Genomic DNA, 72089 nt, shown 5'->3' on the forward strand with positions numbered 1-72089 from the left:
ACAGCTCTGTGCTTTATGAATCAATCATCACAGCCTGGAGCAAGAGAGAAAATAAGCCTGCAGAGAAACCATCGAGAGAGAAAGTGAATGAGAAGTATTTGCTGTATATGAGGACAGTGATTCCAAATTAAGCAGAATTCGTTGGTTTTCCAATCCTACAAGGCAAAACACTGAAGACAGGAGAAGCTCAGACACAGAAATAGTCACTTTATCTACAAGATATTAGGAATTAGAACATCATAATGCATCAGATGACCTCATGAACTGAAGGGAAGAAGGAAAATTTTTAATCCAATTCATTTAGTCCAGTGAAAAGGGTACACATGAGCTGGCCCTCAGTTTCACTTCTGGGCAGTAAAGCAAGAGGGTCCCATGAGCCCCCTGCTCAGCCACTATAACATTGCAACAAATGCAAGCAACCCTTCTGCAATTCTGAAACTGCCTGCTTTATCCCTCCAAATCATAGCGTAGGAAATGCTTCTGCATTTTTACGCTTGCACATTTTCCTATTCTACCTGGTGTTCAGACAGAGCAGCCTTAAATGAATTAGCAGGAAAACTGTTCTGCATGCTGGAAGATCAGAAGGAAAATGCAGAAGAGAAAGATGCACATTAATGCTGTGTTTGCTATAAACAGAAAACTGTCATTTTCTTTTCATATCCTCAGTGACTCTTACGGGGTAAGATAAAAGAAATTTATAAATAACAAGAAAACAGGCATAACATTCTTATGAAAAGGAACAGCATGGATATTTCCTGTGTAAAAATGTTATGTCTGAAATGAACATAAAACACCCTTACCTCTTATAGATAGGAAGCTCCTACAAATATGAAGATGCACATCACAGAAAAGTGTTAGCAGCTGTGAGGTCAAATATGTAACATCAAAACACCTGGGATTTATTTACATCACACTTGTGGGACCAGCACCACTGATAGAACATTCACTTGCTCCCATGTGTTTAGGAAGTTTAGAGGCAACCAAAACTGGAAGGGATACACAGGAACAGGTTGTTTAAAACTGAAGAATGCATTCACAATATATAATGATAATAATAACACAGACTTTGCAGGTTGAAGTGTCTTAACTGACAGATTTCAGAATGGTCTTGAAAGATCAAATGAGGACTGGCACCTACTAGTCCTCAGTTACAGCAAGGGCCCTGAGTGCTGCCCACCTGTGCATGGCACAAGGGAAAAGGCTCTTCCTCCCATAGGGAGCTCAGTCGGATTTCTCCTCTTTCAGGAAGAGTGCAGGAAGACGATGCTGAACATGAATGTGTGCTCAATTTTCCCAATATTCTTGTGACATAGTTAAATTCAGCTTAACCTTATTTTTCAGGTAGAGAAAAACAGGTATAACTGATTTGCTGAGTATTGCCAAGAATTAATCCATCTCAGTTCATAATTTATTTCCAGAGCAATCTGTAGGTTCTTTCATCATGTCAGCTGCCGAACAGTCAATCTTTCTGATGAAGACTTGAAAATATGAGTGAAAGAAGACAAATAGTAGAAAACAGCAGAATACATACTTATTTCTTTATGAAATAATTTAAGCATGAATTCAATAAAATTTAATTAAAAACCTAATTATATCAGTGGTCCAGTGCTCCTTTCTGCAGAAAAGTGATAAACAAAATATCCTTGATTTCTGCCCAAAGGGAATTTTCAAATTATCTAAACCGTCACATAAGCAAGGGTTCTATCAGGCAGCCTAACAAGTAGATAACATTCATTGTACTTCATATGTATTATCTTGCATGGTAAAGAAAAGGCTCTAAATTTTTATGTAGTCTTTGTTCCAGAAGTAAAAATGTTATTATGCAATTGCAACATCTGACACATTAAGAATACATGATCACATCAGTGTATTTTAATATATTCACACTCCCAGGTAGTTAAGATCTTCCTCCTTCATTTCAACTAATCCTCGGTGCAGCTCCTGGGCTGGGGATTCAAATAATCTTTCTCTTAGAAGTTCCCTTCAATGCACACCTCAGCAACTCATAAAATCAGACAGCAAACATCATGGACAAAGCACCATTTCAAGTGAATTGACATCAATTCTGTGAGGTTTATGCGCCATGCAATACTTCAATTTGTTTCACTCAAATATTAATATCTGTTTTATTTTAACATCCATTTACAGAAGTTTACATTCTGGAAAAGCATTGAAGTGTCAATCAACAGTTCATACAACCTCTCTAGTAGACAAGCAACATCCAAAAGAATGTGTAAATTGGAGCATCCAGTCACTTACTCTGACAGGTATTCTTCTCATTGCTTTGTTACTAATGAAAGTAAGAGTCCTGAAGAAGCAAGTGGTGGCAAGGTCACTCTTCAAAAATGACAGAATTGTGGCAGTTGAAAAAGGTTTCTAATTACTGGGGGGGGAGGGGAGAGAAGAAAAAAAAAAAAAAAAGCAGCAAATATTACAGCTATCTTCCAAAAAAGACAGGAAGGAAGAAACATCAACGTTTATCTGTTCCAGTCCACTAAAAAAAGAAGAAAAAAAAAAGCGAAAGAGAACTACAGAAAACAAACATCCAAACACACACCTCAGCTCACAGGGCATCAGGGCATTGAATGGCTTCAAATGCATTTGTGAAAAGACTTAGCATCCACAGATGTGATCAGACAGTTTATTCTGACCATTCTTAATGTAAACAATACTTATTTTCTTGGCTCATCTATGCAAGAGTCTACCAAACAATGCTCACGTATTCACTAGTACAAATGGAAGTGTAAAGGACAATTGTGGAGTAAGAGGGACTCATTTAACAGAAGACATATTTGAATCTGGTATAGAGCGATGTTTGGAAAGTTGTATATCCCACATTTGCCACAAGGTGGAAACAATCACAGGAACTCAGTAACATAGCTGTAACAGTTCAAATGTAGTAGTTAAATGCCATATGTTGTACATACGAATGCAGATGCAGCTGATGACTTGGAACAGCTTCGAACAGAGCACGTGATATGGTTTTAAATGGGGTCATGAATGCTTTTTTATACCAAATAGAACAGCATGGCTCTTCAGTGCTGTTCCAATCTATTACTTAAGCAACAAAGTAATTTTCTAAAATGCATTATAAGGCTTGTATTTCTTAATAAACTAGATAACTATAAAGAGTCAGTGCACTAATGAAAAGAACTGAAGTTTTAGGTAGCTAACACCTATAGTTATTTATCTTTCAAAAGATTCTGAATTGGTCATTTTGGATATAAACTGTGCTTCTGTGTTCAGGTCAGAGTCTCATGCTACTACATCACTAGTTTAGAAATATTTTACAATGATCAAAGACATCTATGTCTCTAAAGACAACCTTTTCATGGTGGAGAAAGGAGACAGCATAAAATAACGCCCTGTGCAACCTGATGCAGGGAGCCTTCCCTTTGGCAGGGAAGTTGGACTCAACGATCTCCGGAGGTCCCTTCCAGACCCTACAGTTCTGTGATTCCGTGATTTTCCTCTGCAGAATTACTGACTCAAAGAGAAGAACCTAGTGAATTCTCCTGTTCCTCACAAATTCAGGACAAGCTAATCTCAGTGGTGTGAGTTGCAGTAGTGAAGTTTGCTGCTGCTGAACCAAGTAAGTTACCTCTATGTTCTCCTTTTACCCACTTGACGGAAAAATAAAAGACTGTTCCTTAAATGTGCTAATTCACCAGTTCTAAAGTATAGAATCATAGAATCACAAGGTTGGAAACGACCTGCAAGATCATCTAGTCCAACCGTCCTCCCATCACCATTGCTACCACAAGCTACTAAACCGTATCTCGCAGCTCCTCATCCAGACGCCTCTTGAACACTGCCAGGGATTGCAACTCCATCACCTCCCTGGGCAGCCATTCCAGTGCCTGACCACACTCTGACAGAAAAAGTTCTTCCTTACATCTAACCTAAACCTCCTCTGGTACAACTTGTGGCCATTTCCTCGGGTCCTGTTTGTTGCCTGGGAGAAGAGGCCAAACCCCTCCTCATCACAACCTCCCTTCAGGAAGTTGTAGAGTGCAATAAGGTCTCCTCTGAGCCTCCTCTTCTCCAGACTAAACAATCCCAGCTCCCTCAGCCACTCCTCATAGGACTTGTGCTTTAGACCCCTCACCAGTTTCATTGCCCTTCTCTGGACACGCTCCAGGGCCTCAATGTCTTTCCTGTAGTGAGGGAACCAAAACTGAACACAGTACTCGAGGTGCGGCCTCACCAGTGCTGAGTACAGGAGGATGATTACCTCCCTGCTCCTGCTGGCCACACTATTTCTAATGCAGGCCAGGATGCCATTGGCCCTCTTGGGCACCTGGGCACACTGTCGGCTTATGCATCAACCAACACCCCCAGGTCCCTTTCCTCTTTACAATCATCCAGCCACTCATCCCCAAGCCTGTAGCGTTGCCTGGGGTTATTGTGGCCAAAGTGCAGGACCCAGCACTTGGCCTTGTTGAACCTCATCCCATTCACTTCAGCAATCCAGCTTATCTAGATCCCTTTGAAGGGCCTCCCTACCCTCACACAGATCAACACCACCTCCCAACTTGGTATCATCTGCAAACTTACTGAGGGTACACTCAATCCCTTCATCTAGGTCATCAATAAAGATATTAAACAAGATAGGCCCCTGTACCAAACCCTGGGGGACACTACTTGTAACAGGTTGCCAGCTGGACTTAACTCCATTAACCACTACCTGTTGAGTACAGCCCTCCAGCCAATTCCTTACCCAAAGAAGGGTATACCTGTCCAGGTCACGGGCAGCCAGTTTCCCCAGAAGAATACTGTGAGAGACCATATCAAAGGCTTTGCTGGAGTCTAGGTAGACTACATCAACAGCCTTTCCCTCATCTACCAGTCTGGTAACCCAGTTGTAGAAGGAGATGACCCAGTTGGTCAAGCATGACCTGCCTTTCATGAACCTGTGCTGGCTGGGCCTGATCCCCTGGATGCCACGCACATGCTGTGTGATCTCACCAAAGATGATCTGCTTTATAACTTTCCTTGGTACCAAAGTCAGAATAACAGGCCTGTAGTTCCCTAGATCCTCTTTATGGCCTTTCTTGTAGATGGGAGACTCAATGTTCATATCAGAATGAGATATTCTTTGACACAAATTGATCAAAAGCTATGAAACCTTATCTGTTAAACCTGTCATGCTCCCACTGCAGCTCAACCTATTTGCACCTTTTTATCCAGCTATTTGTGGGTACTCCTTCTCCTCCTTTTAAGTGGCATGGCAGTAAACGACTTCTAATCTGAGAATCATGTCCTGTTTGTATTTTAAAGCAGCTGACATTTCCAGTACAACACTTGTGGTGTTTATTACATATGGGAACATTCCCTCACAAACCATTATGTTAGCCACAAATGAGCTAATTGGAGCATTCACAAAAATATCTGTAGCTTCAGAAATGCTCATGTTTATGCCTTGTCTGCTTCAGGGCCACCACCATGGATAACACCAAGCCAAGTCTTGCAGCAATGTAATACAAGTTTTCCAAGTGTTCTTGGCATTCCAAGCCCTGCACAGCTGAGGCCTGCTCACAACATAGTTAGGTCTTGTAAATAACTGACAGGAGAGACATACATTGGCAAACTTTTTTTCTGCCACTTTGCCATTCCTCTCCGGATATCTCACATTTCTTACTCAGAGGGTTTCCAAATGGAACCGCACAGTAAATGTACTCTGTGTTGTTTCAACTTATGGCCCTGTGATTAATCAATGTCATTGTCTGGGAACTGGGGAAAGCTGCCGGACCCTTCTGTGCAGAGCCGAGCAACTGTTTGTTTAGTCTGCTCCCATAAAGTAAGCGGGGAAAATTATGACAAGTCACTAACAAGATTTTCTGTGCTTCATTTTATGAGTGTCAGCTTTCCCCAAGCAACCACTCATATAAAACCAGAACTAAACCTGACTGTTGCAGGATGTAAGCAAGCAGCTTTACATTTAGCACTGGCAGTGGGTCTTGTCACTGCAGCATGTGGGCCAGCAACTTCCTAGGGCTAGGAGTGCTTGGAGCTGTGGGGGTGCTGGGCTGGGGGGGGGGCACCAAAGCAGGGATCAGGACAGGCCAAAGCCAGGCCAGCCGATGGGTCCAACAGCTGAGCAGGGCTGTGGGGAGCCTTGCTCTGATGCAGCCTCTGTGGGACAAGGGCTAACAGCCTGAAGCCCTGCACAGTGTAGGAGGAGCTGGGCAGCGCCCAGCTGAACAACTCAATGCTGATGCAGAACTGTTGCAAGGCCATGATCCCTCATATTGGCTAGTCCAGGCATGTCCAACATGCAGCCCATGGACAGCATGTGGTCCAGCTCCACTTGCAATGTGGCTCTATCCTGTGCCGTCACAGCAGCAACTCTTCCCCATCAAACACCTGGCCCTGCCAACTCCAGGCATGCACCCATCACTCAGTAATAACCAAACATCAGTGAGCTATTAACTCTAATTTGGCTGAAACTGGGACATGGGTTGTAGTGCAGTGCAAACTCAAACTATGGCAAATAATTGTATGTATTTAGATACATGGGCTAAACACAGACCTGTGAACAGTGAAAAACATGCAGCCATGCTTTCTAGTTTTGATAAAGGAATCTGAGAATAGGTTTCAAGATTGCCAAAATACCATCTTTTTTCTTTCTTTCTTTTTTTTTTTTTTTTAAATATATATACCTGCAAGTCCCTTTTCAGCCGACATAAATACATCACTTGTATATTTTCAAATGTAATGTATGAATACGCAATCAAAAATTTGGTCATGCCTCTTTACCAGACTTGGCTGGCTTTCAGCCAAAAAGCATGGCTTCTAAGCTCTCTCTTGCCAGAGAGAAATAACCCTCACTTCACAGTCATGCCTTATTCACATCATTGCTTTTGGCAGCACATATATTTATGAACAACTGTTTTGAAAGATAAAGCACAGGAAGAGTAACATTTAATCAAAAACTTCTGATGAACACATAGAGAATCCACTAAGAATTGTAACCACTGCCATCAAACAAGCCTGATATGGAAGAACAAAAGCCCCCACAGTGGAGAGTTATGTATCTTCTGCAACATACCCTGTCTGAAGTAAACATAAAATGGCAGCAGCCTCCAGTAAGCTCTTGCAGGTTTAGAATACAACACAAAGAAAGAAAAGCCATAATTGTTCCCAACAGTAGCAACGTAAGCCACAGAGCCATAGCTAATAATCACCAGAACCATCTGCTCATCCAAGCAGCAACTCTTAGCACTGGTAAACAATAGAAAGATTCTCTTATTTCAGGCATTTACTCAATACACAACAGAAAATGTCAACAAAAATCAAGCATTTTCCCCTACAATTCAGCATGCAAGAGATTCAACAGCAGGATTATCCACAGAAAATGCAAAGAAAGAAACTGTAGCAGCCGTGATAGTCTCTTCAGCACAAGCCCAGTCCTGTTTTACACAAATGCTGACAAAACTGATAAGCACATTTTCTCCTTACAGTCAGAATTTATAACCTGAAGTGGCTGTTATAATGGAAAAGTAAATGATCCTCTAATACTCAAATCAATCTTGTGAGAAATAACCTGAATAATGAGTTACAATTGTAAGAGATGAAATTAAGACAAGAGCAGTTAAATAAGGATCTAAGAGAATAGATAACATTTAGTATGGTGTTGGAAGCCTAAATTAGACTTTAAAATGTATGCAGAGACAGAGGAATAAGGGAGGAAAAAAGGAACTGGAGCAGAATCCTCAGATAAAGGTGAGTCTTTTGATGAGAAATAATCAGAAGCAGATTTACATTATTTGAGGAAAAATTCCCATTTCAAATAGAGCTTTTGATCAACTTTTTAGAGTTTGGAACTACAGAAGGATTTACATTTACAGAATAAGATATTCCAAAACGTTAGCAACGCAAAATGGTTTGTTGCAGATGTAATTAGAAATTGTATCTAAAAGCATGGTGAACTGGAAGATGTTAACCAACTAATAAGATCTTTCACCTTGCACACTAATGGAAGCACTTCACCCTCACAAAAAATATTATCCCCGTTTCAAAGTTAGAGAATAAAATAGATTATTTTTATAATATCAGCTAGAACACTGATGACCAACTGAAAGTATTTATTGTGGAGGAGTGAAGATACAGTATTGTGCAATAGAATCTTGACTACAAAATCGGATTTGAAACACAGTTATTTCCAGGAATTAGACACTTTAGTGTTGACTACTGTATGATTTGGTACTGTGGTTTTTACTTTCTAGTTAGGTTTAGTAAAACTGAGCCCAAAGTATTACCAGAAGTTGGAGCATGTGAGGATGGGATTTATCTCATCTACCTGAATATATATATATATATATAGTGTGGTGATTTTACCCTAGATTTGTATCTAATGAATGGGGAGAAACAGGTACTCCCAAAATGTGAAACTTGCTCCAAAGCAGATGTCTAACATAGGTCAACCTAGGAAGTGATACAATAGATAATAGATCATTACTACAGTTTGCCTATTTGTTTATTCATCTGCAGGCTATCTACTCATTAATATAGTTACCTAATATTAACCTGTTTATATGCTTAAAAATCCTCTTCATAGGAAAGTAATCTCTTAATTTATTGGTCACTTTGCTGTACTTTTACTAGCCTTCTTGATTCTGTTATTCAGACCACAGATAAATGAATGGTGAGGAGATCTGAAACTCAATCTGACAAAGCCATTACTGAGTGAGATTGAACTAAGAGGAAATTTTAATTTTCAGATTGCCTCTGTCATGAGGCTAGTTACATCTGCTTTAAATTTTCCAAACATAAGAGTGGAAGAATTTTTTTTTTTCCCCACAATGCAATGTGAAACATCAGGGAAAAATCACAGTAGAGGCCCATGCTGTTTACTGCTGCCCAATTTGAAGCTACACAGGTTTCCCTCAGGGAACATGGATTTAGAAAACACATAATATTGCCTGCAGGATTTAGTGTTGGGTTTTGCTTTGCCAACAGCTGGCATTAGATCAGGTCCTTCCAGCACAGCCTTGATTATCATGCAGAACCTAAAAGATGTTGGAATAATCAAGCTTTCATATAATCAGGGGCATATTTAAAGTATTAAATGCATACCAAGAGACATGATTGTGTAACAGCTAACAGGCAGTTACAGATCACCAGCTCTGGAAAATGAAAGAGAGAAACAAATCTCTTATTTTATGTTGTTATTATTTCAGTGACATTTTGTAATCCAACAAAAGCCCTATTAAAAAATAATTAAAGAAGTTTTTATCTGTATTGTCTTGCTCTCTTTAATTATTTTCATGGTGCCTGAAGATATTCTCCTGGCTGACGATGATTATTAAAAATAAAAGGCATTGCAAATAATAAAGCAATCCTTAATAGCCATTTTTTCATAATCAGAAGATGAAGTTTTCTTAGCACATTGTGAGGAAAACTAGTATGTTGCAAACAGAAAACTGAAGCATGAGAAAATGTAGTGACTTTTCCCCAGTAAGCCAGTGGCTGTAACAGCACTATAACCCAGATCATCATTTCTACAATCTTATCTTTTAATGACCAAAATAAAGTTCTGAAGTGATTCCTGAAGTGAATTCATTCCTATTATCAATGATAGTACTAATTCACATAAGTCTGAAGACTTAAGACTAACCAAATACAAAGAAGTAACTTAATTCCTGCTTGCTGTTAAACCAGTAATGAACAGTTTTTATAACACTGGATGAAAAGATGTGAGTCATAGAATACCAGTGAAATTAAAGATACGGCTTAGATCTCACATAAAAAAGTAAGTCATGGTGAATACAGTGTTCTTGTAACTGAAATCCAATAAAGGCTGGCTAAAAATCAACTAGGGTTCTCAGTAGCTAGTGACTACGATGCTTGAGTTACACTTGCACCAATAGATGAAAGTGGCTCTTATCTGTGGAGGCAAAATAGCATTTCATGAGAGGTGAAAGATTTTGGAAAGAACAAGAGACATTTCTGTAATGTAAATGATATTACACATACAGTTTGAGAGTGTGGAGGGGACAGAAACGTACTTGCTTCAGAAAATAAATGCTCTGCATTGAAAAAGAGAAATACTCAGTATGCACGAATCAAGGCAAATTTAAATGATGAGGGTATTATGGGATTAAATGTCTGTTCTTTTTCACAAATGTCTGCTTTTCTTGCAGTTTTCTCATTTGTTACTTTTCTTTTTTTTTTTTTTTTGCACTATGTAGAATAGCAGGAAATCACAGGATTGAACTCTGGGCTTAGAGCTGTACCTGATCCCATAAAATATTTTTTCTAGACCTTGTCTACATCCCTAATTTCTAAAATTCTAACAAGAGATCCTGGTGATAGGTAAAACAGCCAGTCCCTTCTCTGAAGGACTTGATAACTTAGTTCTCAGTAAAGCAATTTAGGCAAAGGTAAAATGGGCAAAAGTGTCAGATCAAAGTCATCCAGAAGGTTGAAGATGGAGAGGAATACAATTCACTTCTGATCAGGCCAAAATCTTGACAATGCATTCCTGAATGAACATACAAACTGCTCATTTTTTCCAGAGGGCTTAGAGATTATGATGAGCTTTGCAGAAAGACTCAAAGCTCTAGGAACTATTAAATTCTAGAGTTATATATTCAATTCACACAAGCATAACCATGGGAAGTCCCCAAAACCTTGGCTGAAAAGATGAGTTCCCACTTTAAATCTACTGGATATGTGCTTCTGCTGGAAGAGTTCTGGGAGTCTTCAGGAAAACGTCACCAACACCATTACTCTCTTTATGTTGGGAGTTTCAACAAAACTTCCAAAAGAACAATGCTTAAAGAGGACCAAACATCTCCCTAATCCTCAGAAGAGGTATATTTATCTGAGAAGAAAGCAGGTTAAATCTGGAAAGCTTCTGTGATCTACTACTGTCTCTGCAGGAGGTGGTCTAGAGTAGAGCTGATTTTAACTTTCAAGGCTTTCAATTTATCATCTTGTTGTTGACAGTTTTAAGAAAACAAAGGAGAAAATTTTGTAAGTTGGGAATTCTCCCAGGATTCAAGATGCTGCTATTTTCTATTTCTAGAGCAGAAAAGTATTTTCTTCAAAACACAGCTGTCTATGGGTGCAGAGATGATTATTTTCTTTCTTGCTTTTGGGGGGAGAGGGGGGAAGGGGAAGGAGGTAAGCTTTTCATTTGTCATTTACTCTCCCTTTTACAACAAATTTTTTAAAAAACTTCTGGGACTCTCTCCTTCAAACATCAGTCTCAATGACAACCATTCATAAAGCCATTTGGATTACATGGGCTGCAAAAGGTTTTAATCAAATGATGAATACAATTTTCATTTCACCCTAGTTTCATTTATTTCCTGCAAGAAAAGGTTGGGAGCAATTTTGCAGTGCATGGCATTTTAAGTCTGAATTTGCTTATTTTATTTGCATTACAAACTGTGGACTGTAGTGAACTTGACAGAATTCTCTAGATTCTCCCTAGAGAAAGTGAGAAGACCAGAAAAATTGTAAGGCTCTACTATGACTGGATGGTTGCACTCAAAGAACTGTGGTCTACATCTTAATGTCCAGTTACAAGCAGTGTTCCTCAGGAGTTGGTATTGGGAGCAACAATATTTAACATCTTTGTTTGTAATATGGATAGTGGGATTGAGTACAGGGAAGAAATTCCTCACTATGAGGGTGTTGAGGCACTGGAACAGGTTGTTCAGGGAAGGTAGGGATGCTCCCTCCCTGGAAGTGTACAAAGTCAGGTTGGATGAGGCTGCGGGTAACCAAGGGTAGTGGAAGGTGTCCCTGCCCATGGCAGGGGGTTGGACCTATGTGTTTTTAAGGATCCATTCCAACCCAAACCACTCCATGATTCTGTGGTGACACTCGTACCATGCCCATTTTCATTTGTTTTCACATTAGTTTTGACAACTGTGGCTTCAGCATTCCCATCCTCTTTATGCTAATCTAAATAACTGAGGAGAATTCATTTTTCACTCCTGGGCCATTCAACTAAAGTCCTATGGGCAGACTATTCTCTAATTAGTCTGGTGAAGGAGATGGTAGAAATAATTTTACAGAAAACTTACCATTCTCTCCTTGTGAAGAAACATTAAGAATCCGCATCATATCATTGCTGTTAAACTTTAAATCTGGACATAATTCAGCCTCAGATCCACACTCCAGCCCAAGCCTAATTTGGATACAAATTAGAATACAAGTTTTTATTCAGCACACATCTGGTTAAAAGGATACACAACATTTTTGTCTGACTTCTTCCAGAGCTCTCTCTAGTGATTACAAATCAACTAGTTTAAACCGCTCAGACTAAAGAACAACAGTAAATGTGCCTGACATTTTGAAAGAAATGCTCTGAAATAATCTGAAAAGAACTAAAGAGGTAAAGTTTGTTGAAGAAAAATAAAAGCAATTCTAGATTGAATTTAGCTACAAGGTGGAATAGACATTGTCCTTCCATTCCTTCCCATAGCTGTAGCAAGACTGCATCAAGCATACCTGAATAGAGATTCCAGAGATTACTGAATTTGAGGTTTGGTGAAAGTTGTTAGAGATATCTAGGACTGTACTCACATGCAAAACTAATAGCAAAAACAATCAAAATTCCTGCTGAAACAAGAAAGGGGAAAGAGCAGCAGAAATATTTGAGATTTCTGGTGGAGAAAAATGCAGATGACTTGTATGGAATAACTATAATTTGCTACTATTGGCGAAGAATGAACCAGAGTGGAAAAAGGTACGGGAAAATGTCAACTGGAAGAAAATAAATATGCCCCTGGTATGGCCCCAATGAACAATTTCTTTCCTGGAGTGCCATTAGAGCAATGTTTTTCTATTCAGCTTATTCACACTGCCCTATCACTCAAGAAAGGGAAAATAAATCAGGCTGTTGCCTGACCTTTAAAAACACTGATTCTCAGTGAATCATCCCAACTACTGACACCACTTGATTGTCTCCTCAAGTCTCTTTCTACACATTCAACAGTTAGTAATAACAGTGCTCTGGGCCTTGAGTTTTCATGAAGCAGCCCAATTCCCTTGGTCCTTAAGGTAAATAAAGTATAGCAATTTGAAGCAAACAAAAGAGAAATTTATCATCACATCCACTGTGCCTGTAGAGAGAAAGCCAGTGACAAGAATGAGATCTTTGTGACCCTCTAACTGAAAACTCAACATGGCATCAAACAATTACTTCTCAAAACATTGAAATCTTTTGTTTCTTTCCTTTCACAGTTATTTTTAACTTCTTGTTCTGTCTTCCACAAAGATAGAGAAAAATGTCCAACTACCAGAAGAAATTCTTTCTGTATTTATAGTTTGAGTTGATTCACAAAGGTCTCTGGGAAAAACAATGTAAAAAGAGAGTTCCGTAGTTATTTATGAATACAGTAAGGTTTACAGAAGTACTGTGGCTATTATTCTACATTAAAAACTTAGAATACATTAGCTTTGTTGCACATGCTGTGCTGCAATCCACTGGAAGAGAAGACAGTAGTAACTTGTAAACTAGATTCTGCTCCCTCCTCCTATCCACCTCTACTTTAATTTTTTTTTTTTTTTTTTTTTGGCAAAGCAGATGATGGGGAAAAAGAAGTAAACATGACCTGAAATTTATTACTTTCTCTGGAGTGAGAAAAAAATAAAGAAAAAAAATATTTTAGGTTTCCAATGCAGTTTCCAGTACCTACTATAAGACCTACATACCTGATGTATCCAAAATCATTGTCTGTCCTCCAACTTCCTCTGCAGATTCTTCTGACTCTTCATTTACTGTTATGGAATAGAAATGAAAATAGGAAACTGAAACAACTGAAAATGAAAAAAATGCTAATATAGAACAACTTCAAATTAGTCCCTATTTCTTCTCATTGAACTTTGTGGCTGAACTCCTTGAGAACAGATTTATCTGAGTTGTCCATTTAGGTCACCAAGGTCATTGACTCTCTACTGTCAGAGGAAGAAATCTCCTATAACCAGCAAACAGCAATGACCTCCAATAATTTCACTAAAATTCAGTGATTATCTCACTCAATTCACTATTTTTACCATTGCTACTTTAATCTTCAGAAGCCTTTTTCTCATTTGTAGATTAAATTTATTCATATTCAGTTCATATTCATTTATTCTCATACCAATGTTTTCCTTTAGCTTAAAATGGCTTTTCTTCCCTGATCTTTATTCCCTGGATGTATTTATAGAGAATAGCAATATTTCCTCTCTGTTCTCATTTTGAAAGGCTTGAAAAGGCAAGTTTTCTTCTAATGTCTCTTGAGCAATATACTCATTATTTAGCTATTCATCTAGTAACTCTTTTTTGCACCTCTTCCAGGTTGATTTAATCTTTCTTGACTACAGATTTACAGAGTTTTCAGTATTGTAGAACACTGCTATAGAGTTGGCATGATTGGAAAGTTTCCCACATCCATCATATATTTAATTGTGAGAAATGAATATCTATTTTACTCTTTAGTCAATGCTATCCTGTATCTTAAATAGCTCTATTCCTTTACTGTTTATCCTGCTTTATTCCTAGGTAGTAATCATCTGATTTCTCAGTTTCTGTTTTGCTAAGCTGAACAGCTTATGCTCTCTTTCTTTTCTTTCACAACTGGATACTCACTCATTTTCTTAATCATTTTAACACTCATTCTTTACATTTACTCCAATCTGAAGTCATTTTTCTCACAAATTTGGGGCTCACTCACAGCATTCCAGACACCTTCCCACAACACTGCTATTAACTCCCATATATGCTTCTGATATATCCAAGGAGAACTCATTTTTAATGACGGCATCATACCAGTGGCTCAGCCACTGACAAATTTCGGGACTAATAGATACACATCATTTTCTTTCTCTTTTACTTCTGGATAGTGAGATCTCAGGAAATAGGATAGATTCTTGTAATTTAACCTATATTGCATAATGGTAAAAAGTCACTTATTTTGCCCCTTTCCTATTACTTTGAATTGTCTGAAACCTAATTCTTCATGAGTATTATTTTGAAACTGATTAATATGGTTGTTACCTTTCGTCTTTGTTCCAGGACCAGGATCATTCATGAAAACAATTTATTAAATTACTCTTAAGATTAATTTTTCAGGAAAAACACCAGTTTTACTGCCCAGTTATTCTTGTTCTAACACTACCCCTTTTTCTGATCATTGAGCCACATTCTTAACAATTTTATGGTTTTTACAGATCTACATAATACTGATCCACCTACATAGAACTAGTAATGAACACAGCATCATATCTAAAATAACTTAGTGAAGTCTGGCTAGAGAAGAGCAGATGTGCTTACTTTGCATAGAAGAAAAGGCCACAAAATAAATCAGATTATTATGTACATCCAATAAACCCTTGTAGCATTCTGTACATCAGTCTCTTCAATGATTCTTTTTGAATACTTAACATGCTTCCAAGGTCCTACCCATGGATTTCTTGCTTTTCAGTTCATTTTTTTTCTACATAGAAGCATTGAAGTATCTTATTTCCAGCTTTATGCTGTTGCTGATTTGAAATGCACATTTAAAATCCTTCCAGAATGAATGAAGATTTAATTTGGCAATTCTCTCAGGGTTCTGAGCTGAAGAAGAGCTACCCCTATCACTTGAGGACATTCAACACTTTGCATTCAGCTTCCTCTCAAGTTCAGTTTGGAATTCCAAACTTTCGTTCCAACTACCTACCATCTCCTTGTCTTCATGTATATAATTGGTCTTGTTTAAGACTGTCAGCTGTCCTCTTTCTTCTGGCATTTCATATACACACTGCCTTTCAGCCACCCCTTTTTACTTTTGGCTAATTTTCTCTATTTACGCTCTAATGGCAATTTTTAAGGATGCACTTTTCTTCAGATTGCATGGACTACTTGAGTCAACAATATTTTTAAACAAACTTCTCCATGCCTTCTGGGGTCTCAATAAGAAACACAGCCAAGGACCTCTGGACCTAGCAAGAACTAGCCATGCAGAGGCTTTCTTAAGAAAGGCTGTAGAACAGAGAACATGTAGGTATATACACGTATGCAAGAGTAAAAGATTCCCTAGTTTTCTGTGTCTGCTCAAGGTAATTAGAGCAAAACAGTGGAAGTTCTTCAGAGTTTTAAGCACTCTCCATGGATCACCAAAGCCTCCAATTTAATCAACACATTTCTTTCCATTGACAGTATTGGACTGGTTTAGGAAATAGCCTTTGTTGTCAAGAACTAAAACCCTATCTTATAAAATCCTTTATTTTTATCTCTAAGTACACTGGGCATTAAATTACAAAGAAAATAATCACAAGAACCTATCTATCTTTGAAAGTTCCTTATCTGCATTGACTTTCAGTGGATAGAGTAATTAATTAGGTTCTCCAGCATTAGCAACACATTACTGTATTTCCATCAGAATTGCATATACAAAAACTTATTTGAGAATGATTTCTGGATAGGGATAAAAAATGACTTGTGCAGTACCCACTGAACACATGTAAATGAAACTAATTATAAAGTACATCACTCCTCCTGGACCAAGTAACATCTTGTGTGGCTCCACTGGCCCTCTTTGCTCATTTGTCGAAAATCTGTTAATGAAAGTGTATTTTAATTTGTAAATCGTTATCTGTACAGCTCATCCAGCACAGAATGAAGGGAGGCAGCAAACCAGCTCTGTAACATCCGAGACACTGTAACTCTGAGTAAATCTGCTTACTACATTTGGCATTATTTTAGAAGAAGGAAATGCATTCTGACACTCCAGTATCCATGTCTCTTACTGCAGATGGCAAGCACAGAATCCTATCATGTCCTTATTCAATGCCCAGTTTCCAGTGTTTCACAAAAACTTCCCTACCCAAGCAATTCTTTAATGGTATTTTTTTCTTGTGGTCCTTTCAAAAGCCTTAATTTACAGCTGTTTTGAGGAGGGGAAAGAAACCTAGTACAAGATAGCAAATGAAGAGTTTATCAGCTAGTGAATGTTTTAAACCACTGGTCCCCATTAGGTGGCACTGCCACTTCTACCACTATCAATAAATCTATATTGCACATGAACCTATGCAAGAAAAAAAGACAGAGCTCATAAATATTTGCAGGTAATCCTGGTTGTGCTAGTCTGTAGGACAGAGACCAGGATGTGAATCTCAGCATCTACATCTGTGACATCCACATCATCTTTCCTATGAAGTTTGGGCCTTGATCTTCCAAGACAACTCATGATTTCTCTATGTAAAGACTTGGGATGCTCCAAGGTTTTAGAAATATCTGGGAACTTGTATTTGTTTTCTTCTGTATAAGACCTAGGTGAGACACTATAATACGTTTTCCAAGTGTTGGGTTTTCAGAAGGCAAACTCAGAACGTTATGGAAAATTGGTTCTCCTTACTACTTCCTCATGCTGTACATCCAAAATTTCAGGCATAAAAAATTTTAGGCAACCAAAACCTAATGTCCCTTTTGAGATATTCCACCACTAGCAACTAGTGATTATCTCAAATAAGCAACCATTCTGCCTTCTTCATAAAAGAGCATCTGTGCTCCATAATGCCAAGATGAGATATAATTTTCCTTTTAATCAGTCACTGAACTGGGATTTCAGCAGGTATGAGAGCCACGAGAGCAACTTGAATGAATATGGTCCAAGTCACGGAATAGTGCAGTCAATAATTTTTATACTTGCTTAAGAACTCCTTTAAGGAGCTGATCTGTCACTCAGCAGAGCATTTAAATTATTCAAAATACATGCCCGTGTACTTTGTTGAGTCAAGGCTGTAGTTCAACAAAAGGCCTTCCATAAGCACCATCACAGGAGAAAAAACATCAGTTGCCACATATACTCCTCACACCTTGCAGATTCTGAGATTTTATCAGCTGCATAGAAGCACACATAGAAAATACATACAGATATATACACACAGAGTCTATATGTATACATATACATTTAGTTTATATTTATCTTTTTCTAAGATAATCACAGGAAGCACCACAGGAATAGATATCTGATCCCACCCAAGTGAGAAGCCGCATGCGTACCTTCCACATGGCACATGGTGGGCATGGCAGCCAAGATTTACTTTGTTAGCCATTTAATGATTCTGTGTCTCAGGAAATAAAAGCTACTTTGGGGTCAGAGAACAAATTAATCCTGCCTCCTACAAACTACCTCGCTGCTCTCTCTCTCCTTTCCTACCCATGAGTTTCAATAACTGTAAAACTGTTTTTGCATTCTGCTGTTGCTTTATCGTTAATGTGATCCTTCTTTAACATCTACCAGGCTTTACCTCTGTATTATTCCAAGATCTAGTGGGAATACATTGTTTGGGCAAATTCACTGAACAGGACCCTGTGTGAAACAGTAGCATGTAGCAATTAATTAAACAATAGGATTAATCTCACTGTCAGACTATGCCACTACCTAATGGCACACCCCTGATGTCAGTGACAGTTGATGAGTTGTCAGCAATAAAGATATTTGGACTAGATAATATTTCATATATCTAAGCGATGATCTTATTTGCTCACATTGCCCAAGGCAATATAATTCATAAAAATTCAGCTACCCTCGTGCTTGCTGATATCGTTTGAGCTGATGCAGACTGTCACTATTCAGCATAAGTGGAATAGAAAGATCTCTTCAAGGATTCATCTTATTCTCATTAAGTCAGGCTATGCCATTGCCTACTCACTCTATTGGAGAAAGGACTGGCCTGACAGTGAATCTTCCAAAGGCAACTGGCAGTTTGGGATCAACTGTTCCCAACTTGGCCCACAGAATCTGTAATTAATGAATCTGTAGCTCTGCCACAGCTTTATCAAGGGGAGATGTCCTTGTGCAGGGGCTGGGACAAAATGAACAGCTTTTCTGAAGGATAAATGCAAACAAAGGAACAGAAAATATTGGCAGAGAAAAGCACCTAGTGACACTGTATTGAAAAGTGAAGTACTGAATAAAGGTGCTTCTTCCACCCACATGCTAGCTAGAGGTAAGAAGCACTACCAAAAAAAGAAAAAGAAAAAGAAAAAAGTAAATACTCATAACAAATTGCTCTGACATTCTGATACCTTGGCTGAAAGCTGAAATAGCTTGTAGGCAGTAAGTCATAGCTCCAAGGAAGGGAATTTCTTGCACTTGTCCTAGCTGTTAAATCCAGAATTGAAATGTCTTTGCTTTCTTGCAGCTTCTGGCCACTCATAAATGTTGCCTTCTTCTTCTTCTTAGCTTTCCTATTCAGCTGTGACCACTGATTTCCTGCATATCTAGGAAAGTTTCACAAAAACAAGATAAAATATCTCACTAGTTTTGTTTTTGTTTCTCTCTTACTTTTAAGGATTTATGACAAATAATAAAATTAAAATGTTTTGTTACTTATATAATAATGATATTGCATACTTTACAAGGGATGCTCTGAAAGTAATATCTTCTATTTTCCTATGCTGACCCACAATATCAGAGGTGGATGTTGGTGGTACGGCAACAGAGGCTGAATGTTCCCACCAATATTCCATTACATTCTGTTGCTATGTGATAGATGGCAGCAGAGGAACAATTTGACATGGAAGCAAAAATATGGAACTGGATTCTTCCACATGGAAAAAAATGGCACCCACTGACATTCATTGACACCTGCTGAACACTTACAGAGGCCAAAGAGTGGGTGATGTGTTCCAGCAGTGGCAGCAGCAGGTCACTTCCACTGGTGCAGATGTTCACATGTTTGGCATACAGGCTCTTGTTCACTGCTGGCAAAAATCCAGAGCTAACAGTGGTGACTATGTTGAAAAATAGTGTTTTGTAGCTGAGAATTTGCCCTATCAAGTAATGATATTGTGCTCTTTGTATCTGCTGCCATTTCTATAGAAATAAAGATGAGGCATAACTTTCAGAGCAACTTAATATATTTGCAGCCCAAGATGATTCCTCTTCATTCAGTGCAGCCCAGGCAAGCCAAAAGTCTGGACACCCATGCTGTAATGCATACCTGGAGCATGCATGGAATGCTAACTTTGTAACAGATCAGAGAAATTATGCTGGTTGTTTTCACCCCATTTTATTTTTCCAATTTATTTTATCCAATGCATTGTTACAGCCATGACTATCCTGTCCTTCACATCATTGTTGCCTGCAGCCAGGACCCTTTAGTTCTGACAAATATCCTATTTCGTGCAACAAACACCTAAAGCTTATTACACATCACTGGCTGCATAAAATTACAAGCTGTCAGTATGTGTTAGATGAATCCATCTGGAGAAGAGAAAATAACCACAAATGAAACTGGATTTAACATTCCATTTCAACTCTTTTTTAAGGTTAAAAGAAAGAAGAAAGAAAAAGTTCACTAACTTTCTCTTCTTGCAAATTAGGGAAGGGGATAAAGGACTATAAGATAATGCAGACAGCTTCCCAGCTGTTTGAGAATGATACTCTGCAGAGGCTATTTGATTTGAGTTAGATCTTGCTTGCTCAAAGAGTGGTCCCTCCTCTATTATTTATCAGCATGTTTTGACCCTTGTCTTTTAGTGTAACAAAGAAGCAGAAACACTGAATGATAACAACAAACTCAGTCTATCTGGATACAAAGAGTAATAACGTTCCTAGGGAGAAAAACCTTCTCAGGAAGTTTACAGGGGGGAAAAAAGAAGAAAAAAAAAAAAAGGACAAATTGAGAAAAATACAGTTACTTAGAAAGAACTTCAGACCTTCTCTCACTCAGCTCAGTAGTTCTGACTTTAATGATTAATGAATGCTAATACCCCTTAATATTCCCTTGGAAGCATATGCCGACAGTAGAATTGTCTTAAATTATGTTTACACTCATTTTGAAAGCTGTTTACTTGAGGAAAGAAACATGGAGGTTCTCTACAGTGATTAATAATTCAGCTTTGTCTGAATGTTTACTACTGGGAAGAAGAATGGAACATTTCCATTAGGATTTCTGAGAATCTGAGTTAAACCATCAAGCCTGTGACGTTCACTCTGCAGTCATCATAATCACAAGATTACCTAAGTGCTGATGCCTTAGCAAAAAGATTCAACTTTGTTGCATCTAGATGTGGAAACACGCTACTCATTTTTCCTTCAAACGGAGATGGAGGAAATTTTGACTCAGAGATTCTTGGAGCAGGAGCAGCTCTGAAGTGTAAAAATGTAGTTCTAATCTTGTAAGCAAAGATCACTTTTCTATTCTGTAATCCTTTTATTCTCATTCACACTTTGCCTGCTCCATCTCTTTTCTACTCCACTAATATCCTCTTACACAACATACAAGGACACAAAGTCATACTAGGATCCCAGAAAATCTCATCCTTAATATCTATGCAAAACAAATAGCCCAAAGTAAAGGTGATTTAAAAATAAAATAAAATAAGGAGGTACACATTTCATCTGTGCTGAATACGTGAAGCTTGTATACGTACAAGTCATGCCAAAGTCATCTGAAGACAAAAGCCTTGGGTCAGTGCTGATGTGGGTAACAAACAGCAGATTAAACATGGAACTGAGAGGAGAAAGGCATTGACAGCCCCTCTGGCAGGAGAGTAAAATAATTACTACTGAGAAAGCTCTTTGAAAGTATGAATATCTTAACTACTTTGCATACAGAAAAGAAACAAAGAAAACTGGAGAAACTTTCCAAACAATTGCTACAGAAGTGTTTTGTTTTTTTTTTTCCTTCAATTAAACATTACTGTATCCAACTGAGAGACAATATGGGGTGACAGGAAGGAGATTATCCATTATCCAGGCAAATGTATGAAAACAGGAGGGGGAGGAGTAGGAGGAATGCGTGGGTGTGATTGCAAGCAAGAGAGATTGTGCACATAGCATTTTATGGCTCTGAGAGACACCCTAGTGCAGTGATTAGCCCCTAGACAAAAAGTTAAGAGGTTTAAAGTAAATCTCTCTCTCTGTCATTGACCTCCAGGTGCTCCAGGGTCCCACATGGCAACAGCCTCTACCCAGAGCAGCTCTGACTCCAGCTAGGGGAAGCTGGAAAATCCTTTTCCCATGAAATTCAGAAAAGGAGAATGCATTCAAAAAAGCCTGTGTGCGTGCGCATGCGCACATGCTAAAGTTCTCACAGGAAGGTAATGGATAGAATAGGAAAGGAAAAGAAAACAAAGTCTGTTAGTAACTACTTTTGCAGGGGATGCATTACCTCCACTTGGATCTCAGTTCCTTACCCTGCAAGCAGAAAGGAGTGAATCGCCATACAGCAATGCTTATTTCCTGGAGAATGCCTTCAATTTCACATTAGAAATTGTAATAGTTTTGCAGAATTGGAGCTATAATGCCTTGCCATAGTATTTCTAGTGGCTCTGCTACCAGAGATGAAGAAAAGGCACAGATGGCAGACATGACTGCATCATATTCATAGAAACATAGAATGATCATAGTCACAGCCCAGGAAAACACACTTAAGTCCACACAACTAACCCTAGAAAGCCATTACATATTAAATAAATATATCTTGTGTATTTTTAATGAAGATATGCTACCTAATCTGACAAGGTCATGACAAAACACAAACATTTCTCATCACGTGATTTAGGAGTAAGTCCCTTTCAGCAAACTGAAACATCAGCAAAATACACTGTTAATACTGTTTCAATTTATTTGCAAAAGGAAATTTGGTATGGGAGCAGTCTGCCAAAAATGCAATGCAGTGAAGAACAGAGCTGGCCAAGGGCAGAATGTTGCTTGTTAGCACAGGGGCACAATGGGGCATGCCACGTGAACTGTGCTCACTACACCATTTATGGACAACTTCTCTACACATACTTTTAACAACACTCCCAGGAAGCGTCTGTTTTTTCCTCCTGAAGTTGAAGACACCGTGAGCTTTGTATCATAGCATGAGCAAGTGGGACCTACACCAGGCGTCTGTAGTACAAGAAATCTATTCTACTGAGTACAATACTAATGCAGTTTAAATGAAATACTAAGCTTTTAACTAGCTGACTCTTATGCTCCCTTCTAGATCTTAATAGCCAGAAAGGGCCCATAAACACTGGGGAAGGTAAACAAAAGTGCAAGCAAATTGAAATTCATAGCCACATGAACATAAATTCAAAAACAGAGGTCAAAGTACTGCAGCTCTCTGCTATAATCTACAGATATTGTGTATGCCTCAATAAAAAGACTACGTACAGATTATAATGGTGAGAGGACCTAAAAATCAAGCTCTTCTTCTTCTTTTCAAGGCTGTGATTCTGAACTGCTCAGAAGTCACAGTGACAAGGAGAAAACAAAAAAAAAGAAGTGCCAACAGAGAACTAGAGAGGAATATTTCAAATACGGCAGAGTCTGGGAAGATGTACGATTGATTTCCTGTATAAATAATTTTCTAGATTCCTTTTTTTCACCTCATTAAAAAAGACAAATTTCTGCCTCTATTCCAACACCAGCCTACTCAGAAGCTAAATTACATATAAAATCTACATGTTATGCTGACTGACACAAGCATCTTTTACTGCTAGGTGTTGTAGGACAGCAGGTGAGATTCCAAAAACTCAGTCTCAGATTTATTTCACGCCACTGAAAAACTCCCAGGATGCTACTAGTGTCATGCTCATCTAAATTTGGCATATATTATGTCATTATCAAAGCCCTGTTATTAACTCATTGAAAATGTCTTTTCTGACTTATCTGTGTTTTGGTTCAAGCAGCAGTGAGTTCATAGTCTAGATAACTCCCTTGTGCTCCATTAAGATATACACACATAAATGTCAATTCCAACAGTTTGCAATTGAAGTTGCTAAACAAAAATGTCCAAAAATCTATCTTAAAAGCAACTTCATAGTATATTCATAATATCTAGAAAACAGAATAAAGTATCGCATTTACTTGCTGTGTAGAAAGTATAGTCTAATTCTGAAAATGGAAAAGTATTACAGAGAACGTTGACCACAACAAAAGAATTGGAAAAAGATAGTTGTTTTGCATCAATTATGTTTCAATTAAAGTCACCTCTCAGGTACATTTAGGTAACCTTGGTTCTGATAATCTCTTAGTTTATAATTTCAGTATTCAGTGTAGGCAACACATTAAGAACAACAGAGCTCATTAGAGAGAGACTGAGACTTGTTTTGGGTCTAGAAATTATAACTCATAAGGAAAGACTGAGAGAAAAGATTGTCTAGATAAGGGAATAGTGAGGGGTGAGAAACACAAGAAGCAGCTCCAGAGAGAAAGTATATTAGTTTTATTTAAGGTTAAAAGTGTTGAATTTAAAATATGCTAAGGGTGAATCAGTAAGATGTTAAGAAAAGTCTTCTAATGGTAGAGCTCATGAGTCACTGAAGTGGGTATGAAATGTTCTTAAATTGTCTCCCAGTGCAGAAGAAGAAAAATCTTGTCTTAGTGAAATGGCATAATTACTGTTAATGTCACTGGGGCAAGAACACAGATGTTTGTCCCCTCAGTATTCCTTCCAGCTCTTTCTACTGTGATTTTAAATTCAACCTTTTCTGTTTTAAAGGTATGTTTTTTGTTGCTGTTGTTAAAAAATCTGTTAATTTTACTTTTCTTCCCTTTGAACATTTTTTTTTGACAAAGAAGAAAATGAAAAGCAGTTTGCCTGTTCAAAGATGAATTATTTGTATCATCATAAATCTACAGTTCCATTGGGTCAAATTTAGAAACAAAGTCCTAGTTTAGAAAAAAAAAAAAAACAACTGAATACTATCTTCGCATTCCAACTCTTTTTTATTATGGGAATCAATCTTTTTAAATATCCCATTCAAAACAGCCACATAATGGATGAAGCAATAAGCTAGAATAATCATTCAAATAAGATGCCATACCCAAAACACAACGCCAGAAATTTCTCAAAATGGAAATTACCATTCTGAAAGCATTTCTTTTCAAATGAAGGCTTACACTGGTGGCTCTTTTTAAGGATCAAATTAATACTTACTATATATTTACAGACTTTTCCACTTTTCTACCACTTAAATCTCAGTGCATGAGAGATAATTTCAGGTTTATCTTCCATACAGACAAGAGGATCTTTACATATCTGCTTCCTATGCTCAATTTTCTCCTGTACTATAAACAACTAACTGCTACTTGGCCCAAACCTGGGTGTAGGTAATAGTTTTGGATAGATTTCCATAAACTGTTGCCCAGGATTTTTGTTTATTTGTTAGTTTCCTCCCTTATGTACAACTTGCTTTCATTAGTCACGACCAGTTGAAGTAGCAGTATGCAGACTACACATACTCTTAACTTTTCTTTCATTCATGCAATAAAATACTTGAGTTAGTATTTCTTACTGGGAGACTGGCATTTCCGGTTAAGTCCAAAAAACCAGCCAGTAATTGAGTATAAACAATACTGTAGTAATATCTTATGTAATCAAATAATATGTGATTTAAATGGTCCTAAAAAATACACCGTGAACCATCTATGGGCTACAAATTCCCATTAAATTATAGAAAAGTTATAAATTACAAACATTGCAAAGAAAAGGAACATTATTTCATGAATGATGTATTAACCCAGACACTAGCAAAATTCATAAAGCATAGTTGGGCAAGTACTATTTCTCATTTTCACAGATTTCTTGGTACCCAGCACATTCTGAACCTGGACTGAAAATTCAGCCACAGAGCATTGCATGGATCAAGTAACATTATTGTTTCTACAAATAGAGAAGAAAAAGGAGGGGAAAGAATATGGAAAAACTCTTAAAAAAAAAAAAATCAAATAACAGGATTCCTTAACTGCAATTCAATAAAAGTAATTTTGCAGCTAAGACAAAGTAATGACCACATTGCTGAGATTTGTGATACACAGCAGGATCTGGGCCCAAGGGCAGTGCATACTTATTACTGGTAGCATGTATACTTCTTCAATATACATAAAATATAATAAGCTGACACAGTCAGTAGACAGTCTGCACATTTTGTTGTTACAATAAATCTAATTTCAAGAATGGCTCAGAGTCAGAAGTAAATAAAAAGGAAATAAATAAAATAAGAAAATAAGTAGTGCAGCTAACCTTTCAAGAAAAAGAGGGAAAAGCCAGCGTAGCTGTCAACAAAACCAGTTGATTTTTTGCAAAATCATCTTCATCTCTGAAGATAATTCCACCTGGCAGAATTCAAGTGTTGAAAAACATCAACATCAGGAAATAAACAAGGAAGTGAGAGATTAAAATGTTTGTGATCAGCAGCAGCCACAAATTGCATAATTGAAATGTTATAGTCTTCTACGAAGCTCATCAGAATATGGGCTAGCAACTCCTGCGAATAATGGTTTTGAGAGCAGACTCCTCAGCTTTTTGTATGATAGGTGCAAGGTATTGTTCATAACATTGATACTATAGAGCTTCCTGAAATTAGTTCCTTTAGCCATCCCCACATAACCAGGATTTAAGATCAAGCTATTTCTGATAAAGATTAACAGATACTGGATCATGTGTTTCCACGAATTGGAATCAAAAAGCTTGTTGCTTTTTGTGAGCCCTTTTTCAGCTTGGAAACAAAGGCATGGGAAAAGAGATCCGTTTTTCCAAAGGACATGAAAGCATTTCACACTGTCCATATATGTTTAATCTGAGCGAGAATATTTTGGTGGTTTTTTTTCCAGATCTTGATGCTTTAAGAGGAAGGGCTCACCACCTGTCCATCCTGAAAAACTGATGGTTCATCAGCCTTTCCCCGAGATTACTGGTCAAAGGAACAGTACGGAATAATCACTTATGAAAAGAATTCTAATACTCACAAGAAAACAATTGGTTCCTCAAGCTGAATAATAAGGATAAAAATGAGTAGGAACTACTTAGAGGTATATAAAGCATCTGAACTGATACCATGGAACAGAATCATAGCCAAGCCTTGAGTTGGAAGAGATCATAAATATTGTCTGCTTACAATCCCATTGCCATGGGCAGGGACATCTCCTACTTACTTCTTCACCATCCTCCCTGGCCTTAAACATGTCAGGAATGAGACACTCACAACTTCTCTGGACAACCTGTTCCAGTACCTCATTCCCCTCATAGTGAAAAATTTCTTCCAATATCTGGAAAGTAACATTTTGTTTAATAAACTAAGCTAATAGTAATACTGATGGGCAGTTTACTAAGTGGAATTTTGGAAGTTCCCAAAATGTAGCATGATTCTACAGGCATCCTTTCCTGCTTTACCTTTTTTTTCCTCTCCTTCTTACACAATTTAACACTATTTAACTTGTGGTTTGAATCAATTAATAACTTTTTTTTTTTTTTCAGATGAAACAAATGTTAAAGATTAGAAAATAAAAAAAAAGATAACAGTGCAATTCAGAATAAATTCCTGATAAAATACAGTAGATAATACATGTCAAGGAGCAATTTATTTTCCCCTGAGGGGATAGATGATTATCCCATAAAGAAATGACTGAAGATTTAGAGGTCACAGAGCACAGTTCATTAAGAGGAAGTTTTAATATGATGTCATATAAGCACATATACATAGCCAGTGTGTTGTACTTTCTGGCAAGATTCACTCATTTACAAGGAAATGAGCACATTTTTGTTTTCTCTAATCAGGAAGATAGCTTGAATTTCTTATTTCAGCTGTTCATTGGAGAGATTCCTTCTAAGCCAAAATACAAAATTGACCAAAATTACACTTGGTGTGAAATAATCATTTAACCATAAAGGACTGCAAGCAAAGTTTAAATCAGAAACAAAGTATTGGAAAAAAACAAACCAAAGAAAAACAACCAACCAACAAAACAACCAAAACAAAACAACCAAAAAAAAACCCATCAGTCAAACACATATGAACACAGGTGAATGACAAAAAGTTCTTCCAAAAACATCTAGACTGGTGCTAAGTGAAGTGCCAAAAAGTGAATGACTGATTCAATGAAGAGTTTTCTATTGACCTTCATGACAACAAAACTTGACTTCCCTGCTATTCGACTTAACTACATTTTAGGAAAGTACTCTACTGGGGAAAATATTCAGAGGCTACAAAAAGAGATTGATTTCTTTCAATTCATTCAATCTGACTTGGGAAAGACAAATGGCAAAGGTGTTGAATGGACAAATGTAAAAGGAGCACACAGACTAATGCAGACTTACAATTCCTCCCTACACCAGGATATGCTTTTTAGGTTTATTACTAGCCAAGATGAAGGATATAAGCTGAAATTCAGAAATTACCCACCTATCAGTCGTTCCATTTCAGGACTTGAAACAGAAAGTCACAGCAGGCAGAAGAAAATTACCTGAGGCCTTTTCAAAGCCTACATCTAAGGCAGTCTTAATGCAGGTTTAAAAGTGCTTTGAAAATCCCCCCGATGCAGCAAATATGAATGGGTAGAATGTTTATAGACAGTGACTGCTGGCTGAGGGTAAGGCAAGCAATTGTTCCTCACCTTGTACCTTGCCCTCCAAAACCTGTCATCTTACAGTACTAGAAAGCTCTGAGCTCCATTATGCTTGCATTGCTTTATATTACTACATCCTACTGCTGTTTGAGGCGGTTTGTTATAGTTAAACTGCTGCCAGGCAAGTCTAAAGGAATAAATGATACATTTTGATACAAGGCTGTTTGGTTGAACTGAATGGCTCAAGGAAGTAGTAATGAATTTATTTTTTCTCTTCCAGGTTAGTGGTGCAACTCCAGTCCAAGTTGATAGCGCCTAGAAGTTACTGCCACCCTACAACAGAACCAAATCCATGTGAAAGTGATTGGCAGTTCTTAGCATCATAGAAACATAAAATCATTAAGGTTGAAAAAGATCTCTAAGATCATCTAGTCCAACTGTCCACATACCACCAATGCTGCCCACTAAGCTATGTTCCTTAGTACCACATCTACACGTTTTTTGAACACTGCTAGGGATGGTGACTCCACCACCTCCCTGGGCAGCACATTTCCATACCGGACCACTCTTTTGGAGAAGAAATTTTTTCCTAATATCTAACCTGAACCTTCCCTGACGCAACTTGAATCCATTCCCTCTTGTCCTATTGCTAGTTACACGAGAGAAGAGGTTGACTCCCACTTCAATAAAACCTCCTTTCAGGGAATTATAGAGAGTGATAAGGTCTCCCCTGAGCCTCCTCCAGACTAAACAATTGCAGTTCCCTCAGCCACCCCACATAAGACTTGTGTTCCAGACCTCTCACAGCTTTGTTGACCATCTCTGGACATGCTCCAAGGCCTCAGGGTTATTCTTGTAGTGAATTGAACACGGTACTCAAGATGCAGCCTCACCAGAGCTGAGTGACAACGTCCTCCCTGCTCCTGTGGGCTACACTCTTCCTGATATGAATTCTTAGCATTCTTTAGTCCAGCTCCTAAAGGCTTGACTGTGAAATTACTATGACTCCTAACACAAATTGCCCCCAGCAAAGCCTGAGTAGCACCAGCACCCAAAGTCTCAGCGGACAAGTGGGGTGGAATGCTCCCTCTGATTTTTATGTGCCAGGGAGAATTGAGGCACATTTGTCTTGTAAAAGGCTTTTTTTTTTTTTCCTCTCCATAAAGAAGGTAATTTTACCAAGATTGGAACTTTGTAGAAGGAAAATAAAAAATTCAACATAAAAATTGATCTTTTTATGGGAAGTGTCAAGCTGAATTATTTTTCTTCTTCTTAAGCTGTTTTTCTGCTTTAGGTTTTTAGTTTAAAAAAAGGAAAAGAAATAACACTTTTCAATGAGTGTTGAAGATGACAGCTAGGGTGGGATTTGTTATACCATACTTAGACACCCATAATGTAGGTGTTAACCTCAGAGCTAGTCACCCCAGGATTCCTTTATAATCAATGGAGAGAAATAAGTCCATTTAAGGTGTGATTCATCTGATTTATTTAAAGTATCTACTTTAAGATGAATAATTATCTTAAAATTACTTTCTCCACTCCAGTGACTACAAAGTGAACCTAAAGAAACTACCTCAGATAAAGATCTACTGGAGACACTTACTAAATGGTCAAGAGAATAATCTTCCAGTTTTCTTATTCTTTATCACATATCATTGCTTCTCAGCTTTTTAGTATTAGGAACCTGATATTTTCAGTTGAAATAAAGTTATACCTGTATTTTGTTTCAGAATTTCATTTTGAAGAATAAACCTCATTTTCAACCCAGTTCAAAACTGTTGGTGGAAACCTCTATTCCCTAAAAGAAAAAAAACAATCTCTCTTTGCCCAGCACTCTTAATTTCTGCTGTGAAAACCTCAAAGTATAAGATGGGCTGCTCTGGCTGTTATGAAAACACTATTCAATACTTTATCTTTAAAAACAAATATCTAGGGAAGATTTTAAAATAGAATATGACTATAATAATATTTTTCTAGAAAAGAAGGAATCTTCCAGATTCCAGCAATTTGCAGTCCAAAGAGTTAATGTGTCATAGGTGCAGGCTTTTACTTCTGTTACATGCAACCAGTGACCTTTTGGAGCCAACTTGTCAGTAACCAGATGCATCTGATCAGAAAGGGTTCTGTGGTCTAAAAATATGGTAAAAAAACCACCCACTTCTACTTGTCCTGAGTCAATATCATCTTCTAGTTTAATTTCATCATTGGTCACAGTACTAAATGTAATGATGCTCCTTCCTTGTGTATCTTCATGATGCATTCAATGGACAATGCTCCATTGTCCATTCAACAAGAACCACATTGATATGAAGCTGAAGACAGATAAAATAACATCTCAGTGAGTAAGAAAAATGAAAAGTCATTGTTCCTGCAAATCCTGTGTCTAACAGTTCATAAAGTTACTTTCATTTCCAGCTACTGATATCAGCAGAAAAGGTTTGAGGCAGTTCTGTGAGATGGAGAATTCAGGCATTTTGCTCTATGCTAAAATCTGCAATGATGAAAAGGTAGGGAAGGAGACAGTTGAACAGCAGACAGAAGAGATGGGAACTGACTGGGGGAAGCATGCAGTAGATGGAGACAGCACAAAGAAATGGCTCCTTTAAAGTAGAGATGAAAAGAAGAGAGGGAGTGGCGAATATCTGAAAAGAAGGCACAATAGATTTAGCAAAAGAAAAGAAGCTGTAGAGACATCAGTGTTTTGAATAAAATGTATAGATCCAAAATAAGGATCAGTATTTCGTTATTGTTCTGACCACTGTTTCCTACATTTCCAAGCACACATCACACACAGTAGAGAATAACCATTTTTCCTGCTATTTCCTCAATAGCAGGAAGTGCATTCCCACTCAGCTCCACAGCTGTTTACTGCACTCCTTCCCCTCTCTTAGCTAATCCTTCCACATATCCAAATCTTTTCATTGCAGATCTTTGGTTGCTTTGGACTCAGTCCAGGCTCAACCACCCATTTGGGAATATAGCTTAATTTGTTCAGCAGAGCCGGGTATATTGATAAGAACAAATTTACATTGATTGCCTCTGAGCTTAACACATAGACTTTCTCCACCCTTCTGCCTAACAGAGCTGTGAAAGAGATTTTTGACTTGCCAATAATCTCACAAACAAATTAGCTTGATTTTAACTCCATTACTCAGACTAATCTCTCTTGGATTTTATAGCATTTACACAGGACATGGCTCATTCATTATAGATGTGTGTACACTGTCTTGTTTTTTTAAATTCAAGGAATGTGTTAGGTGGTTTGTGGTGACATTTTTCTTAATAATGTAGGCAGTATTGGAATGTTTTTCTTCAACCACTGTTCTCTCAGTGCTTGCTCTCTAACTAAAAAATGTGCAATAAACTCTCTCAGGTGGTTTGCAAATGCAAGAGAAAGTATCTGCTGGAAAGGTTAGATATAAAATTGAGCTGTGCCTTCATTTAGAATGGAATCCCAGACTGATAATGGGGTTTCATGCATTACATTTCAGTAATAACCTGTTGCCTTCCTCTCCTCTCTTTGGATACTCTGTGCACCCAAATTCCATGCAAGGCACATATTCACTTTTGTGACTTTCACTATGACATCAGGGCTTCCTCCTTCCTTTTTTTCTCATTATTCTCTCATGGGATCATAGAATCACCAAGGTTGGAAAAGACCCACAAGATCACCCAGTCCAACCATCCATCCATCACCAATAGTTCTCACTAAACCATGTCCCTCAATACAACGTCCAAACACACAATTCCTTGAACACCTCCAGGGTTGGTGAATCCACCACCTCCCTGGGCAGCCCATTCCACTGCCTGACCACCCTTTCAGAGAAGTAGTATTTCCTAACATCCAGCCAGAATCTCCCCCGGTGCAGCTTGAAGCCATTCCCTCTAGTCCTGTCATCAGTTACACGAGAGAAGAGGCTGACATCCTCACCTCACTACAACCTCCCTATAAAGGTTGTTATAGAGAGCAGTAAGGTTTTCCCTGAGCCTTCTCTTTTCCAGACTGAACAATCCCAGCTCCTTCAGCCGCTCCTCATAAGGCCTGTGCTCCAGACCCCTCACCAGCTTTGTTGCCCTTTTCTGAACACGCTCCAGGGCCTCAATGTCTTTCTTGCAGTGAGGGGCCTGAAACTGGACCAGTACTCGAGGTGCGGCCTCACCAGAGCTGAGTACAAGGCAACACAGCTCCTGCTGGCAACACTATTTTGATGCAAGCCAGGATGCCCTTGGCCTTCTTGGCCACCTGGGTACACTGCTGGCTCATGTTCAGGTCCTCGATAAAGATCTTGAAGAGGACAGGCCCCAGCATTGACCCCTGGGAAAACGCCACTTATGGGGAAACACCAACCCCTGGGGAAATACCACTCACCCTACCTCTACCTCAGCCCTTCATCCCTCTTTCATGCTTTATTTGAAAAAAACAACAACCGCAGAAGATGAACCTTGAGAATCATATACCTGCTAGATTATAATTGTATAAATCATGCTTACCCTATCTATGGGCAATGTCCTACCATGAGGCCTTAATGTTCCTGATTTCTTACTAGGTACCCATTCAGTTTAGCAATCCTGCTTGAGTGTTCTGTCTGCCTTAGCCACTTCCATCGCAGCAGCAAATTTATTCCCATGAGTAGCCTTGCAGAGTCAATGTAGTGTTCTTCTATTTGTGAAATTGGGGCTTTTCACATCTGACCTGTAGTTGCAAGTGCCTGTTGGAAACCCCAATCAGAACCAAACCCAACCCCACAGGTAAAAATCTGTTTTGAATTGAAATCTGATCGAATTCAGCTTAGGATTTGGTGAAACTTTTATTCCACCCAGGTTCACTCAGTTTGTTGTTATCTAGAGCAATCTCTTTAAAGAGACAGCTTAAGTGGAAACCATTTGAGTAAAATTAGATGTTTCCCATGCAGATGCTTATGCATGAGCTAGCCAGGTGTAATCCTCCTGCAATCAGCAAGAAGAAGCCTTGCACATTTATTGAGAATTCCCTTCTGAGCTATTCATCTAAATTGGATCAGATTAACCGCATGCACAGAGCAACTAACTCACAAGTGGACATCTATCTTTCCAATATCTAAATATAGAGAAATCCAGTTCATTTTCTCCAGAGAGTGGTTAGACTTACAGTAGCTCTTAATAACCTACTTCATTGTTATAAAATTACCTTAGCCATCCCTAGTAACAGGAGTCCCAAATAAAAGTCAGCACAAGTGATAGCACAGACTGCAACCAGAAGAGCCCCCAAAACATTCATTCACATGCTGCCTATTTACATGCTCTAAAGCTGGCATTGTCCGATTTTTGCAGATATCATCACTCATTAGCTAGATCACAGCTGCACAGATAGTATAGTAGGTTTGTACTGCTATGCTTTCCCTGGGCACATATATCCCCCGTGTAGTTCACAGCGGGAAAACAAGTATTCCAACCTTCAACAGTCTCAGATGTATCTCTGGTGTAGCGAGCAGTGACTCATTTTGCATGGGAATACAAAGAGCACAGTAAGCAGGAAATCTTGTGATCCCTCTCTCCACAATTAGGCTTTAAAAGCCACTACAGTGCTTCTGACTCTTTATTAGCCACCATGGATCCTGGCTACTTCCCAACATGATGAAACTTACCCTCGTCCCTGGGAAACTATCACAGTTCCAAACCTGCAATCTCAGCTTTTAGATAGAGCGGGACTAAGCAAAACAAAAATATCCTGCACAATTAATTAGGAGTTCAGAACACAATCTGCACCGAAGAATCAAATAAAAGATCTGCTCATACATCACTTGAAGAAACCATTGATCACTTTGAACAGAAACAATTTCCCTCTCCTGGAATCAGAACTGCCCAGCTGTACGCCACATTGCCTATACTCAGCAGCAACCACTTCTCCTCTAGCTATGGCGATAAAAGTATGTGTTCAGGATACTGAATGTCCCTGCTAAGGTATCTGATGGATCCAAAAATTGGACCAGGATCTTATGTATGTTGCTCCCTATTCAGCTAAATTAATTCCTACAACCTCTTATTTTCTTTCTTCTTTTTCCCAGTTTCTATACACACCTTTTTTTTCTGAAAAGACACGCAGATTTTCCTGAATACAATTGTTCTATGCAAAACATTCTATTATGAGAAACATTTTGAAACAAAAGAAAATGGAAATGTTCATTTTGTCTGAACTGCAATTTCATTTCCAAAGGTCATTTATTCATTTACAAATTCATTCTAACCACACGGCTAATTTCACTTTCATACTCATACCAAATCAAACTACTATCCAGAGTTAAATAAAATCACTTCACTGTGATTTTTGTTATCAGAAAAAACCCACCTTTTTCAGCTCATATTATTTCTGCTGTCTCTCTTCTGTTTAGCTTCACCATAAATAGGAGCCAAGTGCCTCCTCAGCCAACACACCATTTCCTTTTCTTTACTCACATAACCCCATCTTTTTCCATTGCCTTTCAGTAATCATTACCACACACATACAAAAAAAAAAAACAAAAAAAAACAAAAAAACCACACAACCCTGTGCATGACAAATTAAACTTGAGATACACAAAAATTCTATAACAGGGGCACTGATGATGTGCCAGCAAGAGAAGCAGCACACCTCTGCGGGGAGAGTGCAAAGTCTTAATACCTCAGTTCTGCCCCTAATCCTTGGTGGTGCAATTTTATGGCACACATCACTTTCTGCATTAATGAAGTTGTTGGTATTTTATTTCCTTCTTCAAACACTTGGTTATTTTACTATTCAAAGAGCTAAACACAGCAGAAATAGGTAATGATAATATTTTTGTGCTATTGTTAACTTTTACTGACACAGTTTTTTCTTTAAGTAGATAAAAAATATATACAGACAGAATTGATTCTGAGCATTTCAGACAATCGGGATGATCAGCCCTTAAAAATGTTCTGATATAGCCTCAAAATAAAAATAATATCAACAGACAAGAAAGTTGGGTAATGGAAGTAATGTAGTATGTGAAGTTCTAAGAACCCATAAAAAGATTCAAGTTCTCATGCTTCAAAGGCAATCAGTAGCATCCCATAGATCAACACCATCACCAGTGGTTTTCTAATGCATTACTACGCCAGCAAAAGAAGTAGACAGCAGGCTATTGAAAACTGATAGAAAGTTAAATTATTTCAGCTAATAACAGCCTGCATAGGATTGTGAAATCCTCCAGCTATACTTGAAGTCACTGAAGATCAGGGCTTCGTGATGGCAGATTAAATTAACTTGGATAAGAAGGAAGTAGCGTACACCGACATGGTATGAAAATCAAAGCCACTGACAGTCTGTAAACCCAGCAGCCAGCTACTCTAGGGGAGAAAGAAATGGAGGAGACAGCATATGCAGTTGAGGAGTTAGATGATGAGCATGGTTTCAGTTATCAACATTGGAGATAGCATGAGGCAGATGTCTTCTGTGAGCTGAGAAGGAGCAATGTGCTCAGCATGTTAAACCACAGAGAGAGAATAGCCAAGAACATTTTTGTCTGCTTTTGTTTTTTTTGTTTGTTTGTTGTGTGTTTTGTTTTGCTTCATACAGTACAACACACAACTCAAAAGCAGTTTAGAAGGCATTCCTTCTGGAACAGAAACGATGCTTTACATGTAAAAGTGGTGGGATTAAGGATCTGGCTGGATCCATCATGAAGAACATTTATGATAGAAGTGAGCTGCTTGAAATGCTTATGGGGAGACATACAGGGTAGATTTAAAATTCTGAAGGTTTAATTTAAAAAATAAATTACTCTCCTTATAATAAGAGCAGCTGAGAGGCCAAAAACAAAAGGGAAATGGAAAAAAAATATGAACATAAACAAATACAAAGTTAGCAGCATAGGGAAGAATTGTAGAAGTACCACTGAAGCAGTTAGTATGCTTTTTTTTTTTTTAAAATAAGTATCAGACAAGTTAATAACCAATAACTTCAGTTGTAGCTAGGTAGTAATCAAATCCTGCATTTCACAATGCCATCTTAACCAACTCATTTCTCATCCAATTCAGAGGGCAAAATATAATTTTATTCCCTTACGTAGGCACCGTAAGATCCATTCCCCACAAGTTTGAAACAATGTGCTTGAAAAAATGCTTCCAAAAAATTCCTCTGCTACCCCTACCTGTGCCTGCAAAAGCCTATCAGATCTCACATCTATGAATGGTTTCTGACACCCAATCCACACATTTCTTTCCAGAGTAGCTGCCTATCACGCTCCATTCAACTCCTTAGTTTCTTTCTAGTAGAGGGCTTAGTTCTTCTTTGACTCAGTTAGTGCTGACTCACTCTACAGTTGCTCAATGAAATTAATGGTGCTTATCACAGAAAGTTTCTCTTCAATGTAAATGAGTGGCAAGCACAAATATGAAAAAAAAAAAAATAAAAGCTTTGTGTTTAAATGTCTAAAAAAATGCCTTAGTATAAAAACAACCTAAGATCTGTCACCATGTCAGGAATAACTAGAAAAATTTGCCTGTTTCTTCATCTTCTGCATAGCTATGGTTATCCCATTCTGGTATTTGTGTGGGAAGAAGTATTTGTGTAAAATAAAATCAGCATCGGGCTCCAAAATTCCTCTTCTGGGGATCACACACACTTAATAGACAAACCAGCAGCATAAGAAAGTTTAAGCATTTTTTTTTTTTTTAATCCCCCCCGAATGGAGGTAGCCTGTCCTTATATTAAGCATTTAACCATTCGTTTCCTGCCCTATTATAAAACATGTTCAGATACATGCTGGCAGAATAAGCTCCTTGAATCATGTAAGGAAAAGCTGCAATGACATTCTCTATTATGCTTCACAATAGGAGTTTCTCTTGTCTCGTTTGGCTTTCTTTAATTCCTCAAATCAGAAAGAGAAGAAAAAAAGATTTCTTTTTTTCTTTTTTTTTTCACCCCTCAGGTTGACTGAGCTTCTGAGAATGTCAGGTCTGGTCTCTCTTGCTTTCCTTAGGATTGCCCAGATGGCTCCTTTGAAATGTATGTGTCTAATTTTAGAGCAAGGAAAAGAATAAAAAAACCCTAGATATTCTAAAGCAAGGTGACTTTTTCCTGCAAGCTTTGATGTGTTAAAATTCTATTGCAACATTTTTCTCTTTCCCTTTTCTTGGCTCTGTCTCACTTTCCTTTTTCCCTACAGAGATGCATATGCCTTAACTTAAAATTAATGAAGTACAGAGATGTCTCTGATGAATGGAGATTGCTCTGTGGATGGCTGATCTAGAATGCTCTTAGCATGTAAATTACACGTTTGCTTTATTGGTTTTCTATAGCCAACCTGAGAAAAAAGGTATGTTAAGGTACGTAATACCAAATTAATGGGGCAATATGCAGTGTGGATTTTAAGTCATCAAAGAAGCTGATAATGAAAGTAAAATTTTATATATATATATATATATATATATATATATATTTATATATATATATATATAAAATTTTCTTCTTGTCATTAGAGCTGAGTTTAGTAGTTTTATTCTGCTTTGAGATTGAGTTCTTGCTATATATACGCTAATTTATATATACTGAAGCTTATGATGTATCCAAATGATTCACCAGTTCACAATGACTTCAGGGAATCATGTGGACAAAAATACATTTCCCAAAAATCCATGTATGTAAATATTTTTGTTAAAAATCAGTCATTTTATAGTTCTCCAAAGAAGTTGTATATTCCATTTTTGAAGGAATTAAAAATTTTGTTCAAGCTGAAACTCAGGTAGATGGAAAAGCAGATATAGTGACAGACAGGTAGATAACTAGAACATTGAAGTAGGATGACAAATACAATTTTTTTCTCATTGGATATAGAAGTTTCTCATACTAATCACTGTAGTTGTGCTGTATAATAGCTTTCTCTGTTTAATACAACAAAACATTTCTTTGGTATACACAAAGAAAATAATGAAGCATTTTTAAAGTAAGAAGCTATACAGTTAAAGAGATGAAATTACTGCAGACAAGGGATACAAATTTCAGAAGAGTTTGAGATAAATTTTTAACATCTTTGACCTTCTTAGCTTACTGCAGAATAGCTGCCAACAGTGCTTTGAAATTGTATGCACAGTGCTTTAGATAATTTATAGTTCAGTTTGTACAGACCTTTAAAGTAAAAATTCAGCCTTCAAAAGCAGGGTCTATTGTGTTGAATAGGTAAAAGCCTAAGAGAGAAATAGGAAATTATACACATGACAGGAAAGTAAACCAGCTCTGCCTGTCTATCATCCAAAGAATAAGATCTTTACAACAAGATCTTTTAAGGTGTTCTAAATCTTTTACAATGTGAAATGTTTAGCAGAATTACACAATAAATAAAACAATGCATTTATAGCAAAGAACACCGAGATTGTATCTGTTCTCGGTAAGCATGGCTATTTGAGAGCTTTGCTACAGGCAAAGCAGTGTTTCATGCACTGATACGAGTTAGAAGACCAAAAGTTTATGCTGTAAATTGAAATAAAACTCAGTACTACTAAAGTTTGTCTATCTAGCAGATCACTTTTCTGAAGCTCTTCCTTCAAACAAAGGTACATTAGAATAGATTATCATTTTTCTCTATGTTCTTTGAAAGGTAAACAGCAAAAAGTCAGATGGAGGAGATGCTGGAATGTATTGAATCACATCCACTCTCACCATACAGGTGTAAATGCGTAGTTGAAGCCTGAGTTAAGGTCAAATCAACTGCTGCCTTGTCACTGGCTTCAAGAACCTCCTTACCTTGCACTCCTATTTTACTTCTTTCCTGGAGGTGGAAATAAGGCTTTTTTTTTTTTTAAAAAAAAAAAGATGTGGTAGGTCTTTGAAGCTCTGATGTCTATTTTAAAGCAGCTTTTGGGTGTAGCTCAGAAGTATTTATCATTTAAGTACTTTCTATTCATTGTGTTCCATAAATGATCCATTAAGAGTAAACACAGGGATGCACAGATATACATTTTGGTGTGAATGGACAGGGAGATCAAAAGTAATTTTGTTTCAGCGGAAAAAATACTCTTTGCTTCTACTTGTTTTGTTAAGAAATTCACCTCAATTGTCTCTGTATAGAAGACATACATCTTGGAATAAAGATTTACACTGAACTGTAATATAGTTAAGTTTCTAGAGAGCAAGCTCTTTTCAATAAACTGGTGCTGTAATGACGCCTGGGAGTATTAATAAGCATAATATTACAGTGAGACCCACTAACAAGAATGACCTAATTATGCATTTGTAATTTAAAGTCCCAAGTGCTTTAGTTTACTCATGAGTATAATTGCAGCTGCAGTACAACTGATGTTAAACACAGTGAATATAGTTTCTATTTTTCATTTTTGCCCGGTTTTCTTCACCAGAGATTCTTTCTCTTTCAGATAACAGCTCTGTCCCAGACTTTGCCATTGTACACCTACTGCAAACTGAATTTCTCCATTCCAGCTCCCACATTTTACAAGTACGGAAAATAACCTGAAGAAAATTTTGTGTTGGGGAAGGTTGGGGGAGATATCCATAGAGACCAATTGTCATAGCAGGACATATTAAAGAACAGAAAAGCTAGCACAGAAGAGGCCTGGAGCTGAGCTGAGATGCAGTAGCATTATAAGGAACAGATCCATATTCATCACTTGCACAGAGAAACTAAAGTTCTAAGTTCAGTCAGTCTCCTTAGAAGTACCAAAACAAGATACAGATTCCCAAGGCCCTCAGAAGTTTTCAGTTTCTATTTTTATGTCGGAGAACATATTTTCCTTTGCTCTCTTCTACCTCCGCATTTCATGGCCCTGGGGCAGTTACCCCACCTGCACACCTATCAGAGACATATTGAAGCCTGCAGATGGAACAGACCCTCAGAAACAGCTGTCAAAGACACCTACAGAGTTACTTGAAAAAAAGCCCGATCCCTCTTCTTAGAAATGAAAACCTGCATGGTAGGACACTGCTGTAAGTAGCCAAACCTACTTAAAAGTATTTTCATAGAACCACTGAGGTCGGAAAAGACTTCTAAGAACATCTAGTCCAATCATCCACCTATCACCAATATGGCCCATTGTATGGGAACTGTTGTGTCATAGCATGAACCACTGATTGAGCACCTGGGGGGGAATGGATTCAGTCAGCCCTGAGAACACAGGTGCAGGCAATTCAACTGTATGACCAGAAGGAGTGGAGCCTGGCTGTACCTCTCCTCTTAGACCTCATTTAAGGGCTGACTGCCACTGTTTGTCCCTTTTGCCATTACACTCTTGTAACACCTTTCCACCACACTAATCTTTCCAACTGTAACACCCATGAAGCCATGTTCCTTAGTACATCTCCCCTTTCCTTAAACACCTCCAGGGTCAGTCGCTCTGCCACTCCCCTGGGCAGATTGTTCCAAGGCTTGAACCCCTCTTTCTGAGAAGAAATTCTTCCTAATATCTACCCTGAAACCATTTTTTAGAACTTGACGTAGTTCTTATGCTACTTTCCAACTAACAATAGATGTTTGAACATTGGAGAGAATAATCAGGAAAACAGCTGTGGAACAACAGATTTTTTAGACACAACTCAGACTTTAGACAGTATATACTATTTGATGGCAGCTTTTTACATGTTTGCCTTTCTCTGAGTGCAGAGTTGTGCATCTCTTTCAATTAGAGACTGTGCCCGTTCACACCAGCAAAATCCCACAAAACACAGTAGAAAAGCAGAGACAAAAAGTGCTTGGCTAAGATTATTTACTTTTATGATCAAGAATTTGATGAGAGAGAATACAGAAAAGTCCTCAGAGATTAAGAACAACAGCAGTACAGTGTTAAGAATTCCACAGCTTGTCTTGTAGGTTATGGACTGGTAGCAGCCTGTAAAGCATGGATTTCAAAAAGGGGTCTATGAGATAATCACAGAGAAAGAAAAAAAAACCAACAAAATAACAAAGGTGCTCTTACCTACAAGAGAGAAAACATACAAACAAAAATGAATTAAATAAACAGAACAGAGAACAAAGCATAACCTGATTTGAATTTGGTTGTAAATGAGAACCATTGTGGCAACAGTACAAGAGACAGTTAGCTCATGGCTCTTCCTCAGACAGACTAACAATCCATGGTGATCTTTTTAAAGTAAAGTTAGAAATATTACTGGGTAACCACAGAACAGTGGAAAACAATGCTAGTGCCTTCTACTAGGATAGGAACACACTTGTAAAGCTATTCATCAAGATTTAGTTCAGAAAGCAACACAGGAGGGGAAAAAAGAAAAGAGGGGAAAAAAGAAAAAAGAAAAAAAAAAAGTGACTCACCCTTTCTACTTTCTAAATGCTGGTGAAATCCAGAAGGTGCCCCAGAAGGGCATCAATCACCAGATGTAAATACTACTCCCTCAGCTGCTAACCTTCAAATGAGGTAACCTCATCTGAGGCTTTATAAATTGCTTGCACCTGAGCTCCCAGGGTTAGCCACACCTCCTCACCTGGTGCTCAATCACTGGTTCAGGCCATGACCTAGCAGTTCCAATACAGTAACACATTTAGAAGAATGGGCAGCATCTGTCTTGTGATTAAGTCTGTGTTTATTACAGATCAGGACAAAAATATACAGCAAAGGCTGGTGCAGAAAAAGCATAAGGAGACACAGTGGATATGTTGTCAAGGACAAGACCAAAACCTGTTTGTGACAGGGATAGTCCTAGGAAATCCTACTCTAGAAAATTGACAAAGTAACGCTGCTGACATTATTCACACTGCTTCAGTAGCAGAAATGGGATCCAATGGTTTACCTTTGGGGTTATGCCTCTCACTGTGTGACTGCTGTACTTTAATTTGCAAGAATATGAAATGACTCTATATGAAAAAAATAGCAGTTTTAGCCTCTTCTGCAGTGGAGCATATCAAAGCATAATGACTTTCAAGAAAATGTTTTTCATTGAGAAATGCTATTTCTTGTTTGAAGGAAAAGGTCCATTCTGAAGAACTTCAGATTTTAAAACATGTAGCAAAAACAAACCTGTCAGCTTATGCAAGACTGTGTGAAATACATAACTGAATATTCCTTGTTGTTTTAACATTGAGATGATTTCATCATGAGAAGGAGAGGAAAAAATGAATACTAGTGTTTGTCCTGATTTTTATTTCACAGACATCTGTTGCATTTATCTTACTTCAGGAGAGGAAAATGTAAAATGTCTTGAAAATTGCCTTGAAATGGAGAAACCAGAGGCTTCTGAGCTCAGAATTTACCTGCTGCCTCCACATTGCAAACACTGCCAGCTCTGATATTACCACACAAGGTTATTAACCAGAGAAGAAACTATATTAGCCCCTCCATTTTGTATCTCCCCCTTAGCTTCTCCAATTCAGAAGCATAACTGCTAAGAAATAAACTTTATCTGAGAATTTGTCAAAATTTCTGAGAACTGCTAATTTGCAGCATGCTATTTAAAGAAAACGTCTGCTCATCAGAGGATGATCTCAGAAATCTGTGGGCTTGCAAAGTGGCAGGTACCCAGCTCTCCCTTGGCTGAATACAGCAGAGCATTACTTTCATACCTACCTCCCACCTACAGAAGCTTTTGCTTGGTTTTCTCTGGTTCAGATTCTCATTGCAGAGCATTTTAGGTTGAGCATTTGAACTTCACTGGAAGTTTCTTTATACATTTAAAACAATGGATGCAGAGCCAAGCGCTAAGGCTTTCAGTAGAACTGAGAAGATGATGAGGGGTTGTTCCGGAGCCCTGTGATCACTATTTCCAAGCTCAAATATTAGTGCTTTCCAGCAGGACAGCCATACCACTCCTCTAGTCATTCCTGCTGCTCATCCTTGAATATTTCCTAGATTTTCTAAATACCCTATCCAGATGCGACAAACAGAATGGGACAGTTTTTCAAGATGTGGGAATATGAAGATTGAAGCTCCTAATTTATTTTATAATCCAGTAAATATTAAGTTAGATTAATGACAACATGTGAGTCAGCACCAGATAACATGACTGTGATCACCTGTGCCCAATGTGCCAAAACATACTAATGCCTTCAAATGGATGTCCTCATCTTGTTTAGATGGCTCTAGGCAAACCAAAAGACTGCAGGTTTATTATGTCCACTGGCTGGTGCTCCCAGGTTTGTGCTTACCACTGATCACAAAACATATAGATAGAGGCAGTTCAAGCAGGGTCGTATTTCCACACTTTCCATGGACACCGCCAAACTTACTGGACTGTACCTGCAGCTAGTTTCTACTTCAGATTGCCATCTGGTTTTTCAGCTGGTCACCTCAAAATCCATGCTGTTTCACATGGGGTGTTCTGAACAAACACAGAGAAAGGAAGGGTAACAGAGATGACCTATTCCCAAGGCCCAAGAAATTTCCTCCTAAAAGCAGCTGTAAATCAGACTTCTGTCACCATTTACACCTTAGTCCTTTTTATTTCCACTAAGGGCAGTCTTTGCAGCAGAAGTGGCAGGTGCATGGACCTAGGCTTGTCCAAGCCCTACAGAGCTGTGCTGAGATTACCTTCATAAGGAATCAGTTTTCTAATTCACTGTGAGACACATCCACCTGGAAGCAGGAAGTATGAAGATGCAGGCTGACCTATGTTTATTTTTTTCACAGAAACCATCAATGGCTTGGTTTTCCATGCCAAAAAACAGCACTTGTTGGGACTGTTCTCAGTCTTGCTGAGAACCTGATACTCCTCTTCCACCCTCTTGACTGATTGGACTGTGAGCACAAATATTAAGAGGGAGTTTGGATGAATTGGTGTTTTGCAGTCACCCGTGTCTTTGAGAAGCAGAGGATGAGGACATCATGACTTTGTGTTCCAGCTGTATCAGACTTCATCTGCAACAGCCCTGCCTTTCTTCATTCAAAATTAATCATGATCTGTATTATGTTAGGGTTGGCAGCCCACAGGAAAAACACTTCATGTAATGGTTATGTTTGTGTGCTTTATATTATTCTCTCAATAAGATTGGCTAGAATCTCTGCCTCCTAAAGCAGCAGCAGCAGACAGATCTAATCACTGAATTGAGGACAGATGAATAATAACAAATAATAAGCTCTGTAACGCAGCAAGGGGCCTGAAACTGGAAACTTCATCAGTGGATCTGGAACAGCAAATTTTTCTAATGAAAAATTGGTTTGGAATTCATGCTTGTCGGTGGGAGAAGCTGGGCTTTCTAAAAGCATGGGGATTGCAGCTATTTTATTAGTTCGACCTTTCGTCTCGCCTTTAATTGAAGAAGACATTTGACAACAAAACCTTTTAACATCTCTCCCAATCACCTGTAGGTACACAGAGGAAAATTAACCTGTGCTTAGTCTTGCTAGCAATCACTCAGGGCTAGCTCTTGCTGTAGTCAGCAGCAACATGTGTCATAAATTCAGGCAAACTTTTGCTCTGATGATAGTATTTATGGGCTCAAAAAAACTGCACGGAAATTAGAAGGCATTGTAGAAGTCCAGAAGCTCTCAAAGCTTCTGAAAGTAGGTCAGTATAGTGTAAGATGCTAGAAGATAAAGGACTTGAAATACACACCTAAATAAACACTTGCACGTATGTCTAGATGTACATACATGTACATGGATTGTTAACACATGCATAGTATATATTAAAAAACCATGCATTCAGTGAGGGTTCCTGTTGGCATCTACTCTCAAATACTTATTCAACATAGATTTCCTCTGCAAGTCTTTGAACTATTGACCCTGTAGAGTCTGGTTCATTCCAGTACAGCAAGCATCATTTTTGTTTGGTTGTAAATCAGGCTCAGAGTTATGAGTTTGATTGCTTTTCACTTTTACATACTAAATCAACAGCTAGGAGTTCAATGCGATTCTTTTGCTTTATTTTGCTTAGAGACTAAAATTAGTATGATTGACCCAATTGTCTATACAGCACAGAACTGGCATGTAATAATACTCTTCTCTTCAATTTTTAAGTGTTTGTATGACATTCTAGCTCTGTCAGAAAGACTAATTGCAAATAATAGGCTCAACTGAGCTCTGTTTATATCTACTGAGTTTCTTTTGAGCTATCCAAAGGATAAATGAAGTTGCTAATTATGATTATTACTGTCTTATTATTTTCTTTTCATAATATCATCATGATTTTTAAACATAATCAATATACATTTGTCTGGAATCCTACTGGATACAACACAAGTACAAAAGGAATAGAAACTCCATTTGTACAGCAAAAAATCACTTCAGCAAAGCACATAAATCCTTGCAAAGCTCAAAGTACATATTTATACTTTGTCACTTTCTTTGGGACTTTAGATGTATGTCTGGGTACTTTGTCTACTCAAGTTCTGATAGACTACATTAGCATCTTCAATACTGTCAGTAACAACAAGGCATGGAAGCATCCTATTCCCCCCCCCCCCCACATATGTGAGACTGCAATTTCTACACTAAACAAGGATATATTTTTCTCTTATTAGAATTTTATATAAATAATGAAACAATTGAGAAAATAGGCCATAGAAAGTCAAGTGGTTCACTATCACAGTCCAGTAGCAGTCTGACAGAACAGTGGGCAAGAATTTTTTTGGAAATGATTCCTCAACTGTGTTCCATAGGCTAGTGCTTGCTTCCAATGTTCAATTGCTTGGATGCTTGGCACACTGACAACAAAATCCTCATCTTCATTTTGGATACATACCTTGGTAGAAGATTTACTAGCAAGGAAAAGAAGTTTAAGAACTTGGAGAACAACTTTAATTTTTTTGTTTGTTTTTTTTTGCAAGTTATTTAAGAATAAGGTGAAACTTGAGATTATTTCACCAAGTCAGAAATTAAAATGGGAGCATAAGCTAAATGCATCAGATGAAGTATTCACAGTACATAATTCAAGTATTGGAAAAGTAATGTCCCCATCAGTTTCAAGGGATAGGTCATGTGCATTTTGACTGCCTTCATTTCTTTTTTGTTTATCTTTGCTTTTTCTTTTTACATAACCGCTTTAATCTCTCACCACTTTACAGTTTATGACTTTGAAGAAGTAACAACTACCCCCCACTCTACATATCAACAACCTTTGCTCAATGGTTTGATTTGAAATCTAATGATGTAGTCCTCTGATGCAGTTTCTATATAAAGACTTTTTTTTAAAAACCAGCATTCATCTTCTTCAATCAGAAAATAATCATCATATTTCATGGGCACCAATACATACAATCCACATATTCTCAGCTGGGTATTTCGTATTCTTTTTGCAAGGCTAAAAGAAATGACTGCAAAAACTCAATTGACAGCTCCATTTTGTCTGGATCACTATGAAACAGAGTCTTCCAGTTCTCAAACATGCCAGAAGCAAACTTGAATTGTTTGATATTAGAGATGAATTGAAAAAGCACTGAGAAAATTGAGATCTGGATCAGCAAGACTTGTGAACACAGAAAAAAAAAACAACACCTCCTTTATGCTTCAAATGTAATCACGGATATCACACCTAATTTCTTATTCAGAATGATTTGACCAATTATTGCCATACTTAAGAAGATGAGAAGAAATAATCAGGCCCAAATCTTCTGCCAAACAGAGGAGTCTGGGAGTTATACAAGAAGCTCACTGTAAGCAGATGTGGGAGTAGTATTCTGCAATACTTCAGCTTGCTCTCTAATGATTAAAACTAGGCTTAAAGTTTAATGTACTTTTCAGAATGTGTTAGTGTTCATTGCTACAGCCATGGCTACATTTCAAGGTATTATTTCTGAACTTGCATTGCAGTTATGCTTCACCATATCCTGACAAAATATGAAATTCACTTGGGAAATGCTTCCAAGGTAACAAGGTCATTTTCTTAAAATCTACCACTTCTAAGACTGGCTTTCAATTTTCAAGCATTTCTTCTTACAATTGAATAGTCATTTTTTAGTGCATATTTTCCCTTTCCTTTCTCCTCACTCCACCCTCCTTCAGCATTCAACATGAAAAAATAAATCAAAGAATAGATGTTTGTTTGTGTGAATATTTGGTCCTGGTGTGCTCAGCTGGAGAGACAGAGAGAAAGGAAAACATCACTCTTTGTTTATTCCTGATTTTTCAATAAAGTGCTCTTTTCAGATTTGGGAGGTTCTCCCAGGCAGCCAAACTCCAGAAATATCCATCTCTTGCTCATGTGTTTCTCTGTTGGGGATGGTTCTCCAAATAGATCAAAATCTCTTGCTTGCATTGTTACAAGTGGCTAGTCTAGTAAATATTCTTTCAGGTTTTCTGTAGTACTGTATTTTAGTGCTTCCTACCTGTAGGAGAAGCAGGTAAATTTTGATCACAGATACAGAGATTTCAGCAGTGATTGTACTTCTGGTGCTACTGCTCTTCCTTTATCACTGCCAACTAGTATTGACATAGAAATGCAATGGTAACAATCATCACGTACAACCTGGAACTCACACCACTCATGTTTGGGGCCCACTAGAGCACTGATTTACAGGATTCTGAAGTCTGGAACAGAGATTGAAGATTCAGGGTCCTAGAAATGCCCAGGATTTGGTCAAGCTCTAGTAAGTCTGTTCACATGCCTATCTCCTGACCCATATCAAGGGTGATGCACACAATCCCATGGAAGACAACCAATCTCACTATATATGGCTCTCTTGCTCACTTGTACAAGCTGCTAGTGCAATGACCAAGTGTGAACACCAGCATCCATTTAGAAACCACCACAAAAGAAGAGCAGCTGGTGCTCTAATCTACCCAAATCCGCATTTAGGGAAACACCAGGAGCTCTTGCCTGAAACATGGACACTTATTAAAGCAGTACCCTGCCACATGTGTCCTTGGCTGGGCTCTTTGGCAGCTCTGCACTGACAGCAGGCAGCTGGGCTGTATAATTGGTCCCAGGAGAACATTAATCCTCTCTGTTCAAACAGCTGGATGTGTGGTACCAATGCTGTATTAGAACAAAGAGGAAAAGAGCAAAAGGTTTCATCTGCTTTGACACAGAAGCATCCTTTTTATGTTCAGAAGGCAACTTGTTGATCAAGAGAACTACTGTAGAGTGACAACTTCTCACTCCCTTAGTTTTACCTATAATTTATGAATAATGCATGATTTCAAGACATTAAAGAACAGTACTGCTAATTCAAGGAAGGCACACATTTTTCCAGAGTGCTGTCTGACCTCTTGTGCCAAATACCAGTAACATAATACATACCCTGTATAGGATTTTAGGAGTTTAATACTTCTACCACCAGTAAAATATATTAAATAATGCCTGCAGCTATATACGCGAAAGTAAACCAAGTTCCTTCTCCAGGGTAAGCTTTATTCACTGAAGAAGACCACTTCTACCTTCTTTCTTCCAGGATACAGGACTGCAAACCTTTATCAGTTCATTGTAGATAAAAGACCCACTTTCTTCTGAAGCATCACAGATGTGCAACAGAGAGAAAGTAGCGATCATGATGGACCATTGGTGTCTAACAGGGGATGAAACAAAAAAGCAAGCTTAATTATAGAAGCTTCGGAGCCAACAAATTTGGCATTTCTACTGAAGTATATCTAAACCTCACTCTTCATTTTTTGTGTGACTGTAGAAGGGTATTTTGCTATCAACTCCGGGGAAACAGAAGCAGTCTGCTAATGTCTTTTGACTCAGTTTCCCAGCTTATAAAAATGAAAAGGCCTTTACTTCTTTCACGGGAGCATAAGCACACTAATGCTGGCTGTGCATGTTGAGATCTATGCATTTGATTCCAGAGTGTTATTGAAACTGATTGATGAAGCTCATTACTGGGCTACAGGCCAGACCAGCATTTAAGTCCTTTCCAAGGCAGCAAATTTTGGCTGTATAATAAACACAACCATGCCTATAAGCAGATCTGTCATAAATACAACACATCTGTGATGACAAAAGCATAAGTTTATAGAGCAAACAGAAAAAGCAGTGAAGGGACTGCACCCTTGCCACAGTTGATGGTCTTTAAAAGCAAAAATTCCCATCCCACATAAGGCAGACAGACTTCTTAATTTCTTTCTTCTGTGTTGACCTCTGAAACATCTAAATTGCATTATGTCTGCATGACTGTGCACAAGGGTGTACACCAACCCTTGAGGGGAGGCAAGCATTCATATCATACTGTAATATAAACTGTCCATATGCGCTTCAGCAAACGATCATTTCTTCTTTGTTAGGGTTATTTACATATTCCACTCAGTTGAAAGAAAGCTACCACAAATCCTTTCAAGATTCAAAAGAGCTTGAAATAAACAAGGCCAAAATAAAACTTATATTCAAAGGTACTGGCAGGAGATTTGAATCGGGGAAAAGACTGTGCTGGTTCACCCTATCTCCCTTTCCAACACATTTTAATGACTGCATTACTTTTCCCATTTTCCATATCTTCACCCTTGCATAATGTAGTTTAGAGAGTGGAATCTAGTTTATTTTAGCTCTAGGGTCCTATGCTGTCACATTTCATTACATCAGGTTTTGTAACAATCATATATATTTTTCACCCTGAACTTACACAAACTACTCTCTCTTGCTATTTACATTTTAATACACACTTCAGTATCTGTAAATTTCTTTCAGCTTACTAGTGTCTGAGCTTATGTAGAACCTAAAAAATTGCTGCTCTGCTGTGAAAGACTCTGTTGCACAAGTATATACTAACAATAACTGAGACCTTGTCCCAGAGCTAACACAATACAGGAATGTGACCTTCATTTATGCTGCCATAGAGGTCTCCTGCTGATGAAGTTTTAGTAGTTCTGAGCACAAAGAATAGCTGAGTTTTTCTACTACTACATGACCCAGACGTTGGCTATAAGAAATGTGCTATGTGCCGAAAGGTCATGCTCTGAAATAAGAGCCCCGAGGACTACTTTTCCCATTCAAGCTCTACCTACACATCACTAAAGGCATCTGTCTCAGGGTGCTATCTTGAGCAGCCAGGCAAAGTACAGTGGCTCACATCCAGACTGCACAGCACTGCCAACTTCTGGAGGAACCAAAGCTTATTTTATCACCTACTACTAGTCCCACATATTCCTGGGTCTTCTATAACATATTCTTGGGATAATGTGAGATTTCTCAATCCAAGTGCCTGAAATATCACAGTGCAAAAAAATGTGTTTTTTTTTTACACCATGATGACAAATGTGTAATGGAACAAGAAGTGGTGTGGGAAAGGGGGGAAGTACAGGAGCTGCTGACGTAATGCTGAAAGGCTGTGTGTGGTAGAAAGAGCCAAGTCTAGTTTGAAGGGGTCCACATAACTGTCCAATGAGACATGTCCAAAGAAACATGAAGATAATTAAGGGGCTGGATCATCTCTCATACGAGGACAGGCTAAGAGAGCTGGGACTGCTTAACATGGAGAAGAGAAGGCTTAGGGAATGGGGAGTGATCTTATGCAAGTATACAAATACTTGAAGGGAGTTTGAAAAGAAGATGGAACAAGACTCTTCTCAGTGGTACACAGTGACAGGACAAGAGTCAATGGCAAAACTGAAAACACAGGAGGCTCCACCTGAGTGTCAGGAAACATTTTTACTGTGCACGTTAGAGAGAACCGGCACAGATTGCCCAGAGAGGTCATGAAGTCTCCTTTCTTAGGAGATATTCAGAAGCCATCTGGACATGGTCCTGAGCAATCTGCTGTAGGTAGTCCTGCTTGAGTAGGGATATGGACCAGATGGGCTCCTTCCTACCTCAACCATTCTACGAAACCTTCACCAGGACTGAATTACCTTAAAAATCCTAGTTACTTTTTCAAGATCAAATGAAATTCGGTTTCTAGATATGCAATAGAAATAACAATGCTTGTTCAAGATGAACCTGTTTAAATGTTTTTAAGTATATAACTCAGTAAAGGAAGCCAAAATTTTGCTTTAAATATTTTTGAATGTGACAAGGAATATATCAATTAGCAGGTTTTCAGGGAAATTCATAATTCATTCTTTTGTTTTTCATAGCTTTTGTTTTTCATCTGTAGACCCAGCATGTCTTCTAAAATTAGTAGTTATTTCAGAGGTGAAGAAAAATCAGAAGACATATGTCATTAAGTTAAAAATTGAAAGCCTTTCTAAAGAATGACAACTCACCAAAAAAATTTTTTTTTAAATCAAGAAATGAATGAACTATTTTGATTTTGTAGGGAAGGATGTAAATCATCAAAACAAAGTTCATAATCAATTTACCTTGTGGCAAGGAAAAGAAAGAACAGAAGAAAGGAAACACAAATAAAATGCACAATCACTTAGTGCTGATTGTGCTACTAAGACTTTTCTCTGTGCTGTTCCATACCTGTCAGCATCCTCTTTAAGTGTAAAGCATAAGAAGAGTTCTGCATTTTTTAAGTGCTTCAACTACATTTTATTTTAGCTTTTTGTGGAGGTGCAAAGTTTGCTGGCAATTACTCTCTACTCATAGCTTGCAGGACACATGCCAAACCCTCCTCCGCACGGGGTGGTATTTCAGCTGTTTTTACTGAAATCAGCACATTTTCTTCAAAGCTGCTGTGGCCTGTAATTGAGATATTTCCTATTTTTGTATCTTGTTTTTGTTGCTTAAATTGACACAAAGGGCAGAAGTTCAGATCACTGTAAGAGATACTTTCCAGATTTTCCACATTTAGTCCATAGTCATCACTCTTTTCTCAGCATGTGCAGCATTACACATCCATCTATCTATTCATACTATTTCCCTGGCTATCTATCTGTCCATCCATCTATCCCATATGTATCTACTATCTATATTCACTCATTTGTTCACACAGTTAAACAGGCATTCATCACAAGAAATCAAAGTGCCCTCCAATGCTAAAATCTGTAACCACACTTTCCCTTTTATATTCACTACTATAGAAAGCTGCAAATGTTGGGGCAATTTGACTGAGATCTATAGGATAAAATTTCATGAGCTAAGAAATACAAACCCTAATAGATACTCAACAATGTGAAAAATCAGTCCCAAGCTGCTCTTTCCTCTCTGTTTCCATTGGGCTGCCTCAGCTATGTTGAATTCATTCTTGATATTACTTTTCCAGCTGAGGTGTCACAGATCTTTTAGTGAATCAGTGATGTGAAAAAGAATGAAAACAAAGACATTGGACATACAGCTAAGGACCATACAAATCTCTGCTTAAAGGTAGTTAGCAAGGATCCAATGGCAATCATCATTTCAAAGAAATGCATTGGAAGTTAACTAACATGCTCAGAAAGGTTGTCAAAAAGAAATCTACAAAGCAAAGCATTTTTAGAACATGAGGATCACCAGATCAGTATAGAGCTAACAAATCCTAATGAAGGACCTAAAATGAAAACATTGCAGCAAGTGCTCACAGATGCAGTGCCTATACCTAAAAGAAACTGAAAACATCATGCTGCTCCAGAATTATTTTTCTGTGAAAATAATGGAGAATCTTTTCCCTCAATTTGAATCAATCTTTTCCAAGATCAAAAGCAAGTTATAAAATTCCCAGAACCATTCATTAATCTCTGTTGTACTGCCTATTGTCTACCTGCTGTCAGTTCCCTTCAGTAAATTTAAAGAATTACATATATGTATTCATAAAACCCAATTATCAAATGTATGTGATGAGAGGAAAGAGATTTAAAATTACAACATCAGAAATAGTTTATAATTTTTGCAGAAGTAGTAAGAGGTCCTAAGTTAAACCTAGCTCTTAGACATGATCCTCATGATACAATGCAGTAAAGTAGACTGTCATAGATGACGTCCTTACCATTAGAAATATGAGCTTGGATCTAAAATTCAAATATAGATGCAAGTGCATATTTTGAATGTATCTTGCCTTCTTACTAGCCAAGAAACATGAAACACAGAGGATAAGAAGAGAAACAAGAATAATAGTTCAACACAAAACCTTCCTCCTTGTGTATCTTCATATACTTAGTATGTCTATCATTAATTATCTCTTACTGCAATTTCCATAAGTCCTATCTAATGCTCCTCAAAGGCACCTTCTCCTGAACTCTTTCCTTTATAGCTGATGTTTCTTCCTCAGACCCATACCCTAGTGTGGCATATTCTTTATATCAGTATGATTGCTGCAGTCTATACAAATGTCCTTTTGTTCAGAATGATAGACCATCAAAATGTTCCATTACTTCTGGAACAGTAGCAACATCTGGGAACAAAGATTATTACAGAGAATTAATTGTTTAAGAGAGGAAAATGCATTTGTTGAATAGTAATGTTGACAATACGTAGAATGCACCAGGGAAGAAATCATGGGCATACAGTCAGATATAGGAACACATATGTTTCATCTGTTGACCAAGATAGTTATTCAAATGACCTCATGCCTGCCACTCTTCAAGGCTATGTTTATAAAGATGTGAAGTATGCCATGTTGACATCTCCAAAAATTTCTTGTGAGACTACAGTCATACATTCCTCCAAAGAAATATTTTGTCATAATGGTTTTTAATACTTCTCATTTTGTAGATGGGGCAAACTTCCTTCTATTTATAAACATGCGTTCTGTAGTCAGAAAGGCCCATTATGATAAACCAATAAAAAAATTTACCCTCAGAGGCAGTCTTTTTTCCACACTGGACTAAAGGTTGTCCATATGTAATGTTTTCTCTGAAAGAATTCAGACAATGGCATATCTATAACCTCCCTCATGGAAATTCTTTCAAAGTTTAATTACCCTTGGTTTTCAAAAAATGTGTTTTATTTCATACTTGCAGTTTTCAGACTTCTAGCAAATTGGCTTTCATTATATCTCTGTCTGGAAGACCGCAAATCTTCTCATTATCATAGTATTTCATGTCTAAGAACCTGTAAAGAAACTGATACAATAATCCCTCACTGTTTTCTTTGGTAAACTGAACAGATTAAAATTCTTGAAGATCAGATGGGAAGACTGTTTCCAGTCCAAATTTTTTTTTTTTCTTAATTATTGTTATTGTTTTATTTTTTATTTTTTACTCTCCCTTAGATTCCTTTCAAATACACCAACACCTCTCTTGAAATGTGGGCCCCAGTCTTAGATGCACTGTTTTAACACCGGTCTTAAAATTTCTGAGCAAGGAACAAGATTGTTTCTTTTTCAATACTTACCCTTTCCAATACAGAGCCAATGAATGCATCATTCATTTTAGCATAGTACTGCACAAAATGCTTATCCACTCGAAGACACCTATTACTAATACACTATCTTTCTAATCCAATGCTTTCGAAGACTTTTTTCCATCTTCTAGCTACAGCTGACATTTCACGTACATATTTTTATTGTTTTGGGCTTGGTCAGTCTCTAATTCGCCTTTCTACATTTTGTGCTTTTGAGCAACTCAGATCAACAAGTAAACAAACCACTATAAAAGTCTTCCCAATATCTGAAATCTGTTCTTCGAAGGCATGCCCTTCAACAAAACAATTGCTACAACAAAGACAAGGCGAAAGTTAAGGTACAAGAGCCTAAGGATGAGGCATGTCTAAAGCATGAAATCACACCTCAAGTTAATTTGTTAAGAGAGACTGTAGGTTGGGAAAGAAAAGTTAAAATCACTTATCACTTGAGACACAAACTAGGATAAAGCACTTCTACAAGGTTACTGTCCTTATTTTCCCATGTCTCCAAATAAAGTTACTCATTCCTTACTTCTGCGTTTCAAAGAATAAATAGTCTTATTTTAATTTAGAGATTGCCCAACACTGGATACTCCCTTTGGGCACACAAAAGATTTCAAGGACTTAACTCAATGTCAGTTATTCCCAGGTGCTAGTGACCTTCTCCTGTGAGAGCACAAATGCTACAAGGAATGCTACACAGAGAGCTGCAGGTAAGAGCTACCAGCTGACAAATGTTAATTTTGATAGGACTTGCTTGCCTAAACGTGCATGTGCAGTGCTATTCAGATTTCTAGAAAACATCCCACACAGCCCCCAGCTGCTCTTCTGGAAGGGTTTGAGTTTCTTGTACATCCTGTGTCTTATTTACCAATCCTAGACAGCTGAATCCAATTCCCTAGGGTATTTTTTTTTATTACTTTTCTTATTAGATGAATTAAATCTCACCATCTGTGTCATAATGGAGTAGTTCAGAGAAGTTATGAAATTTAATGGCACCCCTAGACTTTCGACATTCTGCAGGCTCTGTCACTGGTAAATGAACAAAGCCGCACCTGTACCTTACTAGGAATTATTTTGGCTGCTGATGTTCCCTATCAACTACTGGTGTTTCAGTTCTAGAAGATAGAGTATTTCAATCCACTTTAAGTGTGTCTTGCTCATTTCATATATACATATATATATACACATATATATATGTACACACATATATAGACATGCTGTTCTTTTTTCCCCCTCAACATATCATGTGGTACTTAAAGAAATGCCTTGCAGAAACCAAAGAAATCTACTGTTTCAAAGTTGTTTTTTAATCAACTTGACTTATAATCTTGGAAAAAAAGAAAAGAAATGTTTGTTTGACAAGGTCTACTTTCCATAAAACTAAGCCACACAGTATTAATTTTAAGGCCTTATTAGCACAGCCCCAAATTAATTGTTTCATTATCTTATCTGACACTCACATCAGCTTAACTAGTCTGCTTTTGCTGGTTTATCTCCTTTTCACTTCTCAACATGCATAAAGTACAGAAATGGCAGCCTTCTACAAAGTGATTTTTTTGTTTGTTTTTAAAGAAATTATCTACTCAAAAGTTTACAAAATTCTGTAATTTCTAAAACAGTAAATAAGCTATCTTTTTTTTTTTTTAAACATGTTGATATATAAACGCAGATGCTGTTGAATATTGGCATGTTTTTTTTGTTTGTTTGTTTCGGTGTGTGTATGTGTGTGTGGAAGATAGGCCTTATTGCTATCTGCATTATGACTTCAGCCAGGTAAATCTCCTTGCTTCAATTTAGACCTTCTTAGGCAAGAACAAAAATCAGCACTGAGAAACGTGGATCTGTATGTTCATAATAGATACAATTCTAAAGATTCTCAGGTGTAGTCAAGGAGCATTCTTGGAGTTCTCTGTTGTCTTTCAAGTTTCTGAAAGCTCTTTCAACGTACCATGAACAAATATTATGCACCAACATGTGTTGTGCTATCTTATACCTAAACCATAGGACTCAAAAATCAGAATTCTGGATTTTATTCATCTCTCTCCAACTGGCATGGAAAATATCACTGAATCAGGTCATTTAAAAACTCTGCATTCATTTCCTTTTTTTTTTTTTTTTTCCTCCTTCGTCTGCGCATTCAAATAGTAACCTCTTGGAACAAGGTGCATATTGTGCAATCAGTAATAGCTTCTGAGTTCTATTAAGATTAGGGTCTTAGTCTGGTGCCATTACACAAATAATTGATAATGCCAGTGACTTGTCTGAGAGAACTATCTGATACTACTACAACTCAGAAGAAATCCCTTACAGCTTTCATCTCACAAGACAGCCCTCTAAACACCACAGCCAGTCACTTACAGAGAACCTGCATTTCAGCTGCTTGTTTGAAATTTTAATTAGAATATAAAGCAGAAGTTCTCCTTGCTACCCACTATTGCTTCTGGCCAATGATTTCTGCCTTCTGACAGCAATGTAACTACGAAGTCTTCTATAAAACTCACCCACACCTGTAATTTATTATTTTAATTTTCTCTTCCCCTTTTTCTTGCTTCATCTCATACATAGATTTTTTTTCCTCTCCTTTTTTTTTTTTTTTCCAGTGTAAATGGAAAACTAAATATATTACTTTATGTATAAATTTTATATATAAGAAAGAAAAATAGTGTATACAAATTTATAGTTAACAACTCATGCTTTTCCCCAACAAATCTTTCTTTGCCCTCATCCCAGCTGCACTTTTTCTCCTCCTCATACTGCTTCTCAGTATTGGGATCCACACTTCACATAGGATATTTTTTAGAAGAGCCTCTGTACCCAAACATTTCACTCAGCAACAAACCTTCGTAAAGGGTTATGTGGGCAGCAGAACTGGTGTGCACATTTAAAAATGATATGTACTAGATATGAACATACATAAAAAATGAGCATGAAGTCTAGGAGAGACGCTATACAGTGAGTCTCATTTCACAGAACATGCACAACATTTTCTAGTTACTATGCTACGAAGATAACCTCAGACCTTGAACCCTCTAAAAGAGTTGGAAGTCATGAAGTTAGCATGAGTTCCTCAGGAGGCAGAACTAACCTCCTGTAATGTTTTGAAGTTCTTTTCTTCTCAATTGTATTTTTTCTAACCTCTTGGCACTAGCTATATTTGCTTAAACTCACTACTTACATAGATCCAGCAGGCCACATGCAAAAATGACATTTTAAGTACAAAGGATACAAGTTGCTCACTAGAGTCTGTACAAGTCTAAGAACTGATCTCTACGATAAGAGCTACTGATGTCAATGTGATTACTTGCATGGTCCAAATATTCACCAGTGTTACAACTGCACACTCCAGACAGAGACATCATACTGCACTCTTATACACATTCAATCATCATGTTCATCCTTACAAATTAAACTATCAGGACCTATATCCCTGTAGAATCTTAGTCAGTCCCATCACTGCTTTCAGTCAACCCTGTACTTCATTCTTAAGACTTCTGATTATAGCAACCTTAAGCTCATTACTTGCTGGTGCACTGTATGATATATATATATAAGCACCATTCTCTACTTTTTTACAAAGTCTGTCTAGATTACTCCCTTCTGGCCACTGCAGCTTTGTCTGTAAAGATACAGATCAATTGCAATAAAAATACACACCATTAGTCATAAACATATACCTTATTACCTTCACAAACTGCACATAGCAGTAGCAACACTAACAATCCCAACTAGTTCATACCTGTGGAGACCATCACAATTTTATTCATTTTTCTTTGACACTTGAAAAACTCAACAAGATGTAAGGCAAACTACCTTACAACTAAACTGGAGCATCCTCATCTGATCTGTAGTTACCACATACCCAGAAATAACTTCCAACAAACTCATCCCTACTCAATGAATTATGATTCTCCTTTTCTAAGGTGAGTGATCTCAGCCAGAGAAGGCTAATAGTTAACACCTGAGATAAGGCATACACCCACAAGAAATCTAGAATATAATAAATGGGAAAGAAAAAGAAAAAAAAAATGAAAACCCAGATAGCATCCAAACATCAAACCCAGTGGATCCTCCTTATCTACAAAATACCCCCATTGATTCATTTTCATTACTGTGCCTTAACTAGCAAAGTCTTAGACAATTTAAGTATTGTATGGCTGCATGACTTCCTACCTGAAATTAATAAGTTTGGTTAGATGCTAGGCACATGTAAAAAGTTCTGGGAGTGCCAGCACAGTCTGAAAAAAGACAAGAATTTTCAGTTGACTCTAAGTGATCTCGCCTTTTATGGGCTAAGACTGAAGCCTCAGTGGGCATGAAAATGCCAATCACTCCATTTGTAACAATATCACCCTAAAGCAATGCTGTCCTGCAGCAGGCAGTTTGACTCCACTTAACCTCTTCTTGGTATCTGTGGTGGTAACACAGATGAAAGCAAAATCACATGTAGATATTGTGTTTCTCCCATCAATGAATTCATATGTGTTTTCACACTTGATATTAACCAATAACAGAAGAGAGACATTGTTTTTTAACCTACTGTAGTGTCAAGGACTGTGAAATGATGATTACACTGCACAAAGGTGGTAGAGCAAAAAAAAACACAGAATATTAGGCTTTTTCTCTATATTGATGATAGAGAGTAGCTGGCCAATAATCATTATTTGTCATACAAGGCAAGGAATGGGGAGCCAGGGCAGAGTCCAAGTAGAATGGAGGAATGAATAGCTCTGCTGAACCAAACACAGATTTTACAGCAGCCCTGGAAACATATTTCACTTAACCTCACATTCTAGCAAACAACTCTCAACAAGCCTGGTGCCTTGATTTGAGATCATTTCTTGTCTCATTATTGACTTTCTCACAGTTTGATTAGAAAAAAAATTGGATTTCTTCATATGTTACCATTACTCAGGTTAAGAGTACAAGTTTCCAGCTTGTTCTGTCAACTCAGTAAGTTCTCAGCTTTTCCCTTCTCAAACGTAAAAGAAAGAGCATGATACTCAGGGGCACCACCTTGAAGTGGCTTTCAAACAACTCAGTCCAGAAGCCTGAGTGCTCTCAAATCCCAATGAGATGACTAAGGACCTAGCAACCCAGAACAGCCAGCTCACATGCACCACAGGCTGAGAATACAAGGACCGTGGCACACAGAACCAGTCATGAGCTGAGGTCTCCTGGTGATCCTGCAGCAGGGAAGTGTAACAAAACCTCAGCTCTCTCTATTAAGTACACAGAAAAAGAACAACACTGCACTCAAAAAATAATACTCAAAGTTATGTGACTTACTACACTTTGCATAGTTTTTTTTGCAAACCTCAGTCAAGAAGTACTACACAAGTAAAGAAAACAATTTATGATTGTTTCCTGCACTGTAGGAGCAATCTTGAGTCAGTCTGCTCAAAAGCATGACGCTGTTGAGAAGAATATTCCAAAAACGTTGCCCATAAACTCCCAGTCTTTTTCTCCTATCATTTGCATCCCTACCAGCGCAGAATAACTTGGACAACCTGACAGGAATGAAAACATAAGTTGAGAATAATTTTCAAAATACCAGCCCAGTCTTCAAACATCATTGATTTTACTCACTATAATTGGATGAGAAGAGGGTGATATTGTCATATGAAGGCTGATTTCTCAAACCCAGCTCCAGTCATGCTTACTAATACAATCTCCTTCGCAGGGAGCTGGAAGGGAGCTTGCGGCTACGCCACGAGATGTGCAGGAACAGCTCCTGCCATAGCTCAGGGCTTCATGTCTTGCTTTTCTCATCTTTATTAACACAGTTAATTTTTATTAACAGTGCCGTTTCTTAAACCTCTTTAAGATGAAAACAAATAGATTATTCTTATTACACCAATTATACATTCCCTAATGAAGACACAGAGTGCAGCTGTCAGAAAAACTTTTCTTTGCAAAGCCCATCCAACAGCTTTATATCAGTTTCTTTTTCTTAGACATTTTTTTTTTTTCTTTTTGGAAGGTCTCCATTCTATGTCAGTAGTGCCACTTGTATAGCTGATTGTTAGAGCATAAATGACTTTAATTCATATTGCTCCTGAGTTTCCGGTCCCTTCCAGATGAGAATATCCATGTACATCCATTTTTCTGCTTTCTGGAGCTCGTTTTTGTAAAACTCATCCATCTTAGTAAACTTTTTTCATGGGACAGTCTCACTGAGTTTGCTACAAGGAATGTTCACATGAGGAATGTAATCTTATTCATGTGCTCAGTTCTTATAAGAATAACACTCTAAGTTACTTGTACTACAGTGTCCTTTACTCAACAGCGTTGTTCAGGAGATGGGAAGGTATGAGACAGGCATCCAGATACTGTATTCTACAGTGTCTCTTTTACCTTGCTTTTGGCACTCTGCTGCCACATAAAAGTGATCAGAATTGCTGCCTGACATTAAGTAAAAGTGTGGGATGGTGTGGGAAACACACCATCTTGGTAGCAATGTTGGTGGGGGGAATAAGCAGATAAAAGGAGAGTTTTGTTTACTCCATCCACTATGCACCCACCTATATGGAAGGAGGGAAGAAAACAGTCTGCATCCTCCAAATGCTGCTAAACATTGTCTGTTTCACCAGCTACTTGAATAAGAACAATTTGCTGCACAAGACATAACCACACCTGAAAGCCTCCAAGCATCCCTAAGGAATGTGCTTCCATAGATCCCCTCACCTTAGAGTTCTGAACACACGCAGAGTGCCACATAGCCATAGCCACCAGAGAGGTGTGATGCACACCTCACTGAAAATGCCATTCATCTGTCAAAAGCAGTGTGAGATGAAGGCTTTGTCAAGCTTGAGCTGCTTTGAAAATCTACCCACAAACATTTCAAGTCATTCAATTTGCACAGCTCCAACTACTTTTCATAATACAGTTGTTGTTCTTCCTTTTTGGCCTCTAAATTAGTTAGATGAATGTTTGGTTCCCTCAGTATTCAGTACCCAATTTCTCTTTTTCAGAAAAATGAAGGTGGCTGACTTTTGTAAGAGATGCTCTGTAATTTTTCATCATCTATTAGACAGTGACTCTAATTTTCTCCATATTTTCTGTTTCCTTGTGATTAATCCTGGCATCTCCATTAAATTTCATGGAATCATTCACATAATGACATTGCTTCCATTTTGTCTTTCCTCTCTCTACATCTACTTCTCCCTTCAAGACAAACCTTTATGTCATAGTAGGATCAAAAGACCTGCAGCTAACACACACACACACAAAAGAAAAAAAAAAAGAGTATGAATCTCAGTGACTCAAAAGCTTTGCAGGGCTCAAGACAAAGGCTGTACAAATTTAAATCTCTGTTTTCTAGCAAAGCACCTGATCACTTTGTTCCTATGCTTTGCTGCTGATCCCAAATAACACAAAATCCTCCCATTTAAAATTTTCCAAGCAATAAAGTGTGGTTTGCTATCATTTTTTTCAGTAACAATATGCCTTTGCAAGACTGTGAAAAGACTGCTGCTCTGTCCTGAGCAGAGCATAACACAAGCAGAAATAAATCAGATGATTACTCAGAATTCTCACCATTTTAGTTGTTTTCTTTATGCTCATATATTTTGGCAATTAAGCCAAAGAGTGACATCAGCTTCTTTCTGAAATATTTCATTTTTATTTAAACCTAAAAGACTATCCTAAGCTAAAATGTGTGTATTCTCCAACCCCCTTTATAATCCTTGTATTTATTTGTTTTTAAAATAAAACTGTTGATAATATATATATATATAAAGCTGTTACAGAATCACAGAATCACTAAGGTTGGAAAAGACCTATAAGATCATCCACTCCAACCATCCACCTATCACCAGTGGTTCTCGCTAAACCATATCCCTCAACACAACATCCAAACGTTCCTTGAACACCACCAGGGAAGGGGACTCCACCACCTCCCTGGGCAGCCAATTCCAGTGCCTGACCACCCTTTCAGAGAAGTAGTAAGTAGAAGTAGTACATAAATGCATATGACTGTAAATATGCATTAATTGATAATATATTAATTATCCTATTTTGAATACAGTTGTTAGACCTTTTTTGGAGCTTCTTAGCATTCATACACGTCTTCCACGTAGTCAAAGTTAAGCATCAGGAAAGAAACTTGCCTGTGCAGAAGCCCTATATTACCAAGCCCCTATATTACCAAGTTGTCTCACACTATTTGTAGAGGAATAGCATGTTACTTAGGAGTTACCAAGTCCAAAAGGGAGGATGCCTTACTGTTCACAAGTCACACTGAAGATAAGTTTTAAACAAGTCATGTGCAGAAATAAAACCAAGTTTACAGATGCATTGTTATACATCTCAAATTTACAGAGGTCTTCCACTCCCTCTTTTGTCTCTGAATGTCCTTGATAGGAAACTTAATCAGCAACTATTTTATATTATGATTACACAGACTTTTCAGAACACCACTGATCCCACTGATGCAACCTCTTCCCTTTACCCAGCCACATGCAAAACTATGATGGATTCAGGCAAAAAACAGAGATGTAAAATAAATCACTGGTCACTTTCCATCTGAAGCTGTTCCCTACCCTTATCACTATGGAGCCACACAGTAATAACTGAGGCACAAGAGAAAAGGTGACAACGGCATCCAACGCTGGCAGTGAAGATGAGTATGATGATAAGGATGAAACTTTTGGAGCAGGGCTAGATTAACATGGTCAAGTAACTACTGCTTTATCTTCCTTCCAATTACTGATTATCTTGGGTTCCTCTAGGACTCTAACAAGCTGCGAGCCTCTTGTCATGTTATTATTATTTCCAACCCTGGAGGGTTTGTATAAATCTGATGGTGAAGTGTCTGTCATGCTCCGATTTCACAAAAGGCTGACGTTTATTTACAGTCCATATAAACATTAAATTAATAAATTTAACCCATGCTCATAGGACACAACGTTAATGTGAAAATGAAAAATATTACTGCAAACTGAGAAGTCAAAACGTGCTGTTTAAAATGTTGAAATAAACCAGGTTGGTATTTATAAGTGAAAATAATTAAGTTGTAAAAAGGGCTAAGGGAAATATTCTTGCTTTATTTTAAATGGACTCTAATTTTTTTTTTTAATGATGCTTGAATCTTACCCAGTCAGAGCTAAATACATGTTTACAGCTTCTCCAAATGAATTTTGACAAGTTGCTATTTATCCAAGAAAAGTTTGAAAATGTGAAGTGTTTATCTTTTCATCTACTAAGCTAATGTCTTTTTGGTTTATTTGACACAGCAGCAAGTAAGAGGTGGGGTATGAAGTACCTCTCGCTGCTTGATACCACTCTGTCCCAGAAAATCACTATTACCTTGACATCAGCTTTTGTCCAGCTGTCTCTAAGCTGCTCTGGAGATCTTTAGTCAAGGCACACAATAAATCTGTAAGGTGAGTATATAATATTGTCATTTTGAAATGAAGTGGGGGAAAAAAAAAAAAAAACGTTCAAAGACCTGAGTAATATTAAACAAAGAAGCAACAACCACCTGTGAGAAACCATGATAGGACTGAAAGAATCAGATTCACGAGCTTCAAGTATTAACACCAGAAGAAGCTGAAAGTCTGTACGAAAATGCTGGTGCTCATTAGGCTGATCAGCTCTACAAATCCTTTTCTAGCAGCATCTTTCTCTGATCGTTCCAGTTTTCTCTTTGCCTAGTATACTGCCTAAGAGGCCTCTAGGCATAATTAGCAACAGTTTGGCCTATTACTACAAAACTGTGAAAAATATTTTATTATTAATTGCAGATATTACCATCTTCACACTCACATTCAGGTGATGAAAGCAACATCATCCCTCTCTACCAGGCATTCAGTAAGCAGGAATTGAAGCGGTGCTTTTTATAGCAAGTCTGGTGCTCACTGCATTGCTCTAATGCAGCACCTGAGTCATTTTGCTTTGCAAAGGCTTATAGCTATTGGCAGCTGCTAAGCTCTACATAGAGCCAATTTCAGCCATGGGAAGGTCATTTTAGGACCTCTGTAGTTAAGGTGCTTATCTGAACATACAGATTTCTCACTGCTTTTTCATAGACTTTGGATTCTTTGGGGATGTTCTTTGTGGGGGACAGGCTTCACACCTGAAAAAAGTCTTAACAGTGAGTGGAAAATACAGACAAATAAATAAGGGATAATCTCCTAAAAGAGTAACATTAGAATATGATGAGTGGGATGCAGATTCAAGCCAACAGCTGGGCTGGTAAGAGATGTGTGCTCACCTATCTGGAATTACATGCACCCAAGTTGCTGCTGACTATTTTATGTACAAACCCAGTAAGCATCATCTAAGTGCTCCTGGCTGCTTTGGTTTATTAAAGTTGCTTCTCTATCACGGTTCACAGTGACCACGAGTTTCCAAGAGAAGCAAGGACCAGACATAATAAATAAAAATGCTTTGTATTTGCATTCATATATCATCTCTGTCATCCATTGCACAGCATTCTTGAAGTGCATTATTGACATTATCAAACAAAACCTACATTTTCTCTAAATGTTATGCCATTACCACCATTTCAATAGAGCTGTGGGAAAACAATTACAGGCTTGGGCTAGCTGTGAATATCCTTAATTGGATCTGTAGTTGGTAAGAGTCAAAAAAGCAAAGTTCTGGGAACTGAGAAGTAACTGTGATGCATCTAAAAGTCACTACAAGAATTCATTTTGTATTCCCATTAGGAAGGCAAGCTGTGAAGTTATCTTTTGGGACAAGAATAGAAGAATGTGCTTCTCTTAAATTTTGGCAGATAATTAACAACAAAAAAAAGTAGATTTACAACAAATATCAAGGAAGAATTGTCCAATCTTTTGTTATGATGTAGCTAAGAGTGCTCTCTGCCAACTAAGATCTAAAACCTGGTATCCACATCTGTGTTGCCCTGATCTCTTACAAGCATATTCCACTCACAGCCCACACGTATGTTTATTTGTCATTCTTTTTATGAAGGTCTCCTGTAATTACCTAAGAACAAACTAAATGCGCACAGCTGAGAAACTGCACTTGGGAGACCAACCAGGATATAATACCACAAAAACTAGCTCAGAAAAAATGAATGTTGAAAAAAATCAAAATAGTTATTGCAAAAGTAATTAGCTGAAACAAACAAGGTGCAACAGAAAACAGACTTAAATGAGCTGTAGCCATAATAGAACATGCAGTGCTGGAATTGCTGAAATATGCCAAGACTTGTCTGAATAAAGATAGCAATAAGAGGACAAAAACTTTGTGCTTAGCTAATAAATCAAAGGGAAACACAATTCCCAGACACATGCATAAAACACTGTATCTGCTGGAGAAATAATGCCGTATGAGAAATGTGCCACTGAATATATTAAGCAGAGGAGAGACAATTCTGCAGACAAACAAGTGGCAAATAGCCAGTCAGCTCCCAATTAGAGATATTGACTTTGGCCTAGTGCATAACACAAAAAGGGAAGGAGTAAATAAAACAGCACAGTTCTTAGGAAGAAAAACAACTGTATTACCATCCGGAGATTATCAGGGAATAGGTGATGGCAAGAGATTGCCTTCGTTTGGGATGTCGCTATTAGATCTATGATCAGAGACCCAGCTGTGGTAAGGCACAGAAAGCAGGCACATTATTCTTTGATTATTATAAGGCCCAAAGGGAGAAATTTAATCATGAGAAGGATTTCCATGATCTGCAGATGGACACCATACATCTGAATACACTCTCTGTTCAGACAAACCAGAGAAAATGCCCAGGCTTTCACAATTTAACTTAGAGACAGAATGTATTGGACAGTTTGAAGCAAAGGAAGAGAGAAAGAAAGAGCAGTGACAGAGATAATGGGCACAAGCTGAAATACAGAAAATTTAATCATAAAAAATCCCTTTTTCTTATGGTGAGAACTGGAAAAGAACTATTTTTTCTTCCTAGTAGCAGGTATGGTGCTGTGTTTTGCATTTAGGATGAGAATAATATTGATATTACAGGGATGCTTTAGTTGTTGCTGGCCAGTGCTTACTGTAAGTCAGGGACCTTTCTGCTCCTCATGCTGCCCTGTCAGTAAGAAGGCTGAGGGTGCAAAAAGCCAAGAAGAGACACTGTCCAAAGGAATATTCTATGCCATATGGCGTCAAACTCAGCAATAAAACCAGGGAGAGTTGCCCTGGGTGGCTGCTTGATGACTGGCTGAGCATCATGAGGGGTGGTGAGCAACTGCATTGTCCATCACTGGTTTTCATTATTCTTTCTTTCTGTTCATTGTTTTTCTTTTCTTTTCTTTTCTTTTCCCTTTCTCCTTTCTTATTAAACTCTTCGTATCTTAACTCATGAGTGCTTGAAAACTTTTGTTTTCAATTTTCTTCCCATATCACTGTGAGGAGAAAGGCTGTGTGGTGTTTAGCAGCCTGTCAGGTTAAACCACAACAGAGGATGAACAAGCATCAGCGCAGGTGTCCAAAAGGTCTGGAGTCTCCATCTCTGGAGTATCTGATTTAGCAACCTGTCTCTTTGAAAATTTTTGCTTTTTTTATTTTTTTTCCTCTGGAATTTAGACACCATGAACACTGTGTAAATGCGACCAGAGCTATTCCATTTTGGTAAAAATGCTCTAAATTATGTAAAAAGTAAGGTCCCGGTACTGACACTAATTCAAATGGATAATTGCAGCATAAATTAATGTTCAAGTGTTCAAGAGTAATAAAGATTTCTTCTCTTCCCAAGTGCAGTGTAAATGAAGCTTGTACAATGTAATGTTGGCTTCTTACCTAGTCCTTGTACAGAGGCATTTACAGATGCATACATGCAGAATATTCAGCTTTGTCATTTTTAAATAAGACATTTCTCATTATCTCTCTCTCCCTCTTCATCTAGAACCCTTAAGTTATTTTAATTCATGGAGAAGATTTAAACATTGCTGTTTCAGGTCTGCTGGAGCAGTAGTCATTCAGAGCTTTCTATACCCAAATCTGTAACACTCTCATTCATTCAAATTTCTTGGAGGGCAGGAAATGATTTATTAGAGTGAGACAGCTCCTTAGCAATAAAGAGGATGATATCAGGATGAAACGAGAAACCATATTCATCTACTAGAGACAAAGCAAAAAGCAACCCATTGCAAAATAACTACTTAGATCACAGTAAGACATTTTTCTCCTGTAACATTCAATGTATAGTGCCTTCATTTCCTTTATTTTATTTAAAAGGCAGCTAAACAGGAGGGCATATAAAGGTGAAATGGAGAACATTATAGAAGGCATGAGAAACTGGGAAGAGAATACAAGGCCCAAATCAGTGGCTAATGCTACCTTTTTCAAATAGGCTGTCAATTGAGCATCCCTACCATCAACAGTAGAACACCACTCAGACACGATGTTAGGTAAGGGATGTGCCTTGCAAAGAGCATCTCCTCAGCCTGGGTCAGGCTGCTCTCTACTGAGAGTCCACTTGGACTGTGGAATTTCAGCATAAAGCTAGTGACACTACTACACTGTTTCTCTCAGTTAAGGATGAGAACAGAACTTTCTCATCTGTGTGCAAAGAGTTCATTGCATGTGATATGCATTAGCTTTGGCATGCAAATCAACCTAAGAACGATGAGAATATTTACACGTACACATGCAGACATGGTAGCATATGCATGCAATACTTTTTTTTTTATGCGATACTGGGAAAGATTTGTCACTATAATACTTTTGTATGTGTGTATCTTTACAGCATTATAATAAAAATAGTAGCATTCATTTGTACGACAACATACTTAATACAGCATAAGAAAATATCCCGTCTTAGAGAACACAGAAAAACAAGACATATTAGAAGATCAGTTCTGGAAGGGTTTATTTTCCCTTTTTCCCCTCATCTTGCCCAACTATTTTTAGATCTCTTGCCCTAGGCCTTATCAAAAGAACAGGAGTGAAGAACAGTTTTCATAGGCAAAATCTGAAGTTCCAGCATCTAAACAGAACTAGATATATTTCACTAAAAAATTGCCCCAGCTTCATTTATCAAGGACTTGCTTTCACACACAGAAGCCGGACAAGCACATCACGCATTCTTCTCACTTCAAAAATCCCCAGTGACACAGCTTGGCAGCCAGATAAACCCTTGATCTACTCCTACAGGCAGCTATCTCTTAGAGCCATCTTGCTGTTAACAATGACCTTCTCTTAGGCTAGGAAAAAATGAAGAACCCTCTGCAATTTGTTTCCTGCTCCCTAAGGCTGTTTTTCTTCCCTTAATGTTTCTGTGTCCTACCTGCAATTAAATCACCCTGCCCTCTAAAGCCACCTACTAGGGGTGAAATTACTATCAACGGAGCAGCCTTTATAATCTGAAAAGAGCTAGTTATTTAACATATCTCTATCCAAATCTGTCATGCTCCTCTGGCATTGTGGAGGTCAGGGGTGTACAAGGAGCTGGAAGGGATTACAGCCAGGATGGCTGACCTGGCCTGACCAAGGAATATGACATACCATATGACATTGTTCTCAGCAATAACACTGGGGTAAAGAAGGAGAGGGGAGAATGTTTAGAGTGATTGCATTTGTCATCTGAAGTAACCATTACACACAGTGAACCCTGTTTTCTGGAAGCGACTGAATGTCTATTTGCCTGTCGATAGGAAGAAGTGAATGAATTCTTTGTTTTGCTTTGCTTGGGCGCGTGGCTTTTGCTTTACCTAGTCTTTAAGTCAACCCACTAGTTCTCACACTTTTACCTTCCCAGTTCTCACTCCCATCCCACTTGGGGAGAGTGAGCAAGCAACTGTGTGGTGCTGAGCTGACTGACAGGCTGAGCCATAACAATCAAAGACTCTCCATGGCTCACTGTGGGACTGTTTTTTCTGGGCTATAGTGGGTTACAGGCATTGAGCCTCCTAGAAATGTCAGCATGTCATTGCTTGTGTCTGCAAATTCTTATAAACTCCATCTATCTAACTAACTAAGCCCTCCTCACACAAATACCTAAAAGACTTCCTTGTGGTGGTGCATCTTACAATTTCAGTTTCCTGGGAAGTGAGTACTGGGCAATACAGCCGGCTCTTGCAGAAGGTCAGAAATGGGCAAGGTAAAATAAAGGAGTCACACAAAATCACAAAGGAAATCTTTTGCCAGGCAAAATACAGAGTCAGGACACCAGGATAAAATTACTGCTATGTGCAAATTGATCAAGTAATTGATATTTTCCAATTAAACATATGACAAATTTATAGATGGAATTCCAAAGTATACAAGAGTTTTCAGTAGAAGAACACATTTTCTATACACTTAAGTTCAGTGAATTTTAGAACTACATGGCAACTTGGAGATGGTGAATTTAAAAGAAAAGCTAATAAACATATCCCACATTTTTATTTTGCTAACTTAAAAGCAAGTTTGAGTAGTTCTATTGACAATCACATAGTGAGACTGATGCTGCTGCCAAATGAATTTGACAGCAATGCTTCTCAAGAAGGCAGAGAGGAGCCAGATTGTTGATTTAATTTCTTGTAAATAGATACCTAATGACCTCAGACAGAAAGAATGAACTAGGGAAAAAAGGTATATTCAAATGTAAGAAGCTGTGGTAAGCCATAGCCTTCCCAAAACCTTTAAAACTGGGAGCACAAAAGTTCCTTTCCCAACTGCAGTTGGTGATCTGACAGAGCACCAAAGCCCTGTTTTATTACTTTTGATTTTCAGTGTGTAAGTCAACAACCAGCTGTGGCCTTAAGAAGAAGGAGGGGCTAGGAAGACTAGTGACGAGTTTTGAAAGGAAACCTATATGCATGACTGTAAAGGAACAGGGACTGAGGTAAAATGAGATGAGAATGATCCTAAAGAGAAGAGCTGACATGCACAGGGGCAGTGAAAGAGGAGAACTGAGGACAAATTCAGCAGATGTGAGGGGAGATTAAAAGGGTTGAATTAACCAAGACCAGCATAGCCTGATGCACTACTACAAAACTTTCAGGCTTTACACTGAAAAGGATATCATACAAACAGCAGAGTTTTTATAATCAGATTTGGAAAGAAGCAAAAAAAGTGTTAATAACAGAAGTAGAATAAAGCTTTGTGAGCTGTAAATCAGGTTTTGTCCTGATTTAGTAACTTTGTTAGGAAAGACATAGGGCCTTAGGTTGTCTCAAACTGGATAAGCAACCAAGTATTTGTTGTCACATAGGTAACTGTGTGCTGACATTCTTGCTGTCTGAAATAACACATAGTTCTCCAGTCACATGCATGTAAAAAGTTATGTATGCAAACTAAGTTGAACTATCAAACCCCTAATGCTTTACACAGTTGTGACTTGCCATTTCTCTGTACATTTTAGACTTCCTTTCTTTTTTTTCTCTTTTTGAAGCACTGTAGAAAAATCATTTTGTGATTTCTGTTTCAAAGTTCACCTCGTTAAAAGGCTGCATTGATCCTCCCCAGAGAGAGAAAGAGCAGACTGAACAAGAGCACACAGAAAAGAGAAAATTCAATACAAATCCAGCCCTCAACACTGCTTGGAGACATGCAAACTGTCATACTGACATTTCTGACATGCTTGTGAGGACATTTAACTTTTTCTTCTTTCAGAAGTTGTCATCACAGCAAAATTTTTTTTGCTTTTATTAAACTCTCCAGGTCTCATTTTTGCACTGAGGTCAATAACAGCTTGGCATACCCTGCAGAAAGAAGGGTGGGACCATTCCTCTCCTCTGGCTCTGGAGCAGCAGATACAGAGCCATTAATGGCCTCCATTCGTTTCATCTCAGAGGCTGAGAGGTAGCAAAGGGCTCCCTCTCAGGAATTTCTGTTTGCCTGAGAGCCCTCAAATCACCACTAATAGAAACCCAAAATCTGCATACATTTCCAAAGTGTAAGGGGGGAAAAAAGACCTTAATTGCTAGCTCTGCAAAACTGATAGGGGTCTTCAATTCTCATTGATTTTGCAGAATTCAGCTTAAATTTTGTAACTCAGAATACTTCCTGGAATCAAGTATAACATATTTAAGTAGGAGTTGTGAAGAGAGCTAATATTAAAAAGAATTTAAATCTGTCAAGCTTGTGAGGAAGAAATCTTTACACTGGAATAATCTTGACATCATATTCTGCTTAAACAGGTCAGCAATGAAGTAAAATGACATACAGCAATTAGAATCCCAAACTCCCTCCCTGTGGGAAACATCTTCAAAGTTTGGCTTTAGCTTGCATTATTTGGAGTTTTCTCCTCTTTTCTGCAGCTATAAAGTGCCAACTTTTCTTCCTGGACAGTTGCTTTTAATTAAGTACAGGATGTTTGTGCACTTCTTTGAGCAAGACCTTGATGCTAAGAGAACTGGGTTGCTGCACAAGCAGTCCTTGTCTCAGCTTCCCACTAGTCACCCTGCGGTTCAGCTGGAAGATAAGGCAGAGCTTTTCCAATCACCAGCAGAGACTTGTACTTCAGAGATGCTCTCTTGTATTGCTTTTCTTTCTCCTTCACCCAGAAGGAAAGTGTACACTTGGCAAATATGGATTACTGACCTGAGTCAGGTGACAGCAGTTTTAATTAACCCTTGTTATATTGACTATGTTAGACAATCAGGGAGAGAAAATTCAGTTCATTCTCACCCATATCTTTTGTGTCACACCTTTATAACAGTAGCAAACAGGATTTGTGCTGAAGAGCAAGTCCTCTGCCAAGCAGAAAAATTCTCTGCCAAGACTTGCAGTGATCTGCATATCTTCTAAGAAGAATCTCTCACTATTTGTGGATGCAATTGTGAAGCTACATTCTGATTTCTTTTTGAAGAGTTTTCTAATCCCTGTTATCCTAAACAAGTGAAACCGTGGCCCCATAATTCACGTGTTAAAAATCAACAATGAATGTTCTTTTACTC

At 38.0% G+C, this 72089-nt stretch overlaps 1 long non-coding RNA gene across 3 annotated transcripts; it reads right to left on the reverse strand.

Annotated features, from left to right (window-relative positions):
* Positions 1–359: 359 nt before the first annotated feature.
* On the reverse strand, positions 360–41610 carry LOC116229671 (uncharacterized). 3 transcript variants are annotated; one of them, XR_004167059.2, is made up of 5 exons: positions 41528–41610; positions 19016–19210; positions 13675–13740; positions 12042–12145; positions 360–2383 (listed from the first exon to the last, which is right to left on the reverse strand). It is a non-coding gene; the product is annotated as an uncharacterized LOC116229671 (long non-coding RNA). The 3 variants fall into 3 exon arrangements; XR_016464094.1 differs by lacking the exons at positions 360–2383; positions 41528–41610 and adding exons at positions 6734–9889; positions 19593–19688; XR_004167058.2 differs by lacking the exon at positions 360–2383 and adding an exon at positions 6735–9889.
* Positions 41611–72089: the final 30479 nt, after the last annotated feature.

This window comes from Phasianus colchicus, chromosome 2 (genome assembly GCF_987193195.1).
Source record: "Phasianus colchicus chromosome 2, bPhaCol1.hap1.1, whole genome shotgun sequence".
Lineage (NCBI taxonomy): Eukaryota > Metazoa > Chordata > Aves > Galliformes > Phasianidae > Phasianus > Phasianus colchicus.